Source organism: Phascolarctos cinereus, unplaced genomic scaffold, assembly GCF_003287225.1.
Source record: "Phascolarctos cinereus isolate Bilbo 61053 unplaced genomic scaffold, phaCin_HiC Scaffold_5;HRSCAF=322, whole genome shotgun sequence".
NCBI classification, from domain to species: Eukaryota; Metazoa; Chordata; class Mammalia; order Diprotodontia; family Phascolarctidae; genus Phascolarctos; species Phascolarctos cinereus.
The window spans coordinates 117,294,478-117,366,566 of record NW_027555958.1 but is presented as its reverse complement, the minus strand read 5'-3'; the positions used below and the strand labels follow the sequence as shown (position 1 = coordinate 117,366,566).

The following is a 72,089-nucleotide window of genomic DNA, read 5'->3' as shown; positions in this document are numbered from 1 at the left end:
CAAGTGTTTAGTTTGAGGCTGTAGTTGAATTCAGGTCCTCCTGACTTCAAGGCTGGTGCTCTATCCACTGCGCCACCTAGCTGCCCCTTCTATTTTAAAATTTTCAATTGATGTTCATGTTTATTTTATTCCTTGGGCTGTTCTGAAGCATGGTATCACCTTAACCTATTGCTTTCACCATCAGCTGTTGATTGAGGGTATCTAAAATGTTTGCTATGCTTTTGTTTTCTAAGTTTCATTCCACACATTTTGTTTTTGTTGCCTTTAATCAAGTGATATGGCATTCAAATGGTTTACTGCCTGTGCCCTCTTACTCTGGATGGTGTCTCCTAGTATCTTTCTGCAGGTCTTCAATAGCTTTCTGAAACTACATCTGCTCTAGTGGTATTTGACACCTACCCTTCAGAGGATATCACCTTTCCAACTATTTTATTATTATTAATGTTGTTAAAAATCATTATCCTTATTAGGAGGCACTGACCTGGGAATTGATTCTTCCAACTCTAAACTGTTAGTAACATATAAATGGGTTGCTATTATAGTCTGGATTGGCCTCAATTGCTACAAGAGCACTTACTATTCCTCCAGTGCCAAGGAGTTGCTATATTTACTCCCCATACTTCACAAAATCTCATCACTTTTGGAAAAATTGGATCATATATTAAGAGTTGGAAGGGACCTCAAAAACCATCTAGTCTTATTTTACAGATGAGGATAAAAGGTCACTCAAGTAGTAATCATCACAGGTGGGATATGAGCCCATGTCCTCTGGCCAATGAATGGGCTTCCCACTGCACTACACTGTCTGTCTGGGCACCACTGTCAGCTGTCTCACTGCAATACACACACTAACCCAGATATTTGCCGAGATAAATGGCTAAATTCTCTTATAGAAAAGAACAGGATAGGGGGCAGCTAGGTGGCGCAGTGGATAGAGCACTGGCCTTGGATTCAGGAGGACCTGAGTTCAAATAGCTGTGTGACCCTGGGCAAGTCACTTAACCCCATTGCCTAGCCAAAAAAAAAAAAGAAAAAGAAAAGAACAGGACAATCAGGCTCTCATTGGGACCTTTTAAGATCTTTGCAGCAATATGCATCTTACAGAATAAGATAAATAAGTATTAATTGCTTGTTTTTTTTTCCTTTGGAATTTGTCTAAAGATTTGCAGATTAAGGAGCAATGCCATACACTGAGAGGAAGTATGGTGTAGTAAATTGAGAGCTAGATTTGGAATCAGGAAAACGTAAATTTAAGTGTCCCCCTCTCCCCTCACTACAATTACCCTAAGTTAAATTACTTAGCCTTGAGCCAGGCTATTTTTTAAAACTTTAAAATGGCTGACCAGGGGCTGACCTGCAGGGATCATAGAATCGTAGATTTAAAACTAGATAGACTTAGAGATCATTGAGTTCAACCCCTTAATCTTATAGATGAGGAAATTGAGATTCAGAAAGTTGAAGTGATTTGTCCAAAATTAGACAACTGGTAAGTTTGTGAGAGAAGATTTGAACATTATTTCCTTATTCCAAGGAATACTCCATGCTATTTATACATACATACATATATATATTTATACATATGTGTGTATATATGTATACATGTATACAATCACAATTATATGTAAAAACAACTTTTAACATTTTAAAAAAAACTTTGAGTTCCAAATTCTTGGCCTCCTTCCTCTCCCCTCTCCCTGAGACAGTAATTTGATGTGGGTTATACATGTGCAGTCATGCAAAACATTTTTCTATATTAGTCATGTTATAAAAGAAAACACAGAACAAACAAAACAAAACAAAAAACCAACAACCCAAGAAAAACAAAGAAAATTTTTTTTTAAAAAAGTATGTTTCAATCTGAATTAAGACTCCATCAGTTCTTTCTCTGGAAGCAGATAGCATTTTTCATCATGAGTTCTTTGGAATTGTCTTAAGTCATTGCATTGCAGAGAAGAGCTAAGTCATTCACTCTTGATCATCATACAATATTGCTATTACTATGTATAATATTCTCCTGGTGATGCTCACTTCACTTTACATCAGTTCATATAAGTCTTTCCAGCTCTTTCTGCAAGCACCCTGCTCATCATTTCTTGTAGCATGACAGTATTCCATTACAATCTTATATCACTACTTGTTCAACCATTTCCCAATTGATGGGCATCATTTTATTTTCCAATTCTTTGCCACCACTAAAAGAATTGCTGTAGATATCTTTATATAAAAATGCTCTTTTCCTTTTTTTTTTAATCTTTGTGGGATACAGACGTAGAAGTGGTGGTATTGCTGAGTCAAAGGATATGTACAGATTTATAGCCCTTTAGGCATAGTTCCAAATTGATCTCCAGAATGGTTGGTTCAGTTCACAACTCCACCAACAGCGTTAGTGTCCCAATTTTCCCACGTTTCCTCCAACATTTGTCACTTTATGTCATATTAGCCAATCTGATAGGTATGAGGTGGTACCTCAGAGTTTTTGTTTTAATGTGCATTTCTCTACTCAATAATGATTTAGTGCATTTTTTCATATGACTAGATAGCTTTGATTTCTTCATCTGAAAACTGCCTATTCATATCCTTTGACCATTTATCAATTGGGGAATGATTTGTGTTCTTATAAATTTACTCAATTCCCTATATATTTGAGAAATTAGGCATTTATCAGAGACATTTGCTTTTAAAAATTTCCCCAGCTTCCTGTTTTCCTTCTAATCTTGGTGTGCAAAACTTTTTTTTATTTAATGTAATCAAAATTACTCATCGTATGTCTTGTAATGCCCTCTATTTCTTATTTGGTCATAAATTCTTCCCTTATCCATAGATCTGACAGGTAAAACTATTCCATACTTCCCTAATTTGCTCATGATATCACCCTTTATGTCTAAATCATGTGTTTATTTTGACCTTATCTTGGTATACAGTGTAAGATGTTGGTCTATACCTAGCTTCTGTCATATTGTTTTCTAGTTTTCCCAGCAGTTTTTATCAAATAGTGAGTTCTTGTCCCAAAAGCTTGGATCTCTGGGTTTATCAAACACTAGGTTATAGTCATCATTAACTACTGTATAGTGTGTATTTAATCTATTTCAGTGATCCACCACTCTATTTCTTAGCCAGTACCAGATTATTTTGATGATTACTGCTTTACAATACAGAAGATCTGGTATAGCTAGGCCATCTTACTTCACATTTTTTTTTCATTAATTCTCTTGATATTCTTGCCCTTTTGTTCTTCCAGATGAATTTGGTTTATTATTTTTTTTAGCTTTATAAAATAGGGTTGTTGGGTTTTTTTGGTAGTTTGAGTGGTATGGCATGGAATACATAAATTAATTTAGGGAGAATTGTCATTTTTATTTTGTTGGCTTAGCCTACCCATGAGCAGTTAATATTTTTCCAATTGTTTAGAAATGACTTCATTTGTGTGAGAAGTATTTTGTAATTGTGTTCATGTAGTTCCTGGGTTTGTCTTGGTAGGTAGACTCCCAAATATTTTATATTGTCTATAGTCATTTTAAATGGAATTTCTCTTTCTATATCTTGTTGCTGGATTTTGTTGGTGATATATAGAAATTCTGATGATTTGTGTGGGTTTATTTTATATCCTGCAACTTTGCAAAAGTTAGGTTTTTAGTTGATTCTCTAGGATTCTCCATACCATTATATTCTCCACAATGAGTAACGGTTTTGTTTCCTCATTGATTTCTAATTCCTTTGGTTTTCTTTTTCTTCTCTTATTGCTATAGCTACTTTGTACAACACTGAAAAATAGTTGTGCTAATGGGCATCCTTGCTTCACCCCTGATCTTATTGGGAAGGCTTCTAGTTTATCCCCATTATAGATTATGCTTGCTGGTGGTTTTAGATGGATACTACTTATCACCTTAATGAAAACTCCATTTAACTCCTCTGGTTTCTAGTGTTTTTTTTAACAGGAATGGATGTTGCATTTTGTCAAAAGTTTTTTCAGCATCTATGGAGATAATCATATGATTTCTGTTGGATTTGTTATTGATATGCTGATGTTATTGATTATGCTTATAGTTCTAATATTGAACCATTCCTGCATTCCTGGTATAAATCCCCTCTTCCTCTGATCATAGTATGATCTTTGTGATATATTCCTGTATCTCTTTGCTAGCTTTTTATGTAAAATTTTAGCATCAATATTCATTGGGGAAATTGGTTTATAGTTTTCTTTCTCTGTTTTTGCTCTTTCTCATTCAGGTATCAGCCTCATATTTGTATTGTAAAAGAAATTTAGAAGGACTTAGTATTGGAATTGATTGATCTTTAAATATTTTCTAGAATTCACTTGTGAATCCATCTGGTCCTGGAATTTTTTTAAGGAGTTCATGGATAGTGTGTTCAATTTCATTTTCTGAGATAGAATTATTTAAGTATTCTATTTCCTCTTCTGTTAATCTGGACAATTTATACTTTTGTCAGTATTTATCTATTTTTCTTAAATTGTAAGATTTATTGGCACATAATTGGGCAAAATATCTCCTAATCATTGCTTTAATTTCAACTTCATTGGTGGTAAATTTGTTCTTTTTATTTTTGATACTGGTAATTGGTTTTTCCTTCTTTAAAAAATAACAAATTAACCAACGGTTTATCTACTTTGTTATTTTTTGTTCTATAAACCAGCTCCTAGTTTTACTTCATTAGTTCAATGATTATCTTACTTTCAATTTAACTAATCTCTCTTTTGATTTTCGGGATTTCCAATTTGGTGTTTAACCAGGGATTTTTAATTTCTTCTTTTTCTAGTTTTTTCTTTTTACTAGTATGCACTATTCATTGATCTGTTCTTTCTCTAGTTTATTGATATAAGTGTTTTGAGATATAAATTTTCCCTGTTTTGGCTGCATCTCATAAATTTTGGTATGTTTTCTCATTGTTGTCATTCTCTTTAATGAACTTATTGTTTCTATGATTTGTTCTTCGACCTATTTATTCTCTAGGATTAGATTATATAGTTTCCAATTAATTTTTAATCTATCTTTCTACTGCCCTTTATTGAATGTAATTTTTATTGTATTATGGCCTGAAAGGAATGCATTTAATATTTCTGCTCTTCTGCATTTAGTTATGATTTTTTTGTGCCCTAACAAACAGGTCATTTTTGTGTAGGTGTCACGTGTCACCTTCTATTCTCATTCATTTTTCTTTAGAGGCTTATTATATATAACTTTTCTAAAATTCTATTCACCCACTTAACTTCTTTCTTGTTTATTTTTTGGTTAAAATTATCTAGTTCTAAGAGGAGAAAGTTGAGGTCCCCCATTTATATAGTTTTACCATTTCCTCCTACAACTCATTTAACTTCTTCAAAATTTGGATGCTATATCATTTGTTGCATATATATTTAGTATTGATATCATTTCATTGTCTGTGATACCTTTTAGCAAAATGTAGTTTCCTTGCTTATCTCTTTTAATTAGATCTATTTTTGCATTAGCTTTGTCTGAGATCATGATCGTTACCTCTGCTTTTTTAAAATTCAGCTGAAGCATAATACATTCTGCTCCAGCCCCTTATTTTTATTCTATGTGTGTCTCTGTGCTCTAAGAGTGTTTTTCACCATCACTGTTATGATTACTACTTTCCTCCATCCTATTTTTTCCCCTGTTTAACCTCTTTCACTCTCTCTCTCTCTCTCTCTCTCTCTCTCTCTCTCTCTCTCTCTCTCTCTCCTTTCACCCTGTCCCTCCTCACAAGTAATTTGCTTCTGACCACTGCTTCCCCCAATCCATCCTCCTTTCTATCAGTCCCCCCACTTCTGTTATCCCCTTCTAGTTCCCTGTAGGGTAAGCTAGATTTCTATCCCCAACTGAGTGTGTATGTTATTCCCACTTTGAGTCAATTCTGATGAGAGTAAGGTTCAAGCATTGCCTGCCACCCCTCCACTCTTCCTCTACCGTAAAAGCTCTTTTGTGCCTCTTTTATGTGAGATAATTTACCTCATTCTACCTCTCCCTCCTTCTCCCAGTGAATCCCTTTTTCTCACCTCTTAATTTTGTTTTTTTTATATAATTCCATCATAGTCAATTCTTACCCATGCTCTCTCTTCATACACACACACACACACACACACACACACACTTCTAACTGCTCTAATAGTAATAAATTTCTTGAGTTATGAGTATCATCTTCCCATGTAGGAATGTAAACAGTTTAATTGTATTGAATCTCTTATGATTTTTCTTTCCTGTTTACCTTTTTATGCTTCTCTTGAATCTTGTATTTTGAGTCAAATTTTCTGGTCAGCTCTAGACTTTTTATTAGGAATATTTCAAAGTCCTCTATTACATTAAATATCCATTTTGCACCTGAAGGATTATACTCAGTTTTGCTGAGTAGGTGATTCTTTTATATTCCAAGCCCTCAGATCCTTTAATGTAGAAACTACTAAATCTTGTTTTATCCTGACTGTGGCTCCCGAATATTTGAATGGTTTCTTTCTGGCTGCTTGCAATATTTTCTCCTTGACCTTGTAGCTCTGGAATATGGCTTTAATAATCCTGGGAGTTTTTATTTTGGGATATTTTTCAGGAGGTGATTGGTGGATTCTTTTAATTTACATTTTACCCTCTGATTCTAGAATATCAGGGAAGTTTTCCTTGATAATTTTTTACAAGATGATGTCTAGTCTCTCTCTTTTTTTTTTATCATGGCTTTCAGGTAGTCCAATAATTCTTAAATTATCTCTTCTCAAACTATTTTCCAGTTCAGTATTTTTTCCAATGAGATATTCACACTTTTTTCTTTCTTCATTCTTTTGACTTTGTTTTATTGTTTCTTGATGTCTCATGGAGTCATTAGTTTCCACTTGCCCAATTCTAATTTTTAAGCAGTTATTTCTCTATTGAGCTTTTGTTCCACCTTTTTCATTTGTCCAATTCTACTTTTTAAAAGGTTGTTTTCTTGAGTGAATTTTTGTACATCTTTTTCCATTTTTTTGTGTTTCCTTTAACAAGCTGTTGACTCTTTTTTCATGATTCTCTTGCATCACTCTCATTTGTTTTCTCAATTTTTTTTCTCCACTTCACTTATTTGATTTTAAAAAAAAAAACTTTTTTTGAACTCTTTCAATAATTCTTTTTGGGCCTGAGACCAATTCATATTTTATTTTGAGGCTTTTCCTGTAGCCATTTTGCCATTGTTGTCCCCTTCAAAGTTTGTGTTTTGATCTTCCCTGTCCCCACGGTAATTTTCTATGGTCAGGTTCTTTCTTTCTTTCTTTCTTCTTTCTTTCTTTCTTTCTTTCTTTCTTTCTTTCTTTCTTTCTTTCTTTCTTTCTTTCTTCCTTCCTTCCTTCCTTCCTTCTTCCTTCCTTTCTTCTTCCTTCCTTCCTTCCTTCCTTCCTTTCTTTCTTTCTTTCTTTCTTTCTTTCTTTCTTTCTTTCTTTCTTTCTTTCTTTCTTTCTTCTCATTTTCCAAACTATTTTGTGACTTTTAACTTTATGTTAAAGTTGGGCTGTGCTCCTGGAATAGAGGGGGCTTCAGTTTTTTTGTGCAACTGTTTTCAGAGCTAATTCTGGGGGGGTCTGCAAGTTTTCAATTCTTCCATGATAGTATGATCTAAGGAGCAGTGTGGACACTGCTCTCTTGGCCTGTACTCTAGTCTGTGAGCAACCACAAGGACTCTTTTCTGCCCTGGAACTGTGACCAGTTCCCTCAGTTCCTTGCAGTTGCAGGCTCTAGTGCTCCTCCTCACCCTAGAACTGCAACCTGGGCCTGTGACCATAATCCCTGTATGGGAAATGTAACTGAAGCTTGCCTCCTGTACCAGCAAAGTATCTCCTACAATCTGCTTCTGACTAGTTGTCTGGCTGTCTTATTTTTGTGGGCTGAGAGCTCTGAAAGTCACTGCTGCCGATTCAGTTGCCCCCCAAGGCTTGTGCTACCTTGCTGGGGCAGGGACTCTCTGACACTCAAACACTAAAGTAGTTTTCCTAAAGTACAAGTATGATCATGTCATTCCCCTATTCAATGAACTCCAATGGCTCCCTACCACCTTCAGGATCAAATGTAAAATTCTCTGTTTCACATTCAAAGCCCCTCATAACCACCCCCACTCCCATCCACCTTCTTACACCTTTTCCTCAGACAAGACCCTTCATCTCCAAACTCAGGCACTTTCACTGGCTGTCCCTCATACCTGGAATGTTCTCCCTCCTCATTTCCATCTTCAAGCTTCCCTGGTTTCCTTCAAGTCTTAGCTAAAAGCCAACCTTCTATAGGAAGTCTTTCCCAATCCCTTTCAATTTAAGTACTTTCGCTTGGCTGCTTATTTCCTATTTATCCTGTATATGGTTTTTTTGTACATAGCTGTTTGCGTGTTGTCTCCCCCATGAGAATGTGAGCTGTTGAGAGCATGGGCCATCTTTTGCCTTTCTTTGTATCCCTAGCACTTAGAATAGTGCTTGGCACACAGTAAGTGTTTAATACATGTTTATTAATTGACTGGCTAGCTGGCTTGTTTTTTGGAAAAGACAAGGGAGAATTGGGGCAAATGGGGGAGTAAATAAAGAAATGACTATAATTTTAAAAAATTAATATGACGGCAGGGGAGGGGGGAAGGAGGGAGAAATAAGTGTTTGGTTGGCATGGACATAGACATAGCCACCCAAGTATTCATTTTTTCCAAGGTTATAGGATAAGGCTGCTCTTTAAGTGATGATACCAATTATTATTACTTGAAACGACATTTGCCCCAGCAGCCTACAGTGCCCATGAGATCAGTTTCCACCTAAAGGAGATGCATAATTTGAGCCTGTGTGAATATTCCCAATGAAAGACTGTTGATTCCGTCTTTGAACTCAACTGATGTGGAAGAAGGCAGCAAGACACACTGTGTCATACATTTTAAAGGGCTTTCAGTCATCACTCCTCCTGTACAATAAATGGGCCCAAATGTTTTCATTAGAGGGAGTAAGTAGCATTTAGTGTAATTGGGTGTATGGAAATAACCTGTTCAAAAATATAACAATGAGGCACATAAACACTATACAACATACTTTAGTTTCTTCTTCAATGATAGCAACTTGAGGGCACCAATTATATAAATGACTTTGTATGAATTGACTTCAGCTAATGAGGTATCAAAGCCCCTGACCCTTTATAGAAACAGGCCACCTCATCTCATATAAATAGCACATAACTTAAGGGCTAAGAGAGTCATCCACAATCTCAGAAAGGAATAAATGGCTCAGTCCCAATTAAAAACCCTTTTCTTGTCTTTCAAAGAATAACAATAGTCACAATTTCCATGGTAAAAAAATGTATTATTATTTGTTATCAAGCTACTTAACCTCAAATTTGCAGGTAAATTCTATCTCTTTAGGTCCCTTTATTATGAGTTTCATATTTCCATGTTTTCACATTTACTATTTGATAAGGGAGTCTATCTCAAAAACTGAAGCCTTGGAAATTCTGCCCTCATAAGAAAAAGTGAAATTGTACCTCTTACTCATAAGAGAGATTAATAAACACATCTGAAATTGCAAATTACAGAATCCTTTTGTTTCTCACAGTTAGTCTTTCCTTGTTTTAGTTTGGAGTACCTTACAAACATTAAGTGCTTTCGGATTTGTTGTCAGGTCTGGAAGAACTGAATTCAAATCCTCTACTCTGATACTTAGGAGCTGTAGTGACCACGGTCAAATCACTTTATCTCTCTGAACCTCAATTCCTTCATTTGAATAATTGCTATTGCTGTTGCTGTTGCTGCTGCTGCTGCTGCTGCTGCTATAGCTGCAGGTAGATTCGTGGAGACAGTGCTGGGCCTGGAGTCAAAAAGACTCAACTTCCTGTTTTCAAATCTGGCCTCAGACACTTCCTAGTTGTGTGACCCTGGACAAGTCATTTAACCCAATTTGCCTCAGTTTCCTTATCTGTAATATGAGCTGGAGAAGGAAATGACAAACTACTCCAGTATCTTTGCCAAGAAAACTCCACAGACAGTATTGATGTGCTATTGTGTATGGGATCATAAAGAATCAGACAGTACTTAACAACTAATTATAACAATAAATTACTAGTATTTCTCTAGCACTTTAAGGTTTGCAAAGTGTTTTATACATGTTACCTCATTTGATCCTCGCAATAACCCTGTAAAGTAGATGTAAGGTGCGGGCAACAATTAAATAACATAGCTTTCAGGGTTGTTTGTGAAAGTCATTGATCTCATTAGATCATGTATATAAAACACTTTCCAAACCTTAGTACACCTAATATGTCAGTCAATAAACATGTATTAAGCACTTACTACTGAGCACCAGGCGTAATGCTAGTTCCTGGGCATACAAAGAAAGGCCAAAGACAGTCTACTAGAGGAGATGACATGCAAACACCCATGTACAAACAAGCTACGTACAGGATAAATTAAAGTTGATCGATGAAAAGAAGAGACTAGTATTAAGGGGATTCTGGAAAGACTTCCTGTAGAAGGTGGGCTTTTAGCTGGGACTTGAAGGAAGCTAGGAAGCAGAGCTGAGGAAGGAGAGCATTCCAGAACAGCCAATGAAAATGCCTTTAATTCTTTTTCCAGGAACAGCAAGAAGGCCAATGTTACTGAATCTATGAGTATGTGTGTTGTAGGCATAGGGATGGGTGTGAGGTGTAAGAAGACTAGACAGGTACGGGAAGGGGGAAGAAAGGCAGCTTGTTCGGCTTTGAACACAGAAAAGAGGATCTCCTATTAGATCCTGCAGGTGATAGGGACCTAGTGGGGTTTTTGAGTAGGAGGGGGATATGCATTAGGAAGATCATTGACAGCTGACTGAAAAATGGGCTGCATTAATACCAGATGATCATCAGCATCATTTGGGGGAAATACATAGACTTAACTTATTATAAGGGATAATGACAGGACCTGTGATTTCATTGAAACAGAGGACTCCTAGATGATGATGCAAGTTAGAACCTTCTCTGTAACTTACAGTCTTTGAGAGCTGCCTAAAGCACTGGGAGGTTCTGTGACTTGTCCAAGGTCACACAGACACTGTGTGTCACAGGAGGACTTGAAGTCTTGTCCAGCTTTCAGAATTGCTCTGTATGTACCACGCTATACTGTCTCATACCCTATTAGAAATGTGGAAAATTAGAGAAATATAATATGAAGGAATGCCATACAACAAACATGCTGAGCATCCATTATATCCTGTGGGCGTACATAAGAATGTAAAGACTTCATCCCTCCCCCCAAAGAGAATGTCATCTAGAAGAGATAAGAGTTACATACAGGAAAATTAAAGAACAATAGAAAGCAGTGTGTAATTAAGTTGTTAAATTACATATAGTCAAAAGTTCTAAATGCATGGTATGTATAATTAGTTCTGTGGGTACTCAGAAAAGGGGGAGACAGTGTTGATTTGGGCAAGTCAACCTTTCTGCCCCTCTTTTTCATCCTCTGAACAGGGTGGAGCTCAATAAATGCTTATTCATTGTTGACTTTTTTTTTATCTTTGAGAGTATCTACCAGACAGAGTTCTGAGGATCACTTGAGAGATTTTATGTCAAAGCTATTTGAAAAATATAGGGTACTATGCAAAAACTACATTCCATTTATTCATCTTCATACCAAATCATCATCGTGGTTTGGTTTCATCTTGTCTCATCCAGTTTATGAACCTCAAAATCAGATGCAAATCAAAAGGAAGGGAACAAGCATTTATTAAGCACCTACTATATGTGGGGGCATTGTGCTAGGGTCAGGGGTGGGGAACCTGAGGCCTTCAGGCTACTTGTGGCCTTCTAGATCCTTGAGTACAGCCTTTTGACTAAATCTAAGTTTTACAAATCCTTTCATTAAGAGGATTTGTTCTGTTAAGTTTGGATGCAGTCAAAGGGCCTCACTGGAGGACCCAGAGGGGCCATAGTTGGCCTTGAGGCCAGTTTCCCCACCCCTGGACTAGGTGTTCCACAAATATTTTGTCATTTGATCCTCAAAGCAACTCTGGAAGATGCTATTATTATTCTCATTTTACTGTTGAGGAAACTGAGGCAAACACAGGTTAAGTAACTTGCCCTTGGTCACTCAGCTAGTACCTAAAGTAAAATTTGAACTCAGATCTTCCTGACTCCAGGTCCAGCATTCTAGCCACTGTTGCGCTCAAACAGAAAAGGGTCAAATAATGCCAAATATTTCTTGAACCTTCCCCTAGATATTGGTGAATTTCAGCTGCACTTTTTTGTTTATTTTCATCTGCTTCCCCATACACAGTACCCAGTACGGTGGAAGGCACACAGGCTCTTAATGGGTTTGGATCAACTGAGATCAGCCTTTCAGCTATATTGGATTACTTTGCCGTATCTGCTCAGTTCCAGATCTCTAACAGGTCTACTTGGCAGCAATTTCAATATTTGACAAACGTGAGCAATGCTGTAACCTTATGACTGGGAGGCTCAGATGCTTTTAGGATAAAAGGTGAGAGGGACTCTAAACAAAGCTCCCTTTGAAGCTCCATGAATTTTCGAGTGGAAAATCCCCATCCCCCTGAAAATTCTACCAGAAGCATAGAGAGGCAATGAGGCACATTGGATAGGAAGGTGGGCTTGGAATCTAGAAGACCTAGGTTTGAATCCTGCCTCAGACACTGGCTGTGTGACTGTGTAAGTTACTTTATCTCTCTCTGCCTCCATTTCTTCATCTCTAAAATGGGGCAGTTAGACTTGATGTGGGGAATAAGCATTTATTAAATGCCTTCTATATGCCAGGTAACTATGTGAAGCACTTTGCAAATATTATCTTATTTGATCCTCACAATAACCCTGGGATGTAGATACTGTTATCTACATTTTACAATTGAGGAAACTGAGGCAAACAGAGGTTAAATGACTTGCCCAAGATCACATGCTGGTAATTATCTGAGGCTAGATTGGAACTCCAAATCTTCTTTAGTCTAGGCTCTGCACTCTATCCACTACCCAGCTGCCTCCATAGTCCCTTCTAACTCCAAATCTATGATCCTATGAAGAGCTCAGATCCTTCTCCCTCTGCATCTCTCTTATTCCCAAGGCTGTGATCATTTAATACCAGTGTAGTAAAGGTAAGCCTCATCATATGTTCTTGTAGCCCTGTCTCTGTCCAAATCCAAAGGGGTAGGGTGAGGAAAGAGACCTGGAGGAGAGAGTTGGCCTTTAGAAAGATAGTAACCCAGATGTCTAGTTCTACTCCTTACATGACCTTGGGGAGGTAAAAGTGGCTTTTGGGTAGGAAACACAACAACAATAACAGAAAACAAAGCAAGCAACAGGTGAGAAAAAGCAGGAGCTCACCAGTACAGAGAGTACAGAGCAGAGGACAAGCTAACCTATGAGGCTTCAACGAGTCTGGAGCTCAGGCCAAAGGATAAGTGCCAACCAGGTCTTGGATAGAGCCTGCAGTGGTGATCCAACACTGGCCCTGGAACCACATTATGTGATTGCACGTACATTTCATGTCCCTGCTCTAGTTGTTAAGCTCCATATGGGCAGGTATTGTTTTACCTAAACTTTATGATTCTCCCAGCCCTAATACTGAGTCCTCCACTGTCTTCATAGCCTTGGATTGACCATTGCTAATACCCAGATCACACTCCTTCCTCATCTCCAAGAATCCTGGTTTCATTCAAAACTCGACTTTAGCAACACCTTTTACAGGAAGCCTTTCCCAATCCCCCAGGTGCTATTGTTTTCCCCGTAAAATCACTTGGCATCTACTTTATATATACTTTTATATATAAAGAGAGGCAGTGTAGTTTAATGGTTACAGATCTGGCCACAAAGACTCGGATTCAAGTTCCAACTCTGACACATAGAGGCTGTGTGACCCTGGGCAAATCACTTAATGTCTCAATTTTCTAAGCAGATTTCTAAGAATGTGTGTTATGGAGAAGATGCTGACCTGCGCTGATAGAGGGAGTTTTTTCCTCCAGGAGTTCCTTCTGTCAGTAAAATCACTGTTTTTTTGGTATTATCCCCTACTACATATGTCTATGTGGTCTCCTGTGATGGAAAGAGTCCCTTGAGAAAAGGGACCCTTTTGTCATTTGTTCTCCAGATATTTAGCACTATGCCTGATACATAGGAGGTCCTTAATAAATATGTATTGATTGATATATGTTCTGTGAATTGAATAGAACCGATTTGAATTCTAGTATAATCCCATGCCAGGGCACTCATGTCAAATGGCCTATGGCGGGTCCCTTTGTCTATTCTGGACTACCGACTGATATAGGACTTGGAGCAGCAATAGTCTAGAGATACAAGTGCCCCGGGTATACATACCCTGGCTTCACTCTCTCAGAGCCAAGTCTATGACATTTCGTCTTCAGGGTTCTTGGGTACCCTGAGGAACTGGGGGGGGTGGAGAAGGAAGAGGTTCTCTTTCTCTATTGCCACTGGCTTAAGCCTCCACCAGTTCTATTTTAGGGGCCAATAACTAGCACCCCAGATTTATTTAACCACTTCTATCAATTGGCTTTTACAAAGGAATACTTACTTCACATATATAGCAAGAACAAACATACAAAATCTTGCCTCTATACTGCAGAGATGCAATCTTCCCTTCACCATTTAAGTCACTGAGGGGATTAGGCTCACAACTTAACTCAGTTCCTACAAAGTATTGGCCCCACTTAGTTCAACTCCAAAGCCAACAGTGGCTACGTAGCTAACAGAATATAAGACTCTTTCTAATCACATGGTAAACCAATGAAGACTATCCATGCATGTTCTAGTCCTTATGATTCTCACACAGTTCCCTAGCATTTTCCACGTAGTTGATCCCAACTCAGCAAGCTGATGGAGTCTGTATATGTGCCAGACTACATTTACAGAAGGAAGAGCAGTAAAACAATTCTGAAATTTCCATTTTTTCTTCCTTCCTATCTCCCTACCAGTAGTCCACCATTTTCTTCTTGAATTCAGAAGTAATGCATCGTGTTCACTCTGGTACAAACAACTTGATGGGGTTAGAGAGAAGCTTCCGGATTTTACCACAGGCTGCATGAGATGACATCATTATGATTAAATACACCAGATTAAAAGTTCTTATCTTCCCCCTATTTGTCTTTGAGTTTGGGCCAGAACTCCCTTCCTCACCATATGGTCGGAAAGAGTTTGGTTGCTGCCAAGTGAAATTGAGGGGTGGGCTACTATCAATTGACTTTAAGGAATCAGATGTGTCAAGTGATAGCAAGTATTATCAGCCACATTCCAAGATAAACTATAAGACTGTAGAAAAGTCAATACACAAGGTGGGACTGAGCTAGGAAATTTCTTAGACAAAAGGAAGAGCTAGAGCCCACAAGTGTCCTGTAATTCTCCAGTAATTCGGAGCTCTCTTTCATATTACCTCTGGATCAATACTGAGCTCCGTAAACGAGTATGTTCTTGCTCAGTCCTTGATGTTGACCACCTACCTGCCTGGACTTCTGCCTAATAGGACTTCCAGAGACCCCCTGATGCTTTGCTTCACCCACAGCCATGTGCTGCCCTCACCAACTTCCTTGATACCATCCACCTGCCTATCTGGACCTCCACCTGTTGCCTTTTGCTGTTCTCTCCTGGTACTCTGTTCTTGCGTCAGATCCTACAGCCCACTGCTGGGAACCTTCCCTGATCACCTACCCTACTCTAAACCGGTTTATCTAGTCTCTGTACCCAGCCCTCCATCGAATGACCTGCTCCATCCCAGTCTAAAACTCACAGTGTTAACAAAGGCCCTACGGGACAGGTGGACCTAGAGCCCTTAATGGCAGGGCAGGCTTTGGATGGGTGGGGTGTAGAGAGGGGAGGGTGTTCTAAGAAAAGGGAAGAGTGTGAGCCAAAGTGCTGGGGCAGAAGTAAGCACAGAAGTTTTGAGAACCTGTGAAGCATTAGATTATTCACAGTTTGGTTTAGAATGTCAACACTTCAGCACTTTTTACAGATGCTATCTCATTTGATCCCCACAATTCTGAGAGGGGGGTGCAACTGCTTGCCAACCAAGCTGGGTAGATGGCAGACCTACTCCCTTTCCAGGAGGTTTCCCTGGATTAGAAAGGCTTGCTGAAAATGGCTTCTTGACTTCATGGTGATAATTAATTTGCCTAGAGTAATTTAAGGCCATAGGTATACTTATTGAGTAAGGGATTGGGGCAAGAGTTGATGGGGGGGAAGGGGAGAAATTACAATGAAACTCTAAGGAATTTTTTATTTTTTATCCTGTGCTCAGTACAGGCTGTTGTTGTTCAGTTGTGGGCAACTCTTCATGACCCCATTTAGGGTTTTCTTGACTGAGATACTGGAGTGGTTTACTATTTCCTTCTCCAACTCATTTGACAGATGAGGAAACTGAGGCCAAAAGGGTTAGGTGACTTGCCCAGGGTCACACAGCTAGTGTCTGAGGTCAGTTTTGAACTCGAGTCCTCCTGACTCCAGGACCAGTGCTCTATCCACTGTGCCATCTAGTAAACTATGATTCTATAAGGTGGCATTACATTTAAAAATCATAGAAGCAGTAGCTGTAAGAGACCCTAGTGATCATCTAGTCCAGTTCTTCCATATTACAGATGAAGAAATAGCTTCAAAGAGGTGAGAGTTCACAGAATAAGTAGCAGAGCAGGGAGGATTTGAACCCAGGTTTTCTGGCACCAAATCCAGTGTGCTATTTCTTCCACTCTACCTAGAGTAAATTCAAAAGAAAGAAAAGACATATGAAGGTTAGACCCTGCAAATAAGCTTGAGTATGTAATAGCCTTTGTATCTTTCATTTAGAATGGTCGTTTTTGCAGTTGAATTCAATTTTTGCAGTTAAAAAAATTAATCATTTTTACTTTTCTCTTCATTTTTTAGTTAACTTTCTAAGCAGAATGGTGTTTTAAGAGAAGAAAAAAAGGCCCCAGTGAGCTATTTATGCTTTCTGTACAGGATCCACCCAACATCTTAATGACTCACTCATTCTCCAGGGAATTTTAGTTGCTCAGTTAACAAAATAAACAAATAAAACTCTTCTAGCACCTACCTCATAGACCAATGGAAGAAGGGTTACCAAAAAGAGTAACAGAAGCAAATTCTATTTGTGATTCACATACGTGGGGCCCTCATTTATCGAACAAAATGTCATCTACATATCTATTCAAAATTGAGAAAAAGAATTCTTTTCTCCACTTCACTTAAATACATTGAAAATCATCCCAGACTCTTCTTAGAAATACGCACCCTTGCCTGAAGAAGAAGCATAGTTTAAATTGATCTAAAAAGCCCTTTTGGAAGAATTGTTCATGCTGATCTCATTTGATCTCCACAAAAACCCTATTCCATAAACAATATTGTAACCCCCATTTTACAGGAGAAAAAAAATGAGTTAAAATGACTAGTTCAGTGCCATAAATGGTATACAAAATGAGATTGGAACACAAATCTTTTCTACCATGAGTTAAGTTCCTCACCTACTACCACCATGCTCCTGGTCATACAATGAGACCTGTATGTCTCATTGTAAATGCCATGAAGTTAAATTGGGGTGTCTCAGACAGGCAATTTCTATCCAAAATGCTTTTTCTCTACAAATTCAGTGTCATTGAATTCTTTGTAACTGTCATAAAGAATTGCTCCACTGTCCACAGATCCTTCAATAAACAGGGAGGGACCATTTAGGATGAGACAGATAATTAGCCAGTTGCAAATGGAAGCCATTCATCCATAGCCCCAAGCAGAGGGGGAAAATAAATAAATAAAAGGACTCAGGATTATAGAACATTTAGTGTATCGTAGGATCATAAATTTAGAGCTGAAAGGAACCTTAGGAGCCATCTTGCCCAAGTCTTATTCTGACATAACTCAGGATTATAATAAGCTTATTCAGTTGCAGAGGATATATAGATGTATGTGAATAAGAAAGGAGAAGTTTTATTTAACCCAGCTCCAGTTAATGGGTTTTAGTCTAAGAACCCTCTGAATGTACTCTAAAACAGGCAGTCTTAACTAGGGCACTTGCAGCGGGTGATAGACTCCTTTGGCAGTGTGGTGAAGCTTTTGTAATCCTTCTCAGGATAGTGTTTTTAAATGCATAAAATAAAATACATAGGGTTTACAAAGGAAACTAACTATATTGAGTTATCAAAATATATATGTATATTAACTCTGAGTTTACAGAGACTATAGGTTAAGAACCCTGCTGTAAAAGAATTACCGATAAGGATTGTGTGCTTCGGAATCCCTGAAGCTGGAGATACAAATTCTTAAGATTCTGATACTGATAAGAAGAGTGGGGAGTGGGGGCTGCTGGAAAGATATGGAGTCCATCACTTAAGTGTGTGAAGATACCTGCTTATCTTCAAAAGTGCTCCTTTCTTCTGTTCCTTGAGAATTTACTTTAGAAAATATCCAAGATTTACTTTTTTAAAAAAAAAATCTTTCTAAGGGGAAAAAAAGTGATCATGAAGACAAACACAGCTATTCTTGCAAAAACAACAGCAAAATTACAGAAAAAACAACTCTGTCCCTCCCTCCTTCCCTTTTCCTTCTACCTTCTCTCTCCCTCTCCCTTTCCCTCCCACTTTCTCTCTCTCCCTCTCCTTTCCTCTCCCACTTTCTTTCTCTCCCTTTCCCTTTCCTTCTCACCTCTTCTCTCTCCCATCACGTCCCTCCCTCTCTCTTCCTCTTCCTTTCCTTTTCTCTCCCTTTCTCTCCTCCCTCTCCCTCTCTCACTCCTTCCCTGTCCCTAAACCTCCTTTCTTCTCCTTCCTTTCTTCCCTCCCTTTCCATCTGTCCTCCCCTCCTTTCCTCTTTTCCTTTCCATCTCTCCACTGTCTTATGATTTCTTTCATCTCCTCCTCATCCCGCTCCTTCCCCCCTCTCCCCTTCTCCACCCCCACCCTGCTTCCTCTGCTAGAAACCGGTATTGCTAGGAAACAACCAGAGGCTCAGAGATAAGCACAGACCAGACACCGACATCTCAGGGTGGAGCCATACCTTGATCCTGGAACAAATGTGAGATGCCTTCCCCTTCCCCATGCTGGTAGCTCCCAAGGCCTGTTCAAGTATCTGGTTACTGCTATCACAGTGAAAAGGGCTCGAGGAGCCCATATGATGGAATTTGGTGAAACATAACCCTCTTTTTGGTTTTCATTGATTTTAGGGAAGGAGAAGTTTAATCAATAGAAAGAACAACTTCAAATAAATGAATTTTGTCTTGAATATTCCTCTTTCACCCCTTTATTCAAACTTGGCTTGTGGGAATATGGAGGAAGCCATCTGGTTAACTTATTCTAATTTCATTTTTTTAAGCTTATGACAATAGTTTCATTTTTCTTTTCCTTTTCTTTCTTTTCTTCTTTCTTTTTTGACCATAGGATTTCTCTGTGAAATAGGAAGTGGTCCCACCTCCCTGTATGAATTGCCAAATTGTCAAGGAAAGCTCTTACTTTCAATTTTTTTTCCTTTTTGCAGAAGCTATTAAGCCATGGGGTGTTGCCTTTTTTGACTTTAGACGTAAAAATTATTATTGAATCATAACCTACAGAAAGAAAATCTATGGAATGACTGAATATTGAATAGTGTGGATGAACAATTAGAAACAGAGGAGCATTATGTGGGACTTGTTTTCAAAATTTCATAGGCTACAGTAGTTTTTTTTCCAGAACTAAATCTTTCATTTCAACACTTAGGTCTTCATGCTCCACAATAGCTTCTTTGACTAAGCACAGATATTAGCAAATTAATTACCTCAGCTCTTTGCACAGGAAAAACTTGCTAGGCAAACCATTCTATGACATGCCTATTGTGGTTAGTAAGTGACTCATTATCATTAAGACAATCTCCTACCACTCACGTGAGCTGGGAATCTATTTTCTTTAGCTGGTTATTCAGTTTGAAGACCCAAGGAGTTCCATTTGTTTGAATTAATCCTTCAGCTAAGCGGATGAATTCTTGAGGCTCTTAAGGATAGTACCAAATGACGTTCCTTCTTTTGGTACTATCCTTAAGAGCCTCAAGAATTCATTGACTTGGGAGTGGGGATCCCTACGAATTTTTCTTTGGCCCTTTCCTTTCCCAGCCCAGTTTTTTTTTAAAACACCCTTCCCTGCCACACCCAGGGAATGCTCACAAAATAATTTCTTGCCAAAATTGCAAAACTTAGCTTATCTGCTTACTACTAATCCAAGTTTCTCAACTCTTTACAGGAAAGAAATACAGTACACCAGGACAAGCCTTAACACAGTGCCTGCCTGGCACATAGTAGGTACTTAATAAATGTTTATCAACTGACTGACTGATTGACAAGACAGACCCCCCCCCCCCAAGACAGCCTGAAAGGAAAGAGCTGTAAGGTCTTGAGACAGGCTGCTAACAGCCATGCCATATAACATCTATGTCTTTCAGAATTTTTACAATCTGAAAATCCAATGTGTGGAGTTAGGGTACAAGAATTGACAAACTGAAGAAAACTATTCTATATTTCTAAAACTATTCAAATTCTATAATAATAACAATAATAGCTTTATATGGAGCTTGAAGGTTTGCAAAAAACTTTACATATATTATCTCATTTGATTTTTACAACTGTGAGGTAGGCATTGTACCTTTTTATTTTTTTTAAAAAAGGTCTTTATTGATAGCTTTTATTTTTGTGTCATCTAGATTTCTCTCTGCATTCCTCCCTTGCCTGCCCCTCCCTGAGAGCCATCCCTTATAACAAAGATGGTTTTAAAGAGAAAGAAAAAAAGATTCAATAAAACCAGTGAATTCAATGAATAAATCTGACGTCATGTACCGTGCTCTGCACCTGTAGATCTTTCATCTCAGCAAAGAGTGGGGCAGGTGCTATTATTATCCTCATTTCCTCCATTACACACACGTGGGGAAACCAAGGCTGAGACAGCTTAAGTGACTGGCCCAGGGTTGCATAGGTATTAAGCCTCTAAAATAGGATCCTAAAGCAGGTTTTCCAGAGTCCAAGTAGATCACTTTCTTCAGGACACCACCCATCCAAGGCATTCCAGAGGTGTTTCTGTTAATCACTGAATAGGTGTTGCCTCAGTCAAACTGAGACCTGTTAAAGACCTTAGCTTAAAAAAGCCAAGGTTGCCAACTGCATCCTGGGACATCTCCAGTCATCCTGATCTATATCTTGCCTCTGCAGCCAGGTGGCTCCTGAGAAGAGAGGGAGGCTGGTAACTTTACACAGCTCTTCCTCACTTAAATCCAATTCATTTGCATGTCATGGTATCACCTCCGTGATGTCATGGTTAAGAATAAGGACAAATAAGGACTGCTGGGCTGTGGAGTTGTTTTTCTTCTTCTTACTTTTCCATCCAGCAAACAGATTATGTCCTGAGGCTTGAAATTTGGCTGCTAAATACACATATACTGGCAAAGTTGCACAAAGATGACTTTTTCAGACCTATATCATTCATATTAATAAATATTTCAATGTGAGTCCCAGATATAGGTTTATATTGAAGATATCTTGGAGTTCTCTCTTTAGAAGAGAATTTTAAAAACAGAGGACAAAGAAAAAGGCATCTCTGACTTAAATAATTGTGTTATTACTTCAATTAAAACTGGGTATCTTCCTTTTATTTGCTTTCATTTAATATTTAAATTGCTATCCCAGGCATGGACTCAACTAGACAATATACTCTAAAATTCATATAAAGCCTCATATCAATTTATCCATTCAAATAAGGAGGGAAACATATATTTTTGCATCCTGCACATCACCCACTTCTAGTCTTCCCAGGTTTCTCTGAAACCCTATTATTCTATTTTCCCCCCCTCCCATAATATGGACTGGTTCCATATAGGATTGGAGAGTATAAAAGGAACCAGACTCAGTAGAAGAGATGACACTATAGAATCACAAATGGGGCATTAGAGGTCACTTAGTCCAATATTGTCTTTTGCAGATGAGGAAACTGAGGTACAGTTTGGTTAAAGTAGGGTCATGGATACAGAGCTTAAAGAAAACTCAAAAGCCAAACAGTACAACCCTCTCATTTTATAGATTAAAAAAAACCCTGAGGCTCAGTTAAGTGACATAATTTCCCCGTAAAGACACATCTACTAGTCATCAGAGATGGAATTTGAACCCAGGTCCTCCGACTCCAAATTCAGGAAGCTTTCCACTGCACTAGGAAAGTATAGACCTTGACAAAAACTAAGACCCTTAGAGGAAACTGGCTGCAGGTGTTTCTGGTTTAAGTGGAGTTGCTGGAATGGTTAGTGGGAGCCTAAAGGACACTAAATTGTTGCAGACACAGGCTCTGTGTGTGTGTGTGTGTGTGTGTGTGTGTGCGTGTGTAAAAAGGCTTTGTGCCATTCTTAGACCACCTACAATGGAAACATCCTCGAAGGAGATGCCAGGGACCTGTTTCTGAGACAGGAAAATTGGCGTACGTGTGGCATTTTGTATTGACTACCTACCATGTAATCTGGGAGCAGCCTCTTTCTGACAACTGGGTAGCTAAAACTGTGTACACCTTTCAATTTACCTGGCCGAGACACAACCTCTCTCTTTCCATCACTGTCCAGGGGTGTAGGCAAGGGTGTGTTAGAATCAGCCAACTGTTAATTTTTCAGTGTGAACGCCCTGGAAATCAGCAAATATTACAAATCATGGCTTGATTTATTGTTTTGTTGATTGTCTAGACTTGAGAAAGCTGGAGAAAATGTTAATAACTCAGATTGAATTTAAAGATTTCTCATACGTACTTTCTTTTTTTGATAACTGGTTGTTAGCATTTAACAACACACTGCACGTAGGTCTTGATCACTCACAATAGAGGCACCATCCTAAGTTGGGGAGGAAGGGGCTTAGGGTTCTGGCCTTTCTTTATTTGTCCAGTGCCTAGAGTAGAGTCTCAGATGCAGGAACTTGAGTCATGGGTACCTTGGAGCTCAGGATTCTAGGCCATATTGCTACCAGTCCAGTAGGGAAGCCCTAAGAAACCAGAGTGTCAAGGACGCAAGCCCAAGGTGGTGGTGATGGTGGTGGTAGCGGTAGTGGTGGTATAGTGGGGAAGTATGTACAACTTTGGACTTGGAAGCTGGTAGAACTAATGTCTTATGGGAACTGAGCTAAGCTGTGAACTAATTATGAGCTAAGCTAACCCCTTCCTGAGGTGGTATGATAGGGATGGGAGGAGGTGAGGATTATGCCCCTGCGATGTTGAGAAAAAATGTTTGTGTGTTTGTTCTTGCTACATATTTGAAATAAATATTCCTTTGTAAAAGCTAATCTGACTGTTAAGTGGTTAAATGGAACTGGGATGCTTGGGCCCTTAAAATTTCAGGAACACAATTGATGAGGACTTGAGCCATTGACAGAAATATCACCCCCTTCCAAGGCCCCAAAGGTACCAGAGAACTCAAGGGAAATGGTTAAATGTAACATACATGGTCTTCAGGTATTGGGACTAGAGTAATTACTGTTACAAATAGGGAGAGAGACATACACAGAGAGTAAGATTATAGAAATATATGTGTGTATTTATATATATATGTGAAATGCATGCATATATATACATGTATATGTATATGTATATTCTAACTATATGCAAACAAAATACATAGATATAAACATATATCATATGCTTGTATATCATATCTATAGGTTGTACATACATGTGTCTATGTACTTATATACACATAGCACATGTATACATATTATATACATATAATATACATGTGCATGTACATACATACATATACATGCATGCCGTTGTTTTAATCTGTGTCAATCTCAACACTTTCCTCATAAAGGGGAAAGAGTTTTGAATTTGTAGTTATAGGAACTAAGTTTGAAACCTGGCTCTACCCACTGCCTAGCTATGTGAGGCCTTGTGCAGTACAAAGGAAAATGTAATAATGCAGGATTCAGAGGACCTGGGTTCAAAACATATCCCTTATGTTGGGTGGCAGGTCACAACCTCTCTGGGATTCAGTTTTGCCATCTGTAAATGGGTGATTTTGGTGAGGTTGACATGTGTATATGTATCATATATATGAGGTACATGGCATATATTATGGGGATATATAGTATTGTATAGTATAGCATAGCATAATATGGAATAGCATAGTATAGTATAGTATGGTATAGTATGGTATGGTATGGTATGGTATGGTATGGTATGGTATGGTATGGTATGATGTGGTGTGATGTGGTGTGGTGTGGTGTGGTGTGGTATGGTATAGTATGGTAGTATAGATGGCCTCAGACATTTACCCTGTGTTACCCTGGGCAAGTCACTTAACCTCCATTTGCCTCCATTTTCTTCATCTATAAAATGGGTATAATAATATTAATAATAGCGTCTACACCTCAGGGTTGTAAGGATCACATGAGATAATAATTGTAAAGAGTGTAACACAGTGTGTGGAATATAATAAGCACTTTATAAACAATTAGCATATATTTATCTATCTATCTACATGTGTATGTATGTATGTGTAAAAACTGAGCTGTGTAAAACTTGAATACAGCCTATAATTAAGTTGTTGAGTTTTTCAGAGTATACATATATGTATGTGTATATACAAATATATATTACATACATACATACACAAATATGTGTGTATTCTCAAAAAGATAGCATTTTTAGGGTTGTGGCCTGTGAGTGGGGGAGGGGACGAGAGAAAGGTCCTATATTTGTATCAATACATGATATCCTCACAGTACTGTTGAGAAGAGTTCCGTGGGATCTTCCATACTCTGTCCCCAGAAAGTCGAATAGAAAAAAGGGAAAAGAAATACGACTTTTGGGGCAGAAGAAAGGGGGTGGGGCAGGAAGGGATGGCAGAGGGGAGCTGTGAACTCGATGAACCATGGGACTGGCCTTAAGTGGCGCAAGGCTACCTCTTTCCCAAGCTAGGCCCCTCAGAGATTCTCTGCTCTCTAGCCATTGGTTGTCCCACTTCAGGGCTCTGATAACACTAATCTTCAACCCTGCTGCAGTGCTTAACACCAGGCTTGGCCTGGATTCTAACAAGCCTGATCGTTCCCCAGCAAGGCCTGCATATGAGCCCACATTAGATAAGGAAAGGGAAAGAATTCCCTCCTCAGTCCTGTTTATATCTCTGACCTTTTATTTCTCTTCTGAGATGTAACACAACCCTGAAAAGATTTAACTAATACCTTGTTTTTACATTTTTCCTCTCTATGACTCATGAGGTTTTTCAACAATATTACCCATGAAAAACATATAAAGGACATACAATATATGGATAATGGGAAGCCCCAAAGATTGACCAGAACCAGAAAAGTCAACTCTTAGAATTCTACGTGGGCTACCCTTTTACAAAGCATTCAACTTGCCTATGCTAGATAAACTGTGATATTCTCATCAGAATTTAGCAAAGGTAACCATAAGGACTCTATTCTAGATATAAAAAGCATAATATCTCTTTTATGGTCCACACTATGGCTTACACATATTAAGTCCAATTTTAGTGACAGCTACTCCTAATCATAAACTCTTTGGATCATTTTGCTGCCACCAAAAGTTGCCTCTGGAATTTTTCAGAATACAGTTATACAGCACAAATATTTCTGGTGTCTAAGTCTCCACAGATGTTGGTACAAAGATCTCCATATCTCCTATAAGTGACTGTGTAACAACCCACATTTGGTATAGGACAGTCTTTAGTCTACAGTAACAGCAGAAGGCAAAGTACTGGTCACTTGCTCTCCCATACCATGATGCTAATATCTAACTATGATTCTTTCTTCTCTTCTTTGTGCTATACAAATACTTTCTCTTACTAACATTCCAGCTTTGGAAATCATGTACCCAATCCTTTTATCCTTCCAGTGATTGCTACTACCCAGTAACTCCCTTTTGTCTTGCTAGAAGGCTGAATTCTGGGACTCAAGCTTGTTGTTATCAGTGAGATAATCCCTAAGACTTGTGCTGTCCAGGAAATTTTCCCTTCCTGTAAACAGGAGGCTAGATTCAAGAACTCTTAACATTTGACCACTTGGACTCCCTCTCCATGGCCTTTATCTTTCAGGCTGAGAAAGTGTACTGCCCTCTCAGAAAAACCCAGAGAGACTTGCATGGGGTGACCTAAAGTGAAATGTACCATGTACAAATTTAACAGCAATATTGTAAGATAATCGGCAGTGAATGACTTAGCAATACAACAATTTAAGACAACTCTGAATGACTTATGATGAAAAATGCTATCCATCCCTAGAGAAAGAACTGATGGTGTCTGAATACAGATTGAAGCATACCTTTTTTAACTTTATTTTTCTTGAGTTTTTATTTCTTGTCTATGTTTTGTTTCACAACATGACTATTACGAATATATTTTGCATGACTACACATATATAACCTATATTGAATTGCTTGCCTTCTCAGTGAGGCAGGCAGGGGTAGGGAGCGAAGAAAGGAAAGAATTTGGAACCCAAAGTTTTGCAAATGAAGGTTTAAAATTGTTTTTACATGTGACTGGGGAAAAATAAAATACTAAATAAAAGCTTAAAAATGAAAAAAAATGAAAAAAGAAAAGAAAAGAAAGTGTTCTGCTAATCTGAGGCTGGTGCCAGGACCTTGGGATCCAGACCTCTTCTCTTGGGCTATGTGGACAAGAGCATACATATGTTCCATGTCCCTCTGCCCCAATGCAACGATTAATGACCAACCCTGATGGGAGTGGAGTGAGGAGGAAGGATCTCCCTCCACTCCTAGGACCTATATCTACTCTTAGCTCTACTGCTCTCTCAGATAAAAAAAAAATGGCAAAAAGATTTGTGTTCTGGGCTAGCACATGGTAGGCACTTACTAAATGTTTATTGAATGAATGAATGAATAAATGAATGAATGAATGAACTCCTTATTTTAGACCAGAACAAAGGGTGGCTCTTCTTTCAACAATCCATCCCACAATACTATGATACTGGAATGAAACTTAATCAAGAGATATCTATCCTAAGTCTTCTCAACAAGGAGCCAGTGGGTATATCTATACATTTTACAGTGAGATGCTTTCAAAATATCAAACAAAATCTGACCATTGTAAAACCTCATCAATTTGACCAGGAAGTTTCCTGATCAACCTTCCAAATCTTGATATATAGTCTGCTATTGTACAGACTCTGGTCAGATAGATGGAAAAAACACATAGAGCTCATTAACAACTACGTGTATCTTAGATACTCCCAATGGGCAATTACCTAGGCCTAGAATTGAACAAAAGAAAGCAGGCCAGATCACCGGAGGGAATTGAACTGTTCTCAATTACCCCTAAGTTTCTCCCTATGGTGAAATCCCATCCTTTTAACATGGATATTCTTCTGATCATACTGGCTTTAACATAATATTCTTCTGATGCTGAGAGGTATGAAGCACCAAAGTCTTCAAAGATGTCAGATAAAATGCATAATACTTGGGTTGACATTTTGTGTTATTGTTCAGTCATTTCAGTTGTGTTCCACTCTTCCTGACCTCATTTGGGGTTTTCTTGGCAAAGATACTGGAGTGGTTTGCCATTTCCTTCTCCAGTTCATTTTACGGATGAGAAAACTGAGGCAAACAGGGTTAAGTGACTTGCCCAGGGTCACATAGATAGTAAGATTCTGAGGTCACATTTGAACTCAGGTTTTCCTGACTCCAGGCCCAGTAGTATATCCACTGTACCACCTAAGTGCCTTTTCCTGCTGTTGAGGGATCAGAAATTAAAGCCATTTATCTGGGCTCTAGATGAGTTAATGTCTCTGTATAAATGAAGAGTTATATTTTTAAATTTCCTACTTTCAAGAATATCTTTACATATTTACATTGTCTTTTAAATAAGCTTCACTTCTACATTGTCAGCATAAACTATCTTAAGTTTCTTTTAAATTTCTTGTTTTTTAGTTACCGACTGATTAACCCAAACTGATTCTTGCAAGTGACAGAATTGCATTTCACTTTACATTGATTCATTATTTCACTTTCCTTCTAATATTGTTCATTTCTTAACCTTATATTTCTCTTTCAAACTGTGTTTAAAATTGTTTCCAGATCTAGTTTAATTTTTCTCCATTGAATAAGTCTTTTGCAAACCAGCAGTTTCCTTACAGAAATCAATTCCATTGTATAACTTTGCAGTCCTCTCCCCTCCACTCTCTCCCCTCTGTTTCTCTCCCTTCCCCTCTCTTCTCGACTTCTCTCCTCTCTCCAAGCTCTACCTAATGGAAAACATTTCCAATTTGATTTCTTACTTAATAACTTTCACATGCAGTCTATTCTAATTCTAATTTCTTTTATGTAGTTTAGCTTCTCATTTACTAAGCAATTAAATTCTGCCATATCATTCAGAGAGGCCTTCTGTGGTCAGGCAAATACAATGTTTCCTACAAAATGAGATATTTTGCCTTCTTTCAAAAGCATTTCACAGTACTTGCTATTTTTCTGAGGCAATGCTTTTTTTCTCAAGAAGACTTAAAACTAAGTCTCTTTCTCCAAGTTGGAAAGAAGAGGTATTACCTCCAGGACAGGGTTCTTCAGCATTAAATAAGGCTGGAAGCTGAAAACTGTTAAATAGCTTTAGATGGGTTTTTCCCCCCTCCTTGACTTTTAGGGCCACTGAAGACAAAAAGAAAAGGTTTTTTTTAATTTGGCTTCTATGCTTTTTACTGAACAAATATCAACACAGAACTCATAGAAAAGATCAGAACACATTTTGTAGCTATGTATTCATATCTCACAAGAATGTGTTGACCCATGTGAAATATCAACTCCAAATCCAGGGAGACTGAGATTTCCAGCCTTGTAGTGAACAAGAGGATGGTTACACTCACTCCTTCACTCTCCTAGCTCCAAGAAGGTGTTGAGTTAGAATTACATTTATACTACTACACATCGGATATTTGTAGTCCAGGGGTATGATGCTCTTTAGAATGAGGGTAGAGAGTTTTGGATTAAAGCCACTTTTCATGGTTCCTCCAGGTAGGAAGTAGTCCTGTCCCATCCAGCTTCCTACCAAAAGACATTCATGGATAGTGAACAAACATAAATATTTAGACAAGCAAAGAATAAAACAGTAGTCTGGGAAGTCATTCAGATTAATTTTGGTGAGGAATTACCTGAAAATAAAAGGATTATGTAGCTCTTCCGTGAGATGAAATTTCAGCTCAGCCAAGGAGAGAATGATCTCACTCAAGGAGTCCATTCTTAGCGGTTTCTGGGGATGCAGGTGCTGGGAATCAAGGGACATGTTGGGGTGCTTGCTTTCTCCACATGACCTTCAACTTTAGGGAAGTCTCTGTATACTATTCAATGTCCATGCCTCACCTTCTCACCACATCCTTCTTTTTCTCCCTTCTCTCTCCTCAGTCTCTCCATTGATCCTAAGTCATGTCTCCTTCCATGTATAATTCACAGAGGATCACTGGGCTGTCCTTCAAGGAACCAACCCAAACCCAGCAATAGAGGCAATAGAGATGCACACACAACTACACACTAATTGAGTGTGGTCATTTTAAAACACATATATTTTTATTGATATCTTTTGTTTTTATATCACCCAGATTTCTCCTTTTAACTCTCTCCCTCTACCTTGTAAAGAGTCATTCCCCTATTACAAACAATTTTTAGAAGAAAGAAAAAAAAGTAGAAGAGAAAAAAAAACCTAATCAAAATCAATCAATATGTTTAAAAAATCTGACATTATATGCAATGTTCCATATCCATGAACCCTAAATTGTGCAAAGGAGATTGTTCTTTATAATTTTATACTCTTCAGTTTCAATTGTCTTATAGTTGTTCCTTCTATTTATTGTCGTTGTCACTGTGTAGATTGTTTTTTCTGACTCGTTACTTCAGTTTACATCAATTCATAAAAGCGTGCTTCTCTATAGTCATTATGTTTTTTTTTTCCTTATGGTACAATGGTATTCCATTGCTTTCATGTACTACACCTTGTTTAGCCATCTTCCAATGAAATATACATCCACTTTTTTTCCGGTGCTTTAGTACCTCAAAAATAGTTGCTATTAATATTTTGGCATATATGAAGACTTTTCTTTTTGTCAATGATCTCCTTGGGGGGTATATCTACCTAGCAGTTATTCTTTGGGTCAAAGTGTATGGACATTTTAGCCACTTTATTTGCAAAATTCCAAATTGCTTTCCAGAATGATTACACTAATTTATAGCTTTACTAACAATACGTGAGTGTTCCTTTTTTCTCACATTTCCTCCAACAGTCACTCTTCCTATCATTTTATCACCTTTGCCAGTTTACCGGGCATTGGGTGAAACCTCAAAACTGTTTTGATGTGCATTTTTTTTTATCATTAGTGATTTAGAACATTCTTTAATATGATTTTAATAGCTTAAAATTTTCCTTTTGAGAATTTTTTGTTTATATCTTTTGACAACTTAATTATTGTAGTGTGGCTTTTGGTCTTAATATATTTCTGTTGTCTGTATCTCAGATATCAACAGAAATAATCGATACAAAGTTTTTTCCCTGTCAAACACTTGTCATAGGTGCGTTAATTTTGCTTGTACAAAACTTTTGAATTTTATATAATCATAATTATTTATTTTTCTTTCATAATATATCTTTTGTTTGAGATTTTATCCCTTTACCCATATCTGTGGAAGGCATATGATCTACTTCTTATCATTTAGAACTTATCTTAGAAAATGATACAAGATGCTGTTCTAAGCTTAATTTCTGCCAGACCAAAAAAAAACCCCAACCCGAAACCAATTAATTGGGCGAAAATTGGGTTTCCTCCCACCAAGTCTCAGTGATACATACGAGGTCAAATTTGTCTCTGTGCATTAGTTCTTCTTGTTTGTTGCTTAATCTCTGTGCATTTGTGAGTAGATGTTTGAGACCATGGGTTTTGCTACTGACTCTTTTCTTGCATTTTGCTTATTATGAATTTCTGATTATCTTAGGTGCTAATCTTCCTGATTCTTGATTAAAACCTTTTCTGTTCCCTAGTTGTAAATCCTCCTTGCCTCCTGAAATGACAGATTTCCTTCTCTGTGCACATATTCTATTTCCCTCCCCATCAGTAGAATGTAAACTCTTTGAAGGCAGGGCCTGTTTCTTTTCTTTCTTTTTATCCCCAGTGCCTTGCATGGACTAGGCACTTAATAAACACCTGTTAAATTTATTTGAATTTCTTCTGTAACCTTTACTTGGGTCTGAACCTAAAGAATAGAATATATACTCAAATTGCATTTTTCTTTCTTGAAAACTGAGAAAGTTGGGGGCAGCTAGGTGGTGCAGTGGATAGAGCACCAGCCCTGGATTAAGAGGACCTGAGTTCAAATCTGGCCTTAGACACATAACACTTACTAGCTATGTGACCCTGGGCAAGTCACTTAACCCCCATTGCCAAAAAAAAAGAAAGAAAAGAAAAGAAAAAGAAAACTGAAAAAGTAATATAATTTCTATAATTATGACTATCTCTTAATTCTAAAGGAAATTAGTCAAGCCTTTATCACTGAAGCATAATTTGATGGGGCAAATAAGGTCCCAACTGCCCCAAATTTCTTTTCCTGCCATACCTACCATTTTTGAGGCTTTAAGCCTTCACAATAGTACTTGAATGATGGAATGAATGAAAAAGCATTTATTAGACACTTACTATGTACAGCTAGGTGCAATGGTGGCTAGAGCACCAGGTATAGAGTCAGGAAGACTTATCTTTGTGAGTTCAAATTTGGCCTCAGAAACTTACTAGCTGTGTGATCCTGAGCAAGTCATTTAACCCTTCTTGCCTCAGTTTCCTCATGTGTAAAAAGAGCTGGAGAAGGAAATGGCAAACCACTCCAATATCTTTGCCAAGAAAACCCCCAAAATGAGGTCACAAAGAGTTGGACACAACTAAACAACAACAACAACGATATGTGCAAAACATTGTGCTAAGTGCTGCGGATACAAATAGAAAATGTGACAGTCCCTAGTCTAAAGGCGCTCATATTATAATGGAAGAGACAACAGAAGGTTTCAGCTGCAAATCTGACGGAAAGGTTCCATGGTCCTTAGGCAGATGGCAATGCTTCTTTTTTAATGCCATTTCTACAGCCAAATCATAGCGGTTTCTGATGAACTGTTTGATGGTACCAAGGACTTTGGTGAAAAGAACATTCTTTTCCGGGTCTTTAGTGTCTGTGAATATAGCATCTGCAAAAGCAGTTGCCAAATTACATCTTTATAGGGGCTATTTCCCAAGATGTAGCAAATAATAATAATAATCTAAGTTATTATGCTAACATTCTCTTTATGTTTCGATCTTTTAAAAAAAATCAAACAATGTCATCACATTTCACTGTCATCCCTGCAGCATATGGTTTTTAAAGTTAAGGTTAATTACACCATGGAACTCTATTGTGTGACTACAGAAAAGCTCGATGTATCTTTTTCTTTGTTCTGTCCAATGGTAAATAGCACCAAACATACTGGACCATTTAACAGCTTGCGTGTGAGATAATTGTTTGGGAAACCATACCTGCTTATTGAAAGAAAATAAAGTGAAGAGGGTGGGGACTTGTGCAGTAATGATAGTGTTACTAGCAGCCCAGCTTTACCATGAGAAAATTGTATGCAATGTGTTCTTAGTCTTGAGATGGCTTCCCAGACAAGTACTTCATTTCCCTCAGGCAGTTTCTAGGTTATTTCTCCAGATATGACATATGAGTATCTACTCTACAGAGTCTTACCCATCAAGGTGTGGAGGACCCCATCCCTTGCTTTGGGCCAAATGAGGTTCCAGCCAAAGGGATGATGATTTGTGTGTCATCATTTCTGGAGTGTCTGGTTGGAAGGTTTCAGACACAGCAGCTCATAAGGAACATGGAGCTCTATTTGTCAGACCTTGTGTCCCCATTATCTCATTGAGCTATATTCAGAAGTGGTGTGGTTGAACTGGTCATTGTGCACATTGAAGGTCCTAGCAACAGTAGAAGAGGTAGTGGTTTATTTTGTTTTCAATAAGATTCACTCTGCTCACATTCCTTTGAGCTTATACTAGGAAGCACAAGACATACTGGGATACAAGGCAAAGTAACCAGCAGGGTTTAAGGTCCAAAGTCCATAGCTTCGGACAAAAAAAAAATCTCTGTTCTCTCCCTTTCACCACTATACAGTGTTAATCCAATTCAGTTCAATTCAACCAACATTTACTAAGCTATTATTCTTTTTTTTCTAAGATATTATTCTTGACCCACTAATATCTGATGACCTGTATTAGAGTGTTTCCTTATATGTAGTAATTGAATCTAATTCAGTGAGGATAATTTAAGTTCAAGTACATTTAGAGGATGGAGAAGAAGAGGAAATGCTTTAATATGGGCAAAACAAGTAAGGAAAGATAGTTCAGGTAAAACACAGGGAATAAGAACAGCAAGGTCTTGAAAACTTCATTCGTCTTTAGGTCTAATGCAGCAGCAATTCTCAAAGTGTGATCCAGGGACCTTGGAGGGCTTCAAGGTAAAAAATTATTTTTATAATAATACCACCAAGATAGTTTAATTTCTAATATTGGTAGATATAATCTACATAGATCAACATTCATTGGAGCAAATGAAGGACATTTTCACTAAGAGAAAATATAGTACAGTAAATAAAGGACTTGACTTAAAATCAGAAAGACTGAGGTTCAAATCCCATCTCAGACACTAGGCCAGTGTGTAACCCTCAGCAAGTCACTTATTCTAAGACTCATTTTCTTCATCTTGAAAATGGAGAGAATAATTTCACGTGTTTCCCAAGAGTGTTGTTGTAAAGTACTTTTCTCGTTCTATATAGATTTTCAGCTATTATTATTATGGAGTGTCTTTGCATAGAGCAGAACCGTGATGCATTTCCCTTTATGGCAAAACAGCATGGAAATGATCCCATATTTATGACTATCAGCAAATCACTCAATCTCTCTATGCCGCAGTTTTCTCAACTCCAAAGTTAGAGGATGGGGCCAGATGATCTCTAACATGCCTCCTATAAATCTATGATGCTATGCATTAAGGGAAAAAAATTCTGAGCGAGTCATTAGGAGGGATCAAAGTTTGTGAGGAAACAAGGAATAATAGAGCAACTTTTCATCTTATGCAAAGTTTGCCCTACTATCTCCAAACAAATATTTATTCATAAGCCTTCTTTTTATTTTTGGAAATAAATACAACAATCATACTAGAAACAAGCAACAGGTGACCTGGTTTATTAGGAAGAATTCATAATTAAAACATTTGCATTTGCTTATTCTGCAATATACAAAAAGCATAATTTGATAAGTAAATTCAGTTTTGACTTTCAATCTGTTGGCTAACATAAATGGTAAGAAACCCAAATACATCACGGTGTGGTCATTTGTAGAAACAGCATTTCTTATTACTCTTTTATTCAGTGCATTGTAATTTTTTTTAACTCTATATTACTTACCAAGGACCACCAGACTTTTTGCTGCATTTTAGGTTTTAAAGTACAATCTTTAGACTATTTTAGCAATAGCGATAAGAATGCAGCCAAATCAGACTGGAACTGAAAAATTCAATGCAATTCATGGGGGTTATGTGCATGGCATATGCAGCACAAGCAAAAATGACCCCCATTTTCCAATCTGGTCTAATCTGGCCAGAGTCATATAGACAAAGAAATAATACAGACCAATGAGCATAGTGCTTTTACCTTAGCCCAACCCTAAGTACTACTTGAAAGGAAAAAAAATCTTAACATTTTACTCCAAAATGAGAGTTTCAAATGCAATAGGCCCATTGGCCCATTGGGAACAACAACATTGATCTTCTTTTGTTTTGTTTCCCTAAATGATATTTTAGACACAACATTGAATGTAATAAAAACTCACGGATTTGTAAGGTTAATGAGAAATCATGAATAATGTTAGGGAAGCAGGTTATCACCATGCTTTTTAAAGAGACAAAAAGGTGAATTGGGGAAAAAAAAACTTTGCATATCTTAAAATATTCAGCTGAGAACTATTGCTAACTTAAAAAAATATCTTCTCCTCTTCCCTTGGTCCATCTTAGGAAATCCAGTCCATTAAATAACAACCTGACTGTCTAAAGCAATTCCAGTTTCTATTGTATACAATAATTACTTTAGGTTATTAATTAGATTTTTATAAACTGTATACTAATTTTAAAGGCAGATTTTTTGGAGAACTTTGGCATGTTGTCAGCAATGAATTAAAAGGAACAAGGCATATTTAACACAATAATTCTCCTGAAACATGAATATAAAAATATAAAACCATTTAAGGTACCTAAGGTAATCTCAAATTTTTATGACGTTTTAAAAATTTGCCCAAAAATAGCTGAATCCTTTGCATATCACTGTAGACATGTAAGTTCAGTATGGTCTGGGAAGAAATGAGTGTCTTTCTGTCTCTGGAATCCAGTTGTCAAAGTAGTATCAATATTCTTTTGCTTTTACTCTCTGCTTTTAAGATGAAGTGTAGAAATACCTGGGTTTAGCATTGCCCAGGAGATCATCTTCATAGTTGGGGAGGCAGCAGAAGAAGAAGGAACAGCCTATGAGGATAATGGTAGCTGCCCATCCAAAGCCATAAGCCCAGTTGTAATAATACCTGGTAACAAGATCACCTTGAAGGAATTGCCGGGTGTACATCACTGGATAAATAACCAGAGAGATGATCTGAAACACAGCTAAAGGTAGGGGGAAAAACACAGAAAAAAAATGAATAAAAACAAACACACTAATTTTCTCATCTTTAATATTTCTTTCCCCATAGAAATATAAATTCTACTCTAGGGGTGAGAATACTGCTCAATCAATCATCCTTGATTGAATGGCTATCATATGCTCAGCACTAAGTGATAGAGTATGAAAGAATTATTAGAGAACAATGCTTTATATATAACAGGAACTCAGCAAATGTTGAATTGAATGACATGCAGACATGAAACAATAAACATGAAATTATTGTATGGATACTTATGAATTCATGTAGTACATCAGAAACTTCTCATATACTACATACTATTTTCTAATTTTCTATACCCAGGGTCCAAACTTTTTTGATCAACCACCGCTATTTGTAAAAAAATAAAATAAAATAAAATAAAATTATAGAGCATGTATCCACAATATACACAAAATCATTTATAAATTACATACATGTACGTAGGTATAAGTTTAGTTTTAATGTCTGTCATAGCTGAAAAATATGTAGACTTAAATATGGAAGCACATCATTGGCTTCACTTATCAAATCATGATCATTTTTTAGTCTCATCTACCAATTATTTTTAGATGAATATGTAGAATACTGAGAAGCATGAGAAGACTTTTATGAAGTGATGCAAAGTGAAGCAGACAGAACCAGGAAAACTACACACACACACACACACACACACACACACATGAAATGTCCACAACAGTGTAAATGGAAAGAATAACAAAATGAAATGAAATACCACATAATTATAGTAGACAAGTCTGGTCCCAAAGAACAGATATGAGAATGTTATCTCCCTCCTTTGTTGACTCAAGGTGTCAGTTTTTAGATATGTTAGCTAGTTTTGCTAAGCTATCTTTCTTTTTATTCTTTGTTACATGGGATGGCTCTCTGGGCAAGGGAGAAGGAAGGAATATGGTAGGAAATTAAAGTGATATTTAAAAAACAGTATCAATAAAAATATGACCTTTACCTCAAAGGGACAGATTAAGTATGCTTTTTTTTTTAATATCTGCTAGGTAGCACATTTCCAACAGCTACTTGTCACAGAATAGTTCAGCAAATATAAGACACTTGTAAAAGAAAAATGGATAATATCTTTAAGTTTAGTAATTCCTTTAAGTACTTTGCCAAGGGAGTACCAGCTTTTGGCATATGCAATCCTTTTGGGACAAAGTTTTTTTGGAGGCTTTTTGTTTGTTTTGGAAACTCTTGCCAAATAAATGTTTTCTGAAGGATATTTGTATTTTCCCAATACCTGAGACTAGAACTTTACAGATATTTTTGTGGTTTATTATATATCTCTTCATATGTATAGATTTCTACACATGGAAACAGAGATAGATGGATTGATCTGTAGATAGATTGATAGATGTCTATATCTATATCTATTTTTTTCTTGTTTCTTTGTCTTGTTTCATGAATTTGGGTATTCAGCTAATTTTCTTGGGGGGTGCTAGGCAATGGGGTTAAGTGACTTGCCCAGGGTCACACAGCTAGTGAGTGTCAAATGTTTGGTCTGAGACTGTATTTGAACTCAGGTCCCCAGGGCCAGTGCTCTATCCACTGCACCATCTAGCTGCCCCTCAGCTAAGTTTTTAAATGATGAAACTAAGTAAGTAAATGTCTCAAATATTAAATACATCTGTGATCTCTAGATCACAATGATAAATTTATATGCATGTATCAAATAACAACTATGCGACAGGTATTCTAAGTAATATAATTCAAAATTACATAGTCCCTGTCCTCAACGAGCTTATAGTCTACTAGGGAGACAACATGTACATAAATATGTTTAAAATACAAACAAAAGAAACAAAAAAGGAGCTTGGGGAGGGAAGCAACTTCAAGATGAGGGATCAAGAATGACCATGTAGAAGATGGTGCTTGAACTAAGTTAGGAAGAAAATTAGGGATTCTAAGAGGCAGAGGTGATGAGGGAGTACATGGAGGATGGACACCACAAAGGCTCAGAGGCAGGAGGTGGAGTATCATGTATGGGGAATAGCAAGAAGGTCAATATGTCTTGTCTTTAGAGTGCTAAAAGGCAAGTGATATGTAATAAATCTAGAAAAGTAGGCTGAAACTAAGTTGTGAAGGGTTTAAAATCAGTCTTACTGAATAGTGGAGTGATAAAGTTAAAAAAAAAGAGCTTTATAGAAAAACCAGTTTAGCAGCTATGTGGAAGATGTGTTGGAGAGGGGAGTAACTTTAGGCAAGGAAAGCAATTAGGAGGCTATTTCAATATTACAGATGAAAAGTGATGGGGGCCTGAACTACAGTACTGGCTGGATGAATAAAGAGGTGGGGATGGATGCAAGATATGTTGCACAGGTAGACGTAACAAGATGGCAGTGAACTGGGTATGTGTGGTTACTGAGGATGAAGAGTCAAGAATGACACCAAGGTTGCAAACATGAACGACTCAAACAATGGCAGTGCCTTAGATGGAAATAGGGAGGTCAGGAGAAGGGTAGGTTTGGGGGAGAACCTCTCACTGTCCATATCTGCAAAATGGGGATGATTAGACAATCCCTACTTCAGTGGGTTGTTCAATCAATCCACCCTTGAATAAATTTAAGCATTTATTAAATACCTACTATGTGCCAAGCACATAAACCGGTGAGGTGGTGCAATGGATAAGAGTGCAGGGTCTGGAGTTAGGAAGACTCAGCTTTATAAATTCAAATTTCAACACTTACTAGCTGTGTGACCCTGGGCAAGTCACTTAATATTATTTGCCTCAGTTTCCTCATCTGTAAAATGAGCTGGAGAAGGAAATGGTAAACCACTCCAGTATCTTTGCCAAGAAAAACCTCCAAGCAGCTAGGTGACACAGTGGATAGAGCTCTGGCCTTGGAGTCAGGAGGACGTGAGTTCAAATCCAGTCTCAGACACGTGACACTTACTAGCTGTGTGACCCTGGGCAAGTCACTTAACCTCAATTGCCTCACCAAAAAAAAGCGAAAAAACCAAACCAAAGCAAAAAAAAAAACCCAAACCAAAATGGAGTCATAAAGAGTTAGATATGACTGAAATGACTGAACAGGAACAAATGTGCCAAGCACTGTGCTAGACACTGGAAATATAAAGACAAAAACAAAAGCCCCTTCTTTCCAGAAGGACCTTATGTTCTACCAAGTGAAATACATGTATACATAAGTAAATATACACTATATACCAAAGAAATAGCAAGTAATTAGAGAGGGAGGACACTAGCAACTGGGGAGCTCAGGAAATGTGTTGTGTCACTGCTGGTATCTGAGCTCATTTTTAAAGAAATCTAAGCATTCTAAGAGGCAGAAGTGAAAAACAAGTACATGAAGAAATCACTTTGTAAACCTCAAAGTGCTGTATAAATGTGTTACTATTTCTGTGCCTCCTATGTTGTTTCCAAAAACAAAATCATAGATTTAGAGCTGGAAGGGAACTTGGAGGTCATCTAGCCCATCTTACAGATGAGGAACCTGAGGGCCCAAGGGGTTAACGAAGATGCCCAAGGTAACCCAGGTAGTGATTGGCACAACTGTGATTCTGACTCCACAGCCAGAACTCTCTCCATTACATCACAGTGGGATGCAGTCTCTGTCAAGACACATATTATGGTATCAATGCTCACAGATATTAGGGAAGAAAATTACTCTTCAAACACATTCTTACCAGCAAGGGCCAGCAGTCCTCCAATCACTCGCAGGAAAACAAGCATTTGCGGTCCACAAAGAGCAAAGAAGGAGAGGATGAAGCAGATCACCAGGATGATGCAGCCACACATGAGCATAGCAGCTGCTGCTCTTCCCCAGGCTACCCAAAAGAGACAGAGAGATACAATATTTAATAACAAATAAGGCTGCAAAAATATCAAGGACAGCTTATGGAAGCACTGTCAGTAGTCTACATTCTTTCATTAGATTTTTTTGGAGGGCAAAGGAGCTATTTTCCTTCTTTATTTCTTCATTGGCATTCTCACACCTCCCCTTCCCCCCTTTAAGGAGCATATAATTATCTTCAGCCTGGTTAGAAATGTAAGCACAACAATGAAAAGCAGTCTAGGAAAATGGCATTTCCTGTATTTCTAATCCCTTGTGTTGGACCTGTACTCTACTGCCAGAGATCATAACCACACCCTCTGGGAATCCAGAGCCAAGAAAGAGAATATTGCAGCCTTTGTTTGGTTGAGCTGGCAGGGTCCAACAGAACAGCCTGCGGCCCCATCCGTCCCAACCTGAATAGGTGAAGGCTCAATGATTTCATCAGTGTGGGAACTAGGGTGTTGAAGCTTCCTTTATCCCTTTGTCCTTTCATCAGCTCAGACCCTAACCTGTCTATGACGCAGTAGATATGGACTAGGGAGTTGCCTGAGGAACAAATAGGTTAAGTGATTTGCTGGTGGTGACTCTGGTCCTCCTTATTCCAAGCTTAGCACTCTATTCATTCTACCATGCTCCCTATATCCCTTGTTCCACCCACTGGCCCCAACACTTACCATATATTTCTAAGGGAAGTGTTTGCTTCCCTGAGACAAGAAAATTTTATACCAACTCTCCCCTTTTAAAATTTCCTAACCTACCACAGGTCTAGTTAAAGTCAAACAAATATTAAGTTCCTAATCTTCATAGGCCCTGTGTTTCATAAGCCAGATTTACAGGGTCAAAAAAGAAACAATCTCAAGGGCTTTGAGGAAACTCTGTAGAAGAAACCACACGTGAAAGTGGTATTAGGATGGAGCTGGCAACAGCAGCTGGTAGATATGACAAAGTCTAATGGAAAAAAGATAGCACATCACTGGGTGTTAAATGAAGCTAGGGATATGAGGTGAAGAAGTACACAGATATATGCACATATATATGTATATGAGGTGAGGACAGAGAACATTCCAACAGAGGAAACATACAGTCTGTCCTAAAGCATGGAGATAGGAGATGAAATATTGTATGTGTGAGACAAAAGGGCAACAATAATAACACAAAAAGAAAACAAAACAAAATGTTTTGGTTTTTGTTATGGGACAATCTAAAATAGAACATCTTTTGGATTAATTTTTTTAAACTTATCTTCACATGTATAGAAATCTAAGCATCCTCAACATGTGAGCTGCCTTTCTCTGCTTCCTTTTAGCTTCTGTTGTATCTTTCTGGAGGTGTAGTAACCAGAACAGTATTCAGCATTCCAAGTTAAGATATTCTCAGGTTTGGGATAATGCTTCTGGCTGTATATACCTTTAGTGAGGATTCATACGGTGTGTATGTTGCAAACTGCACCCTAAATCTTGCCATTCCAGTTAGCATGTCCTAGGGCAGGTCCTCTTTGGAACAACTCAAGCTACAGTTTGTAATAAATAGAAACTTACTAGCCTTATTTTCAGTTTTAAAGTAGCACCAGGTTACAAGAATGGATATAATAACCTTTATCACTTTCAAATTAATTAATAACACTGGATTTCCAGCATCAAACCCAGCAATTACTATCATTTCATATGCTTTATCAAATTATTTTTTTTCCTGCAGGACAGGGGTGGAACGCATTGTGTATAAAGGGCAATGAATACCCCATCTTCTATATTTGATATTCACCAAGCCTTCCGCATCCAAAGAGATGTAGAGAAGTGGTGAGGATATAGAAAGTCACCGAAATTGTTAAAGTGTTAGCTAATAAATCCTTCCATAAAGTGTCGATGAATTGTGGTTATTGAATGTGGAATACAGGAGCTAGAGATAATTAACGATCAACTTTGCTTGCCAGGCATTCAGCGTGGTGCCGCAGAAAGCAGGCTGTGTGTAAAGCTGAAAGGTCCAGTTAGGTTCAGGCTATATCTGTGCGACTTACTTCCTATATGACCCTGGACATGACAGTTCACCTCTCTGGGCCTCAGTTTTCTCATCTATAAAATGGACTCAATGACTTCCAAGGATCCATTTAGTTCTGTTTCTAGGAACTTCTGAATACTTAGGGGATTCCAAACTTAAAGAATTCATGCATCATTATGTATTTACTCTGAGGAATAACACTGTAAATTTAGGCAATGGGGAAGTCCTGTGATCCTCCTCTGTCCCTCCCCACTACTGTTAGTTGTAATGTTGAGCACAAATTCTGTCAACTGTTTAATATCCTAACATTAGGAATATGTTTTGAAGCTCCCAAACCACCATCTTGCTTTGCTAATATTTCCAAGGAAGCCATCAGACTTTGGGGTTGGGGATAGAATGGTCAAATAGGACATAATTTATTAATTTTCTGACCATTGTCAGATAGACCACCATCAATCAACCACATATTCCAGTACACAAGCAAGAGCCAGGCATTTCAATCTGTAAAGCCTTACATGATGCTCTTTCTCCCCAAGGAAAGCAAAACAAACTATGCAGGAGTTACCAGGCAAAGACATCTGGATAGAAGACAAAATCAATTCATGGAAAAGTACAAAGAGCTACCATGGTATGGTGGAAAGACATCTGGAGTCAGAGGATCTGGGTTCAAATCCTAGCTCTGCTACTTAGCTTTGTGACCTTGGGCAAGTAGCTTTACTTTTCTAGACTTCAATTTCCTAGTCTGTAAAATGAAGGGAGGTGGTCTAAAGTCTCTTTGCTTTGTGGAATAGGAATTAGGCCAAAACAGGAGCAATGTGTGGAAGTTTCAAATAGATAATTTAAGTTTGACGTGGGAAAAAATTCCCAACAATTGACCTATCAAAAGTAGACTAGACAGACTCCTCTCCTATTTTGTTGTTGTTGTTCAGTCATTTCAGTTGCGCCCAACTCTTCATGACCCCCTTTGCGGTTTTCTTGGCATGGATACTGGAGTGGTTTGATATTTCCTTCTTCAGCTCATTTTACAGATGAGGAAACTGAAGTAAACAGGGTTAAGTGACTTGCCCAGGGTCACACAGCTAGTAAGTGTCTGAGGCTGAATTTGAAGAGTCTTCCTGATTCCAAGCTCAGTATTCTATCTACTTCTCCACCTAGTGCCTTCTGCTCTCCTTGGAAGTCTACAAATAAACATGTAATTCTTGAGTATATTATAGTAGAGATTCCTTTTACATTTTGGTTGAACTAGAGGACTGCCATGATCTCTTCCAACTCTGAAAATCTGGGGTCCCTTCAAACTCTAAACCAATGATCTGGGAAGGAACTTGGGAGGTAAAGTCATTCTGAGGCTGGTGAAAACAGGCAATCTAGTTGCAACAGTTTTAGAGACTGTTACATTTTCAGGGAGGAAGAATCTGTGAAGTAATCACACTGCTAATTTCTAATATTTTTGTATGTTTCATGTACATACAAACATAACACACATATTTAAATGTGACTTATTTTAAGCCCAGTTAATATTTAGCATTACTGTTTGTATTATGAGTATACTGTTAATATTGGGTCTACTTGTTAATGTTTTATTAAAAATTTATTTTTCTTTTGCTTTCCCCAGTGAAATTCAGTTTACAGACATTTGCATTAAAGGAAGCTGCCCAGAAAGCTATCGGAATATATCTATTCAGATAAGTGAGGGAAACTTCCCTCTTAAAATTCTACAGAGAGGATAGTGATGTTCAGCCACAGAGCAAAACAAAATGGGTTGGTGGTATAGCAAGAAGACTAGATTGGATATAAGACAAAACTTCTTAACTCTAAGGGTAACTGAGGCACTGACATAACCTCCCTAAGGGAAATAGTAAATGTCTGACTGTTGAGATCTTACAGCCATCAAACTTGAATGTCTGAGGGGTGGGACCTAGACCTGAGGAATTTTAGATTCTTTCTTTGTGGTTCTAAGTGTATGTTATATACAGACAAAGATTGCATATGTATATGCCTATCTAAAACAGAGCAATGTATGATCATTTCATACACGGCTTACCTCCCCCTCCCCAGACTGCCTTTGTTAGATAAACACATACAAGAGGTTCAGGCACACATATAAAAAAATACATGCCTGCATCCCCCCCAAAAAAAATCCTGCATCTTAACTTAAGGCCTAGTTAATTGGTCTCATTCATCCAAAAAAATGACATCATGATGGCTGACGCACATAAGAACTTCTGCTAACCACTCTTGAACCCAACAGAGCTCAGACCTTCACATCCACTTATTATCCAAAGACAACAGAGCAATTAGCTGATGAACTAGGTAGAGGAGGCAGCTAATTAAGATGTTAGGCCCCAAATGTCACTCAATTAGCTTAGTTGACCTAATTCATTAGATCAACTATATTCCACTTTATGCTGAAACATTAAAAACCAAATTGGAGGATGTTTGCTTTTTTCAATATGCCTCAACTTAGGATTTCTTCAAATGACATATTTCTTTAGTGTATTTAAAATAGCTGCTGCTAAAAATTCTATTTTTTACACAGCTTTAAAGATGAATAAATACACATTTATATATATAATTGTTCAGCTTTGCTTGGGTGTATTAATGGAGAGCTCACTGATTCAAGGGATGACATTTTGACTGTAAACTCTTTCCTAACAAAGTACATAAACCAGATTGCTTCACGTATGCAAGAAAATTGTACTGGCACAGATCAAATAGACACATAGACAAAGGGTGTGTGGGGTTAAGGTTCAAAGGGACATGAGATTGAATCATTGACAGTATTCTAAGTTTGGCTCACAGCAAAAATCTACCAGTAAACAATGGAAAAAGGAACTTGGAATTACATCCAAAAAGTGACTTAAAATATCTACTACCTTTAAGTACAAGATCCTAGTGCTAGGCAGATACCAAAGGGAGGATAATGACAAAAAGATACACAAAAAATTTTATAGCAGCCCTCCCCACCCTTTTTTAGAAGCAAAGACCTAGAAACAAGGCACTTGTTCATCAATCAGTAAACAGCTAAACCAATTGTGGCACAAGAATGTAATGGAATATGATGTGGTCATAAGAAATGATGAACATGAAAAACACAGAAAACCATGAAAAAATTCTAATGGAGTGAAGTGAGCAGAACCAGGGAAACATCATACACACTGATGATGATAATGTAAGTGGAAGGACCAACCAAAAAAAAACCCCAATATATAATTATCATGACCAAACTTAGTCCTGAAGAAAAGATGAGAAACTACACTTCTCTCTCTTCTTTAGAGAGGAGAGGGAATATGGACATAGAACTTCAAGCATACTATAAGCCTCGAATGAGAGGTTGATTAGTTTTGTTGAATTACCTTTATTTGTGACCCTTTGGGTAGAGAATAACCCAGATATATGTGTATGGAAATACTGGTGATGTAAAAACAAAAGCTATCCATAAAAAGGTTTCTCAAATGTCCTATAAAAAAGTGAAAGGGGAAAAAAAACACAACACGCTGCCACTTGTAAACATTTAACTGAGATTCTCTCATTTGTCGAGTTTTTTTAGGCAAATGTAATAGGCTGAATTCTCCCTATTGAACTATATATGTTTATTACCGTACATTCATACAAATATTTTAGTTACTCTGACATTGGACCTCCCTTTGATATGACCCATTTTTCTTTTATTCACATCTTACCATTCTAAATATAATTGTGATAATTAACATTATCATAAACTGGTTATTATAACATTTAAAATGTTTGTGATTTTAAAACAATCAATTAAAACACATTCACATTCATAATAGCTAAAGTGAAACATATTTCACTTTGTACCATAAAATTATCTTCTCTTTTCTACTTGTATACATGATATTGACTTATTAGCAAAGTAGCATCCAGTAGGTGAAAATTTCCATATAACGTTGGTGATTTTTTTCTTTTCTACTGTGAAGCTAAAATGCTACCCCTGGAGCTATATTGTTTTATTTAAAGTCCCAGGCATAAATTCTACATTTAATTTGACAAACATATATACACATAAATGCACATACATCCTTACTAATTTTTTAAAAAAGTATTAATGTTTATTCAGGAGTTATTTTATTTTTATCAGAAACAACTCTAAATATCAATGCAAATGATACTTGTTTAGTTGCTATTTACATTTAAATTACCTAATTTCAATGGATAAAATATTTTTTTTTTGCCGTCTCAAAGTGCCAGTCAATTTTCGTTGACCATTCATTCTCGATCAATTTTCCTCACATAATCATAGCTAGTGTGTACTCCATGGCTGTGGTTCTGCCTTTTTTTAAAGAACTTATTTAGGATGATTTCATAAAGGTATTTCCAGATTTCTTTGAATTCTTTATACCTGAACACATTGATTGCTTTCTAACATCAGCAATAAATCTGGGATTTCATCATTATAGTGAACTTCCAATAAGAAAACTCCCTCTACCATAGCAGATCAGCACCAACTCTGCAATTTATAGTCTAAGAGAGCTGCCTAGGGAACTGACAGATTCAGTGACTTGACCAGAATCAAAGGCAGAATTTGTTAGAGGTTGGAATCATACCCAGGTCTTTCTGGCTCCAAGGTCAGCTCTCTTTGCACTACACCGATTCATTTCTCATTCCATCATATTAATATACTGCAATTTATTTAACCACATTCTCCTATTGTTGAATATTTGGATTGTTTCTAGGGTTTTTTTTAAATTAACAATTACATATAATTCTGCTATGAAAATCTTTGAATAAACATTTCATTATTTTTAATGGAAATTAACAATTACTTCACTATAAACAGAATATGATTCTGAAATCTGAAGTATCATTTCTAATTAAATAGCTTTGGGGCAGTTCAATAAAAGAATGAGTCCCCCACCCCCCAAAAAAATTAAGGGCTGATTTCATTTCCTAAAGGTAGGGTGTTATATTGCCTCTCCTTGATTCCATGAATAAGTTTAATACACTTTGTTAAATTCAATAGGTTATGATCTCTTTCCATTTAAATTTTGAAACTTAATCAATCAATAAGCATTTATTAAGAGCCTACTATGGGCTAGGGACTTGGGTACAAATACAAAAGTAAAATAATCCCTATCCTCAAGTTTACAATTGCAAATCTGGGTGAGTGGAATATAGTAGTATCTTTGGCAGAAATATAGTTCATCAGAAAGATAAGTTTGTAAGAAAATATATTGTTTCGGTTTTATACATATTAAGTTTGAGTTGTCTACAGGACATCCAGTTTGACATGTCCATTTCGCAGTTCATGGTTTGGAAATAGATCTCAGCAGAGCTCTTAGCTAGATGGGGCTAACAATATTAATTAAACTCATTACAAAGATAATTGAATGCAAAATACAAAGATCCTCTTACTTAAATCAGTGTTGGTTATTATGCTACTACCTTAATCAACTTACAACTCACACTCCACCCAAGTTAAATTTTCTTTTTCTAATTTCATAATGATATTTCTTCACTATAGACTAGATACAAAAAAGGTATCTAAATGTCATTCTTGGATAATCCTTACAGGACTAAATTGTGTCAATATCAGAATAATTTAAAAAGATGTTTATATGCAATATTAATAGATATTAATTAATAAAGAGACAACATCTTCTGGCATTGTCACTATTTAATTTTATATGAGCTCATTGTTGTCATGTTCAGTCATGTTCCACACTTCGTGACCCCATTTGGGGTCTTCTTGGCAGAGATACTGGAGTGGTTTGCCATTTCTTTCTCCAGTACATTTTACAGATGATGAATTGAGGCAAACAAGGTTAAGTGACTTGCTCAGGCTCACACAGCTAGTAAGCGTCTGAGTCCAGATTTGAAATCAGGAAGATGAGTCTTCCTGACTTCCAGCTGGGAACTCTATCCACTGCACCATCTAGCTACCCTATGAGCACTTATAATATGTGAAGCAAATCTAGAATGTAGAATAGTATATGGAGTCTCCATTATAAAAGAAAACAAAACTGAATACTAGCTCCTAAAAAGTGCAGAATCGACATCAGAGTTTCAACATAATAGGAAAAGTGAAGTTACTTAATGTTTGGCAGGTCAGAATCCATGCCAAGCCCCACAGACATACATCGGCAACCAAAAAGAATGTTTGAGGTTTCAGAAGAGGACGTGGCTTCATAAAGGAAATACAGGGCTGCCTGTTAACACTAGGAAGGGAAGCGTGAGACATCCATTCCAGCTATTGAGGTGATTATCAGATTTACCAGTGAAGTTTTCAACCTATTAAGTACCTACAAACTAAAGCAGGCAATTCATCCTCATATGTTGCCGAAAGGCAATATGGTACTGTAGATGGAGGCCCAGCCTTGGTGTGAGTTCAAGTCCTGAGGCTCAGGTGATTTGCCCAAGATTACAGAAGTAGTGAACATCCGAGGCAAGATGTGAACCCAAATTTTCTGACCCTAAAGATAGTGTGCTTTCCATTTTCCATGCTGTGACTATGGGGAGGAGCAGTTAGGTGGTACAGCAGATAGAGCACTGACCCTGGAGTCAGGAGGACCTGAGTTCAAATCTGGCCTCAGACACTTCGCAGTGACCCTGGGCAAGTCTGTTTGCCTCAGTTTAAAATGAGCTGGAGAAGCAAATGGCAAACAATTCCAGTATCTTTGCCAAGAAAACACCAAATAGAGTCACAAAGAGTCAAACACAGCTGAAAAGCAATTGAACTGACCACGGGGAAGTCACTTAGCTTAAGTACAACATTTCTGTAATATGCTTTCTAAGTCTTGCCATCCTATACAAAAGTGAGTTAATGCTATTATTCTGACTTTCCCAAGAATACAAAAAGTCTTTATTAAAAGGGAGATTAAGTCTCAAGAGTTTGATTCCAAGCTCTGTATTCTTTAACTAAGCCACAATGACTCTCCGCTCTTTCCCCATGAAGAGGGAGTGGTTCAAACTCATCTCCATAATTTCCCTCCCTGACATGTAGTAGCTTGCTTAAGAAGCTAAATCCAACGTTAATTAATTCCCCATAAGGCATCCACCTCATGCTCTTGCCTTTCTCAGAAGATTGGAAAGGGAGGAACTTTGGGTGGAGTAGAGTGAACTATGTATGTGTATGCTTGAACACTAAAATCCATCTCAGCATTTTATCTACACAAACAATTCAAACCTCCATTTGGATGTGTGTTGGACTAGATTTTTCTTTTTACATGTTTTGAGAAATGCAAATTATAATTCAATTTTTAAAAAACCTTTTATTTTCCTTAGCATCATTGCTATGCTTTACTTTGCCTGGGTAGACTGTGTATTTATATCAGCAAATTCACCTCATCGGTGTAATTAATGAAAGTGATGGTCAAGGAATAATGGTAACAATTATACCAGCAAATTCCCAGTAGAACAAAAATTCCTTGACTACTGACACTTTCTTGTTTTAGTCTTTGCCTCTCCCAGGCCTGGTATATATGTAGTAGGTATTTAATGTTGTTTGATTGAATTTCTGACATACATTAGAAAGTATTCATAATAACACTATGGTATTTTAAAACCATCTATCTCAGGCTATCATTTCAGTTAACCAAAGTAATCCAAGGACTATATGGCTTCTAAGGTCCCTTCAAACTTTAAACCTATGATCTTATGAAATGCCCTGGTGTTATGTCTCATTGTATCTGTTACAACAATTAATGTCTCCATTGATAGTATATGATAACCAGTCATGACAGTGTCCTTTCCTTCCTCAAAAGAGGGTAGTTCAGTTGCATCAAAGAAACTTGTGAGTAATTTCACAGATAAACACCAGGTCCTCTAATTAAGGCTCGTTTCCCCCTCTCTTCAAAAAGCAGTACATGTCTATTCCTTTCAGATCATTATTTTTATATTCTCACTGTAACATCATTCACAAAACCTTGGCCTCCATAAAAACTGAAACTGAGAAGGCAAAGAGCTGAAGAAGCTGTCCCTTTGGAAAAGTAATTTTGAGACTTTTTGATGCCACAAGTCCACTAATACATTTGCATAATACTAGAGATTTAAGGGTATAGGGCTGTAAGGAGTAGTAAGACATTACCACTACCACTTAAGGTTTAAATTCTAAATATCATGTGAATCATGCACTCATCCATATTGTATACATTTCACCAGCTGAATTTCAGTTAAGGTATCATATTTAGAAAACAACACTGTGGCAAATTTGCAGACCAATTGCTCAAATAAAGACATACATATTTCCCACAGGCAGTTTATTGATATAGAGGTTAAAGCAAGGATTCTAAGCTTTTTGTGTGTCGTGCATTCCTTTTCGATCCTGTCTCACGAAGCCTTACCCCTTCTCAGAATAATATTTTTAAATGCAGAAAATAAATACATAGGATTACAAAGGAAATAGCATGTAGAAGTACAGTTATGAATTTTTTAGTACATAAAACTGAGATAGAACTCCTGGCAAAATGATGAAAAGCAATCATTTTTTCTCCTGTGATTTCATTGGTATTGGAAATTCCAAGCACAAAAATTCTTCCTATTACTGCAGATCAGCCACTATTCTATAACTTATAGTCTTTGAGAGTTGTGTGAGGCACTGCAAAGTTACATGACTTGCTCATGGTCGAAAACCTTGTATGTGTCAGAAGTAGGATTTGAACCTAGAGCTCCCTGATTCCAAAGCCAATCCTCTATCATTTATGCCAGCCTGCCTCTTGAAAGCTTGATTAGAATTTCAAATGAGGAATCAAAAAGTACTGATACTTTGATTTCATCTATCCTTAACTCTAAATCTCACAGAGATATTTTCAAAATTGCCATTTCCACAGATTTAGAAACCCTGACCTGTGGAGTATGTGGGTATGTCAGAATTATAGACTAGGAAAGATAGGTAGTATTCTGGAATACAGAGTCAATATCCAAAGAATTTGCAAAGGGCTAGAACAAGCTGAATCTAAAACTTTAGAACTTAATTGACTTAAGTCTAAAATCCTATCCTTGTTAAAACAACAACAAAAAGTGCACAAGTACAGGGTAGGGAAGATGTGAAAAAAATCTAGGGGAACTTGAGGGTCTCAATATGGCAGGCAAAAAAATAGTGTCCAAACTAAAAAAAGTGATAGTCCCATTGAACTTAAGCATATTCAGTTTGGGAGATCACTCATAGTTTACAAAGAATATTAATAAGCTTAAGAATATCAGGAAATGGTCACTAGGATGGTGATTGGGCTGGACACAGTGCCATAAAAGGACTGATTGAAGAAACACAGTGGACATTTAGCCTAATGAAGACTCACATGGGGTTGTCTTTCTGGGTCCCAGAGGGCAGAATTAGGAGCATTTAGGGTTACCACCTATTACTTGGGTGTCAGGGGGGCTCAACTGGGATCAGTGTCAAGATAATCTTCCTCATGGTATTAGACCTGTCCCAATTTCTAAAGGTGTGCCTAGGAACACTTCCTTTCATTTAGATGTCTTCAGACAAATGCTGGATGGGCACTTTTTAGGGATAGTGTAGAGAGGAATTCCTGTTCAGTTATATTGTACTAGATGACTTCTGAGGTCATTTAAATTCTAAAATTCTGTGGTCCTGGGAATGTTAGACTTGGGAGGGAACTTGGAGGTGTTGAACCTCCTTTAATTTTATAGATAAGGAAAATAAGATTCAGAGAAATTGTGACTTATGCAAGGTCACATACATAGTTAGTGGAAAAGACAGGAGTAGAACTAGGTTGCCTGACTGCCAGTACAATACTCTTTCCATCATAGTACCGTTTCTTATATACCAAGACCTAAAATTAGAGGGAGGAAAATCAGAATAGCATCTTATCAGGACTGTTTTCTGACATTTCTTGAATGCCCGATCATATTGTACCTTTGAAGCAAATGACTTAAAAGAACACTTAAGACAAGTGCTTCATCTCTAATCTGGGAAAAATCATCAATAATTTAAATTTCATTAATAAAAAAAATAGAAGACACTTAACATGTTTATATGCTTTGATGATATGTACTGTCCATCATGGCTATATTTTCAGGTACCTGTGAATTTAGGTGGGATATTGAATGATTATGGGGACGGGGGAGTGTAAAGTACAAATGACCCCATAGCTAGAGGCACAGGGCACAGCACTGCAGCAGAGCACAAGCAACCTTTCAAACTCCGTGACTAAAAAGGTCAGAGGTTTGTTCTGATGAGTCAAAGAAGCTACCTTCTTCCCCCCCCCCCCCCCCCGCCCCGTGGTTACCTCTTTCCCTTGGAGCATTTCCCTTTCCTTCCCTTGGTTGTGACTTGTTCCTAGTCATGGGTAGAAACTGTGTTTGATACGTTGTTCATACTTAGAACCTTTCGTATAAGCAACAAGAACAACCAAACACAAAAACTTGTGGAAGTTACGCCCAATCTTGCAAATGTATTCTTGTTTTTCATAAAGAAAGGACTTTGATATGCTTTTCCAAGACTGCATCAGAATGAAAATGGAGCTTTCTAAAAGAGCAATCTTTAAGCTAAATCCAAGTATATTCTAAACATTCTCAGTTTTCCCTTTCAAATTAAAAAGGAAAAGGCTACAAATTTCTACCAGTTGAGAAAATATGTATACACATGCTTCTATGTGTAATTTAAATTACTTGTGCTCTCTCAAGGTTCAAGGTATTGAAAGTATTATTCTGTGGTTAGTTCAACCACACCCTGTTTAAAAAAAATTTTGAAGTTCAACCCAGCAGTACCCTAAAAAACAGCAATGGGGCAGCTAGGTGGCGTAGTGGATAGAGCACCAGCCCTGGATTCAGGAGGACCCGAGTTCAGATTCGGCCTCAGACACATAACACTTACTAGCTGTGTGACCCTGGGCAAGTCACTTAACCCCATTGCCTAGCAACAACAACAACAACAACAACAACAAGTATGATGCTTCTTTCATCAGAGGGGTCAAGCCAAGCCACACTCAAGCAGTAATGAACCTGATGGTTTTCTCAAGGCACCCACCACTCCAATACCAAAGAACTACTTTGGCAAGCTTTTGTTTTTCTAAGCAGGTTACTACAGTTTTTGTTCACCGTTAGCCTTTGTAGCAAAATGTCTTTGAAAATCTTTTTGTTTGTTTTTTTTTCAGTTAAAAATCTTTTTTCACTCCCTTTTAACTCACCATTGCCTCTCTTGCCAACCAAAAAGAAAACCAAAACCTCTGAAGCAAATAGGCATAGTTAAGCAAAACAAATTCCCACATTGGGCTATGGCCAAAAATGTGCCTCGGTCTGCTTTGGGAGTCCATCAGATCTCTTCTCTTCACCTCTCAGAAAGTTAAAATTCTAACTAGGACATGGGATTATATTATTTCAAAGAAATTTATTCCTCTGTCTGAAACAGAGGTGCTAGGAAGGGTTTCAGTTTGTATGTAGCAAAACATTTAAAATATTTATCTTAAAGGAAAGAGCATGGACATTTAGCAAAGTGCAGACTCCAATCAGTCCCTAGCTTTACCACCTTTCCCAATTTGCCCTCTGCCTGAAAGATCCCAGGATTCCTTTGAAGGAATTATACAAGAGGGTCTTCTAAATATTTGTATAGGAAGTAAACAAATATGATCTTCAATAAAGATGGTCTGGTGAGAAGCCCTGGTATTATAGACTTAGGGATATCTAAATTGAGCAGTCACAACAGGCAACGGAAAAGGACATCCACAGGGTTTTTTGTTTGTTTGTTTGTTTTTCACTGTTATCAGGCTATGGTTATGAAGGCCTTGTGTTAGTCTCCATTAAGTAGCATTTAAACACTAAGGCTAGGGCAGCTAGGTGGCTCAGTGAATTATAGTGCCAGGCCTTGAGTAAGGAAGACTCCTTTTCCTGAGTTCAAATCTGGCCTCAGACATTTACTAGCTGCATGACCGGCAGGTCACTTAATCCTGTTTGCCTCAGTTTCCTCATCAGTCAAATGAACTAGAGAAGGAAATGGCAAACCACTACAATATCTTTTCCAAGAAAACTGCAAATGGGGTCACGAAAGTCAGACACTACTGAAATAAATGAACAACAATAAGCATTGAGGTTGCTTTTAGACAGACAAATTGAACAATATCATCTTATAAATCCTTGACACATATGGTGCCATTTTCGACTGGTAAAGTGAATGGCCTGGAAAAACACAAGTGTTGCTTCATTCGTTACTGCAATCAATTTAGCATTCCTTGGGGGTTTGCATAAACTGGAGGGAATACCCACATTCGTGAGATAACAGATTCATTTTCGGTACTGAAATACTTGCATGTAAAAATCATATTGTACACTAGGAAAGAGGATGCCAGGGTATTGCACTGGAATGATTTTTGGTTTTCTGCCTTTGAAACGTGTAACCAGTATGACCTTGGGCAAATCACTGAAGTTCTCTCAACTTGGGTTTCCTTCCTGTCAAACCTTTAGATGACTTCTAAACTCCACCACACCCCAAGCTCGGATCTGTGAACCTCAAAGTTTCCTTCCAGCTCTAATCTATGATCCATAAGCTTGCCATCACTGAGCTTCCGGTCACCATTAGAGTAACTATCTGAAATCTGCTTTACATGATTTATTTGCATTTCATTTCTTACATGAAATGAACACAAATTTGTTAAGCACCTAACCTATACAAAGCATTATGCTATGATCAGTGGATACAAAGACAAGGAACTCACAAGCAAAGAATTTGGCAGAAGTCAGAAATGCATTCCTTAAAACAAGAGCTAACATGATCTCACCTTTTAAATTACTGAAGGATCTGCTAAAATTATACTTGTGAGAACTTGGCCTAAGAAAACATTTTTAAGAAGGAAAGAGGAGAAAGGGAAAATTCTTGGAGTGGAATCTCTGTCTTGAGTCAAGAGCTATTCACCTGAACAATGGGCCATGCCTTCCCCATCTACCTGCCCACTCACCAAAGTCCATAAGGCTCCTGCAGTTTTCTTCATAGGAGCCAGCGCCCCCCGAGATAGCCTCACCAGGACATGTCCACCAGAGGGAGGAAGTCTGAGAATTGTCTTCGGACTCCAGCCAGCCTCTTCCAGAGAGTGCTATGATATCAAAGATGATGGCGCTGAGCAGAAGCAGGGGAAGAATCCACCGACAGCGCTCACAGGCCAGGCCACAGCGCAGCATTTTGTCCGATACTCCGAGGAGTTGAGGTCAAAGGAGGAAAGGACAGGATTCCAGAAAGAAGAGAGAAGTGGGCAGCTGGGAGTTCTGGGCACTACTAACAATGTTAGGTAGAGGGGGAAGTATTTAAGGAGGAAAGTGTAAGCATGAAAGGCTTTGTGGTCAGCAACAAAGAAGCCCCACCTAGATTTCTAATGACTAAGAAGAACAGTGGCTAGAACCTGTAAAGCCAGAGGTGAGCTCTCAGGCTGGGATAGGCTAAAGTCAAGCAGGGTTCAAATTACACACAGTGACGGGAGAACATGATTTAAGCCTTTCCACAGTAAAATCAGGAGCGAAGCTTGTGTTTTCACACACATGCAGATAGGTGGCAATGTAGGAACACAGATGAGGAAGGCTCTTCGATATTCCGGATTAGAAGGAAAAGGTATTCTATGACTCCCAAAGCATAAAAGGGAGAGTGGCTAGTTGGGTAGTAATGGCTTCATGAAAAGGCAAAAATGCCTTTACTGCATATTTCTGCAATAGCTCATCTGAGAAGCAGGGAGCAATCCTATCACAGTTTGTGTTTCTTTGCATTTCTGAGACTGTGGCTGGGTTAAGGGGTTTATTTTTGTTAGTTTGAGGCTTTATTCTTGGAAGTGGGTCTCCCATTCAGACTCTTCCCCTTTTAAATTCTTACTAAGGTCATGGAAGATTATCCTACTGTCAAATTCAAAAGCTATTTTTACATCCTCATCTTTCTTGACCTTTCATTTCAATGGCATAAGTAGAAATAAAGGAGACCAGATTTAGCTAGGTGAAAAGAATCCTTCTCTAAAACATCAGATTAAACACCCATAATTAGAGGTATGGTACCAGAGGCAGAATAAGGCCATCTGTTATGTAAAACCCAACTCTCTTTTCGCAAAAGCAAACCAGGATCTCAGGCTTTCATGTCCCCTTTTGGGTAGTAAGCTGCCACCGTGCCTCCTGATTTTCTGAGATTCCTTACACTTCAGACCTCTCTGTCAAGGAAAGTTTAGTCATTTGCTTTCTTCTTCCTTTCTAACCCTGTAGCTGCCTTGTCTAGCAGGCATTAATTAAAAAGAGATTTATATAAACATATGTGCATATATACATACATACATATATGTATATGTGTGCATATATATTATATGATTCTCTGGGATGGTGAAATGTAAATGATATTAAAAACAAAAGATATGAATGAAAATATATTTAAAATAAATAAAATGATAAGATTTATTTTCAAAAATATATTTTGAGGGGCAGTTAGGTGGCTCAGTGGATAGAGCACTGACCCTGGTTTCAGGAGGACCTGAGTTCAAATCTGGCCTCAAACACATAACACTTACTAGCTGTGTGACCCTGGGCAAGTCACTTAACCCTATTGCCCGATCAAAAACAAAACAAAACAAAAAATCAAAAATACATTTTGAAGAGAATGGAACTGGACATTTACTGTCTCTGAGGGTTTGCTTCTTGTTGTGGAAGATGTGCTGCACCTTGAGATAATATACCAAGTCTATACTGGTCCTTATGACAAGAAAGGTTATATTAGATAATTGATGACTGAGCCAGAAAGAGCCTCAGGTGGTTCTGAGAGTTGTAAATAGGCTCCACCCCTCTCTTTTGAAGCCACCCTCTCCAGACAGACTTAGCAGTAGCTTTCCCTTAGATTTCTAGAAAATCCCTTGGAAGGGATGTATTTCCTACTCCCGGCAGTAGAGAAATTCTTCTCATGGCAATAAGATGTCTCACCGAGGGAGCCCAAGACTAGATCTCTAGGCCCTGGCTGCTTCTTCAGTTTTGTTATTGTTTTCTGACTGATCCCAAGACACCAAACAGCAATCATGAGAAATGGACCTTTCCAACCCTGGAGGTAACCCCACGAGTTCAACAGGTCTGGAATTCTCGAGTGTCATCTGCCTAATGGGAGGTGCTCTCTTCCTCTGATGACACTGCTTCCGAAGGAAAAGGCAAAAATCCAGGAAGATCATTCTGAACTTGAAGGAAGTAAAGAGCCATACCTGATTGCCCAGAAGATCTGGATTTTGCGAGTTGCCTTGATAACTAGTAAGAATCTAAAGTGAATGTGAAATATCTATTCTTGGTACAGTATAATAGGTGCAATGGCTTATTGTTTTAAGAATGTGTTAATTTGTGCTCCAGTAAAAAGGGGATTTATTATTAAGTACCACAGGGGAATGTGAAAGGTACTTGAATCACCATATCATGGTTAAACTTTTTGTTCTCGGTCCCCTTAAAAATTATTGAGGATGCCAAAGGGCAATTCATGGGAGTTATATTTATCAAAGTATACTATGTTAGAAATTAAAATATCTTAAGATATTATGAGTAGTTTTGACCTCACATTCCCCCTGAAAAGTATGCAGGACCCCAGTACTCTCCAGATCACACTTTTAGAACCACTAGTATAGTGGATGGAGAACTGGCCTCAGAGTCAGGAATAAATCGTTGTCCCAACTCTGATACATACTAACTGTGACCCTGAGTCACAAACTTATCCTCTTGGTGTCCCAGACCATTCTAAAGTTGCAGAGCCAAGTACTGAGCTGCATTGGAAGATGTAGTTTCCTCATGGGGCATTCGTTATATTAATGAAATTATAAGTCTGGGAGAAACAAAAACAAAACAGAACAGGAGAACATGTGATTGAAGATAGGAATAAAGCATAACAAGTTTTTAAAAAGTGAATATTTTTAAAATTTACAAAGATGCTTAAGTTAATTTAGATGCTCATCTCTAGCTACAGGATAGTTAATGTAGCTATACTCTCCTTGGATTCCTTCTGCCTAAAATTCTCATTCTGACTATAAGTCTTTATATTAACTCATTTTGAGTTCCAGAGTAGTGGATTAATCCAATTGGAAATGCAGTTCACCATCCTGATAGGTGACAAAGAAGGGTATAGAGTCAGGTAGGAACTTAGCCTGGCCATTTTGGAATACAAAACATTGACCCATTCTCTATGGCCTGGGAATGTCTACTCTGATTCCCAAAATTTTAATGAAGAATGACTCTTTTAAGCTTCAAAGAGGTCTGCCCCAAACTTCAGGAGTTGCCCCATCTGGATGTCACTATGCTTTGGACTCACTCATCTTTCTATTCTGGCAGATCCCCACAAGAAGATTCTACAGACCAAATCTTTTGGCCACATTAGCCCTTCATGGAAAGCTCTCCTCTTCCATCTATAATAAAAGAAGTAGAACTGATGATCTCTAAGCACTCAAAAGCTGAAGCTGATACAAATAACCCTAACAAGAGCATCAGCTTTTCCCTTCCTTCCCTTATTGGAAGCTGCCTTGGCTATGACGGGCATGTTCTTCATGGTCTTCTTTTGCTCCCATATCTGGTCCTCTGCAACTCACCAGGTGCCACACACAAAAACAGAGAGGGCAGAAGTCTCTCAGCTGTTGTTCCTAAACTGGGCTATATATTGTGGATATATAATTGATTATTTTCTCTTTTTCAATAGTTTATTTTCCCAGTTACATGTAAAGACAATTTTTAACATTCATTTAAAAAAAATTGAGGGGTTCCAAATTTTCTCTTTCCCTCCCCACCCATCTCCCACCAAGACAGTAAGCAGTTTGGTATAGGTTATATATGTTCAATAGTGCAAAACGTATTACCATGTTAGTCATATTGTGAAATAAAGGGAAAAGAGAAACATGAAAAAAAAAACACAGAAAGTGAAAAATAGTATGCTTTGATCTGCATTCAGACTCCATCAGTTCTTTCTCTGGAGGTGGATAGCATTTTTCATCATTAGTCCTTTGGAATTGTCTTGGATCATCATATTGCTGAAAATAGCTAAATCATTCACAGTTGATCATCTCACAGTATTGCTGTTACTATGTATGATGTCCTCCTGGTTCTGCTCATTTCTCTTGCATCAGTTCATATAGGTCCAGGTTTTTCTGAAATCCACCTGCTCATCATTTCTTATAGCACAGTAATATTCCATCACAATCATATACTACTACTGTCTATTATTTTCAAACAAAAGAGGGAAAGGAAGCCAGGTGACAACTCTTCCTTGCAGAATAATGTAGTTCTAGGGAAGCTTTGTGACTGAATAGATTTGCTAAATATCTGTGCTTGTACTCCATCCCAGTCTATTGCACTGGGCTCTAGTACAAGCTGCAGAGTTTGCCAAAGGGCTGGGTGGCAATCAATCAACAAGCATTTTATTAAACATCTATTATGTGCCAGTTACTGTGCTAGGTGCTGGGGACAAAACTGAATCAGATTCACTTTATTCCTATATACAATCATATGTTTTGGTTTTTCCTTTTTCTTTTTGTTTTAGGCAATGGGGTTAAGTGACTTGCCCAGGGTCATACAGCTAGTAAGTGTTATGTGTCTGAGGCCAGATCTGAACTCAGGTCCTTCTGCATTCAGGGCCGGTGGTCTATCAACTGTGCCACCTAGCTGCCCCTGTTTTGTTTTTTCAAGGAGCTTACATTCTATGGAGGGAAGCAACATGTGTATAGGTAACTATATTAACAAATACAAGGTAAATATTTTTTTTGGAGGAGGGGAGAGAAGAGGACACTAGCAGCTTGGAAGATTAGAAAAGGCTTTAAGTGAAAGATAGTGCTTGAGCAGAGTTTTGAAGCAAATGAATGGAAAATGAGAGATTCCAAAAATCAGGAGTGAAAAGGGAATGCATTCTAGACAGAGGGGACATTCGTGGAGATAAAGCATTGTATGTGAGTAACATCAAGAAGCCCAGTTTTGCTGGAGCGTTAAGTGCAAAAGTGGGAATAATATATAATATGGTTAAAAAGGGAGGCTAGAGCCAAGGTATAAAGAGCTTTAAAAGTCAAGCAGAGGAAATTAAATTTAATTCTACTGGCAATAGAGAGCCACTGGAATTCATAGAGTAGTGACATGATCAGCCCTGCGCTCTTGGAAAATTAATTTAGCAGCTGGAGGATGAATTGAAAAGAAGACAGACTAGAGGCAGAGAGATTAATTAGTAGTATGATGCAGTGACACAGGCAAGAGATGATGAAGACCTGAACTATCAGAGTAGAATCAAGCAGACAGAAGAACAGATATTATAGAGACAGAAACAACAAGGGTAGGCTACTGATTGGATATTCAGGGTCAAAGAGAATGAAGAGTCAGAGATAACACTGAGGTTTGCAAATGCTGAAGGCATTATTAATGTGTATAGTAAAGTTTGGAAGTAATATGGGTTTTTAAAAATATATGTTTTTCATTTATTTCATTAGATATTTCCCAATTACATTAAAAAATTTTAACATTCATTTTTCAAAAATTTTGAGTTCCAAATTCTCTCCCTCCCTCCTGCCCTTCTCCCATCAATTGAAAAGCAAGCAATATGATATCAATTACATATGTGAAGTTATGCAAAACATATTTCTATGTTAGCCATGTTGCAAAAGAACACACACACACACACACACACACACACACACCCCAAGAAAAATAAAGTGAAAAAAGTGTACTTCAATCTACACTCAAGAGTTTATTAGTTCTCTCTCTGGAGGTGGGTTAGCATTTTTCATCCTGGTCCTTTGGAATTGTCTTGGATCATTGTCTTGATAGAGAAGCTAAGTCTTTCACAGTTGATCATTATTACAGTATTACTGATACTATATACAATGTTCCCCTTGTTATGCTCACTTCACTTTGCATTAGTTCATATAAGATTTTCCAGGTTTTTCTGAAATTATCCTGCTTGTTATTTTTTAGAGCACAATAGTATTCCACCACAATAATATACTACAATTTGTTCAGCTATTACATGGTTGATGGACATCCCCTTGATTGCCAAGTCTTTGTCACCACAAAAAGAGCTGCTACAAATATTTTTGTACAAATAGGTCCTTTTCCCTTTTCTTTGATCTCTTTGGTATACAGATCTAGTGTTGGTATTGCAGGGTCAAAGGGTATGCACAGTTTTATAGCCCTTTGGCATAGTTTCAAATTATACTTCAGAATAGTTAAATCAGTTCAAAAATCCAAGTGATATGGTTCTTGGGAAAAGATAATGAGCTTAGTTTGGGATTGTAAGCTTGAAATACCCATGGGACATCCTGTTTGAAATACACAATAGTCCAGCCATTCTGACGCCAAAATCATTAAATTGGCAATACCACTACTAGGTCTACATATAATGTGAAAAGCTTAAATAACATGAAGAAGGACCTATGTTTATGAAGATATTTATGGCAGGTTTTTTTTGTAGTCACAAAAAAACTGGAAACTAAAGAGGTACCCTGATGGGTAGCCATTAAAGAATGGCTAAATAAATGATGGTGTGGCAATGTGATGCAATACTATTTTGCCTTAAGAAATGACAAAAGGAACACTTTCAGAGAAAATTGGGAAGACTGGGAAATGATGCAAATTTAAGAGAGTAAAGCAAGGAGAACAACTTATACAATAAAAACACTAAAAAGACAAACAATTTAGAAAAACTTAACAACACTGGTAAATGAAATGACCAACAACAATATCACGGAGCTAATGATGGAACATCCTTAGCACATGAATCTTTCCTGGTTCTCTTCTTGCCTGTGCCAGTCCACTCTTTCTCAGTCTCCTTTGCTAGATCTTTATTCAGGTAATGCCTGCTAACTATGAGTACCCCACAGGGATCTCTCCTGGGCCCCTTTCTCTTCCTGCTCTTGATGATCTCATCAGTTCCCATGGACTTAATTACCATCTCTCTGCTGCTGATTCTCAAATCTACCAATCCTGCTCTAACCTCTCTGTTGATTCCAATCTTATACCAACTGCCTTTCAGATGTCTTAAACTCAACATGTCCAAAACTGAACTCTTTCCCTCCAAACTTCCCCCCTTCAAAAATGTCTATTACTACTGAGGGCACCACTATCCTCCCAGTCATCCAAACTCAGAAACTACCTATCATCTCCTCCTCACTCTCTCTTACACCCCCCCCCACGCCCAATCTGTTGCCAAGGTCTGTCGATTTTGCCTATGTAACATCTCTCGAATACAGCCCTTTCTCTCCTTTACTACGGCCATCACTCTGGTGAAGGTTCTCATTTCTTCCCACCTGGACTATTGCAGTAGTGTACTGGTTGGTCTGCCAATCACAAGTCTTTCCTTATTCCAGTCCATCTTCCACCCAGCTGTCAACGTGATTTTCCTAAAGCGCAGGTCCAATCATGTCACCCCCACTCAATAAACTCTAATGTCTCCCTATCACCTCCAGAATAAAATGCAAAATCGTGATTGGGCATTCAAAGCTCCTGGTAATCAACATTTCCACACACCTTGGCAGTCTTATTATACTTTATATACTTCCCTTCCCCTCCCCTTCTCACACACACACACACACACACACACACACACACACACACACACACACTCCTTCATCCAGTGACATTGGGCTTCTTGCTAGTCCCCAAACGAGACACCACATCTTTTGACTTCTGAGCATTTTCACTGGCTGTCCCTCATACATGGAATGCCCTCCCTTGTCTTGATCAGAGTAGCTAAGTCTTTCACAGTTGATCATTATTATTGCTGATACCATATACAATGTTCCCCTTGTTATGCTCACTTCACTTTGCATTAGTTCATATAAGATTTTCCAGATTTTTCTGAAATTATCCTGCTTGTCATTTTTTAGAGCACAATAGTATTCCACCTCCTGGCTTCCCTAGTTTTTTTCAAGTCCCAGCTAAAATCCTACCTTTTGCTGGAAGCCTTTCCGTATCTCTCTTAATTCTAGTACTTTCCCTCATTTGTTTATTTCCTATTTATCCTGTATACAGCTCATAGTTGGTTGCGTGTTGTCTCCCCAATTAGATTGTTAGCTCCTCGAGGGCGGGGATAGGTTTTTGCCTTTCTTTGAATCCCCCATCACTTAGCACAGTGCCTGGCAAATAATAGACACTATTTTAATAAATGTTTTTTGATAGATGGACTGACATCCTGACAGGGAGGTCATAGACTCAAAATGCAAAATGAGAGAAATATTTTTGGGTCTAGCCAAACGCAAATATGTTATGCTTGACTATGCATATTTGTCAGAAGGGTTCAGTTTTTCTTTTTTTTTTTTTATTGGAAGAGGGAAGGTGGGAAACAGAAAAAAAATGAATGCTTATTAGTTAAAAAAATTAAAATGAAAAACTAGAAAAATATAAAATAGGTAGTTAGTGATACATCACAAATGAAACTTAGGAGAGATACTAGGGCTCAGTATAGATTTAGAAGCCATCTGCATAGAGATGATAATGAAATCAGTTAAGCTAATTAGGTTGCCTAGTGAGAGTGTTGCCTAGTGAGAGTGTGTAGAAGGAAAACAGCCCGGTATATACCCACAGTTAGGGGTTGTGAGATGGAGGATGAAACAGCAAAGAATATTGCAAAGGAATGTTTAGATGGGTAGGAAGAGAACCAAGAGAGAGCAGTCACAAAAATCCTGAAAGACAGGTGATCAGTAATACCAAATGCTATAAAAGCTGAGAAAAGGCCCAAAAATATTTTGGTATATGTAGGATGTTTGTAACTAGTTCTTTTGCTATAACATTGTAAGCTTCTTGATGGCAGGGACTGTCTTTTGCCCCTTTTTACATTACCAGTGGTTAGCACAATGCCTGGCACATAGTGGGAGCTTAATAAATGTTTATCGATTAATTGATAACAAAAAAAGTGATCCTTTAAATACTTTTGTACATATGGGTTCTTTCTCTCTGACTCTGAAAGACAAATCTAGGAGCGGTATTGACAGATCAAAGAGTATACACAGTTTATTGACTCTTATTTTCCTTTTTTGGCTACCTTTTCTAATCTGTTGGATTTACAACAGAGCCTCAACTTTGTTTTACTAGCACTTTTCTTATTATTAGTGATTTGGAGTATTTTTTTCATATGGTTGTTGATAGCTTGGGTTTCCAACATTGAGAGCTGTCTGTTCATATCCTTTGACCATTTATCTGTTGAGGAAGTCATTCTTCTTTCTAATTAAATTAGCTCACTGATTTTTAACAGACTTTTCAAAGAACTAGTGTTTAGTTTGTTTCAGTAATTCTATAATCTTTTTGGTTTCTAATTTATTCTGTTGATTCATCTTTTTTTTCCTATTTCATTAATTCATATTCATGGAGATGTGATTTTACCTCTAAGGACTGATTTAGCTACAACCAGAAATTTTGGTGTGTGGCCTAATCATTATCATTTTACAAAGAGTAATTTTTTTTCTGATTTGTTATTTGACCCACTCATTATTAAATCTCCCTTTAAATCTGTTCTTTATATTTCTTAGATTAATTACCATTTTGCTATATTATTATCTGTAAAATATTTGTTTAATATCCTGCTTATTTCTTTTTATTTATAATTTCTCCATATGGTCTAGTTTTGTAAATGTACCTCATAGTACTGAAAAATATGTATTTTTTAAAAATATTCTCATTCAGAAGATGCCATAAGTCTTTTAGCTCTAAATTCTCCAATCCTTTGGTTCCACGTTTTCCCTTTTTATTTTTCTGTCAGACTCAGGCAGCTTTCATTAAACATTAAAGTATTCTCCGATTGTTGTGTTATCATTCATGACTTTTTGTTAATTTTCCCTTTATGACTGTAGGTGCTGTGCCAGCTGTGTATTTTAGTTTAGTACTATCCTTGCTTGATGATGTTTTTAATATCACTTGTTTCTAAACAGAGTGATATGGTAGCCAAAGGCAACACCAATTAAAAGAGCACGCTAATTTCCCATACATTATACAGGAGGATTATGAAGATCACAAACAGGAAAGGAAAAAATGAACCCACAGAAATTTTGGCACGAATGCTAACCAAGCTAGATTATCCTGAGAGCATTCATAAATGAAACTGACATCTTGCAGGCATCTCATATTCAATGTATTCACAACACAGCTCATTATTTTTTCCTGGTCTCAAATCTTATACTTTTCAAACTTCTTTATTTCTGTTGAGAGGACCCCTATGCCTCCTGTCAAATAGGTTGACCATGTTGGCATCATCCTTGATTCTTTGCTCTCCTTCACCCTTCACATCCAATCAGTAGTCAAGTAGTGTTGATTCTACATCCACGATATAACTCACCTCTCTCCTCTCACACAGCCACCAACCTAGCTCAGGGTTTCCTTACCTCTCACCTAGATTTTTACAGAAGTCTCCTAATTAGTCTTTCATTGTCCAATGTGTCCCCTCTACACTTCATCCTCTTCAGAGCTAATAAAGTAAGAGAGCTAAAGTATATATCAAACCACATTGCCTCCTGCTCAAGAACCTCCAATGGCTCTGTTTTGCCTTTTCGATGAAATACAAGCTCCTCTATTTTTAGTAGTCCTTCACAGCCTGTATCCAGCCTATCTTTCATGGCTTATTGCACATTATTATACATTGTGACCAAACTAGACTATTTGCTGTTCCATATATATATATATATAGTTTCATTTCCCATCTCCATGCTTTTGCCCTGAGTGTCTCCCATGCCTAGAATGCAATCCATTCCTTCTTCAAATCTCTGCTCAAATGCTGCCTCCCACAGGAAGTTTTTCTTGATTGACGAGGCAACTGGTGGCACAGTAGAGAGAGTGCCAGGCCTGGAGTGAGGAAGATGTGAGTTCAAAACTAGCCTGAGACACTAGCTGTATAACCTTGGGCAAGTCACTTAGTCTCTGTTTGCCTCAGTTTCCTTATCTGTAAAGTGTCGATAATAAAAGGACTTACCTCATATGGGTTTTGTGAATATCAAATGAGATAATATTTATAAAAAAAGTGCTTAGCACAGTGTATGGCACAAGTAGGTACTACATAAATACTTATTCTCTTCCCTTCTTCCTTCTCTGGTCACCTCAGTTTCTAGTCCTCTCCACTCACACAATTACTTTGTATGCATTTTGTATTTGTTAAAAAGTCCTACTGCATTGACTCAGTGGTATGGAGGTGACCCTGAGTTCTTGAAGGCTATGCCAGTGTAACACAAACTCTGGCAGTTTCTACCATGTTGGAAAGGCTCCAAGATACTCAAATATGGCCCCAGTAACAGAGTGAGCCTGTTTTCTGAGGATCAACATGGCTGATTATGGAGGGGTACATCACAAGTAGGCTGTCAGCTGGTGATAAAATTGGAATGGGATGGACAGGATGACAGCCCATCTTCTTAAAACAAAGAAAAAAATTTAAATGGGCTTCAGTCCTGTACAGTTCTCCTCTAGCTCTGCAATGACAATGGGGAATGGCTAAGAATCAGAGGAGATTTTGGCTTTTTAAAAATCAATCAATAGTTTTTAGATCATAAGCAAATTTCAGTTTGACTTTGGTACTCTAAATGTGAGATCCCTGTCCAATGACCAACAAATGGACACGTTTCTGGAAAAGCAATGACTGCAGAAAAGCAAAGAAGGTTTCCAATGTGTTGAGACAATTCACCATAGCAAATTTGGGGGACAATATTGACAAGTTGGGATGGATGGGTTGCAAACTACATCCTTGGCAGGAAATCCCAAATTAAAGAGATCACAGTTCTACTTGAATGTTATATTTGGCATGCATTTATATGTATAGTTATAAATATATGTTCCTTTGAAGAAAGGGACCATTTCATGTTTGTCTTTGTATCTTTTATATCATTGTTGCCTGGCACATAATATAGATGCTTAATAAATTCTTATAGATTGATGGTAATTCAAAAAAATTGGTTTGAAGCAGAGGACCTAGGTACAAATCTCAGCTGTGACTTGCATCTAAGATTGTAATGTGATGCTCTAGAAAAAGCACTGGTTTTGAAGTCAGATGACCTGAGTTCAAAGCTCAGCTCTGGCATTTATATCTAATAATACACGTAAAGTCCCACACTCAGAGTTCTGTAGGCATCCCAAACTCAATATAACCCAAACAAAACTCATTATCTTTTCCCCAAAATCCACACTGCTACTAAATTTCCCTATTTCTGTTGGGGCACCATTATCCTTCTAGTTACTCAGATTCTCAACCTAAGTATTATTTTCCATTCTTCATTCTCCTTATGTACGTATGGAGATGGCTCTGTGGATAGTGTGCTGGGCCTGGAGTCAAGAAGACCTAAGTTCAAGTCTAGACTCAATCAATTATTAGCTGCATGACTGTGGGCAATTCACTTAACCTCTTGCCTCTCTTTGCCTCAGTTTCCTTGATTATAAAATGAAGATAACAGCACCTGAGGATCAAATGAGATAATATTTGTAGAGTGCATAGCACAATGCCTGGCATATTATAGATACTAGAAAAATGTTTATCGATTGCTTGACAAATGCTTATTACCTTCTCTCCATTGTAATCAAGGCATATGATTTGATTAATTTGCAAATCTTGTCATTTCTATCTCTACATCTCTCTCATCTGTCTCATTCTCTCAACACACACAGCCACCAGTCTAGTTTAGTCCCTTGTTACCACACCCGTGGACTATTACCATAAATCCCTAATTGGGCTCCCTGATTCAAGTATCTTCCACCTCCAATCCATTTTTTCCCCCTGCAGTCACCAAGCCTTCTCAAGTGCAGGTCTGACCATGTCACTCCCCATAAAATAAACTCCAATGGCTCCCCTTTGACTCCAAGCTCAAATATCAACACCTCTGCTGGGCATTTAAAGCTTTTCACAACATGGTCCAACCCTCCCTTTCCAGTCTTATTACACATGGCTTGCCTCCACTCAGGACACTATTTCCTTTGCACCTTTGTACTGACTGTCCCCCATGCCAGGAATGCTCTCCCTCCTCCACCCCCTAAACCCCTTGAAATCTCTTTCTTTCAAGACCTGGCTCAAGTGCCAACATCTACATTAGGATTTTTCTGATTCTCCCCAACTGCTAGCACATAATCTCCCAGTGTTAATTTGCCTGTGTGGTCTTTCCCTCTTAGAATGTAAGCTCCTTGTTTCATTTCTGTCTTCGAATCCTGAGTACCTCATACAATGCCTGTCTTACTGCAGGAGCTTAATAAAACACTTATTTATTGACTGATAGCCCCTATCACAGAAAAAGAAGGGAGATGCATTTTCTCATCCATCTTTCTTCAAGACTAGCTTGGTCATTATAATTCTATTTATATAATTATAATAAATTACATTTATTATGTATATATATTATATATATAAAATATAATAAATTAAATATGTTATACATTAAATATATTATATAATTATAACTTAAAACATCATTAATGGACTGGACAACTTCTAATGCCCCTCCCAACTTTATATCTATTATCCAAAAAACTGGCAACTCTGAGTTCCACTTTTGCCAGGATAGAGATAATCTGATACCTACCTTATGAGAATTTATTTGCATTGTTTTCTACATTCAATTCAAATAAATAAGTATTTACTGTGTGCCCATTTTGTGCAAGACACTGTGCTGGCTGCAAGGGACACAAAGACAAAAGGAAAAAAAAACATTTCTGTCCTCAAGAAGTTGCCATTCTGAGGTAGATTTAAATACAAATCTTTTTTTTTTCCTGAACATTTCAGTCAGCAAACCAGAAAAACCTTCCTTAAAACAAAAGCTAACGTGATTCCACCTTGCAAATTACAAAAGAATCTATTAAAATTATATCAATAAGAGATTGCCCTGGAAAAGTTTTTTTTTATAAGAAAAAGGGAAAAAAGATTTGGGTGGAAGGGGGAAGGAAACCTTGTTTTCGGAGGTATTTCTCCTCACCACAGATTTCAAGCTGAAATGAATAGGAGTGTTGAGGGGGTGGCATCGGTTAAACTAATCATATGTAGTAATTAAGAGATACTTCATGAATCATCACCCCACTAATGCATTAAAAACACTTCAGAAACCGTCTCCAAAAATGTACAGTGCACACTTCTAACTATTTTTCTGGGACTTCTCAATAGCAGCAACAGCAGCATTAGGAGTGAAAAATAACTGTCAGCTCTGCCAAACAGCATCCTCCTGGCTAGGACCGGGAAGCGTTGGCTGGAATCCAAACTCCCAAACTCAGATCTGCTGATGTTCTCCTTACTTTGGAACTAGAGAGGAGTTTTTTCTTTTCTTTTCTTTTCTTTTTAACTTTTTGTCATGGACACCTTTGGCCCTCTGAGGAAGCCAATAAACTTTTCCTCAGAATATTTCTAAATGCGTGGGATTACAAAAGAAACCAATTATAATGAAATAGCTATCAAATATTTCAAAAGTAGGTTAAGAACTAAAGACAACTCTTTTGGAATGAGTGTATTAGACTACAACATTTTAAGAAGAGGGGAAAAAATAACACAAACTTTTATAAAATCCCTGGGGAAGATGGGTAAGGGGCGTGGGGTAAGGTGATTCGTGTCGGTTTCCCTTGAAAAATAAACACTTTGGGAGTTTCATCTATTGGTCCCACGAAGCAAGAGCTAACTAGTCTTTTCCTCAGTCCCTCCATCAACACTCACCATAGTGCATAAGGGTCTCACAGCCTTCTTCAAAGGAGCCAGTGCCGCTGGGGCCAACCTCGTTTGGGCACTTCCACCACAGGGAGGACGTCTGCAATTTATTCTCCGACTCCAGCCAGCCTCGGCCAGTCAGAGCTATGATATCAAAGACGATGGCGCTCAGCAGAAGCAGGGGCAGAATCCACCGACATCGCTCACAGTCCAGGCCACAGCGCAGCATCGTGTCCGACACTCCAAGGAGCTGGGGACCAAAGGTGGAAAGCGGACCAAGGTCAGGGACAGAGCTGAGATGTGGATAGATGGGAGTCCCTAGCGCTACTGAAGTTGTCAGGTGAGAGGGGAAGTGTTTAAGGAGAATCTTGGCAAAAGCTCTGGGGAAGGACTTTGTAGTCAGAAATGTGGCAGCTCCACCTAGATGCCTATCACTTAGATGAATGGGAGCTGGATGCTAAGGGGTCCAAAACTGCCCCGGGGGCAGGGATAGGCTGGGTCTAGGTCGGTAAACAAGTCTGGATAGGCGGGCTTATTATGCTGGTAAACCAGGCAGGGTTTAGATTACACCCATGGGCCCAGAAAGAACAGCAATTTAACCCTTGCTGCATGAAATACTAGGTAACCCTGCCTCTGTACACCAGGGGACAGGAAGCAACGTAAAAACAGAGGCAGAGAAGGCACTGGTGGAAATTCCTGACTTGGGGAGGTGGGAGTTACACTTTGAATGGGATGAGTTGATTCTCACAAGAATCTATAATTCCCAAAGTACAAAATGAGGAATAGTTTTTGTAGGTCAATGGATCTTGAGGAGATTGTCATGGGACTAGTAGCTATGTAGAAAGGCTTCCTCTGAATGCTGTTTCAGTGTACTTCTACAGCTGATCGTCCAAGAATAGAAGCTCATTCCATTCAGGAAGAAATATCATTTTACTTTGCATTTCTTCACATTTTGGAGGTCTTAGTTAGAATAATGTAATTAGTTCAGGGAGTCAGTCTGGTGGAGTGGAAATTACAATGCATTTGGAGTCAGTAGAGCCTGGTTTCAAATTTGGGTTCTGACAACCTTGAACAAATTGCTTATTGTTTCTGGGCTTCACTTTCCTCATCTACAAAATGAAAGAGTTGGTCTCCTTGGAAGTCTCTGTCTCTAAATCTGTCATCCTTATTAGGCCATCTCACTTGCAATTTCAAAGGATATTTTTAGATTGTCATCTTCCTTGTCTTTTCTACTCTCTATCACAATGAAAAGTAGGAGAGACCAAATTTTGTCTCTGGGGGCAGGAGGGTACCTCTCTGAACATTCTGAGGAAACGCCTAAAATTAGGGTTGTGGCACCATGGACATAACTAGGTCACCGCACCCCACTATTTTTCCCAGCCCAAGACATGGTTTTCACTCACGTGCCTACTTTGGATTTCAAGCTATTTTAATTTTCCAGGGCTCAATAAATTGTAGTCCACCCCCTTTCATTCCCAGTAGAAGCAAGATCACAAGGGTTTATTTCTTCCACCTCTGCCACACCCCACCCCTCATAGCTGCTCTTCCCCAGAGCTATTATTTAAAAGGAGAGTTATTATGAAGCACCAGAGGGGAACGTACAATTGACAGAGGGGGAAGAAGGCAAAGAAACAAATAAAAAAGCTAACAGTCACATAATTTAAAGACTTACAGCTAATTCTGGTTTGGGTAGTCACTAGCTACTGGACTGCCAATCTTCTCTCTTTAGCTCCCTTCTGCCTGAAATTCTTCTCCATCTCGGGCTCAATAGTAACTCAGTTCTAGTTCCATAACATGTATTTATCCAATCAGAAATGATGTTCACAATCCCTACATGTGGCATCCGATGTCTGGACCTGAGCAAAAACATCTCTGAGTTATCTCTCTAGCATGGTTATTTTGAGATAAATCACACTCATCTGGTCTCCACAGCATGGGAAAAAAAAACCTACCTCTCCCCTTTCCAAAGCCCAAAGAACAAAGAATTATTCTCTGACTCCCAAACTTTCCTGGCTCAATCCTCTAGTCCCTTCAGAAGCTACTACTGGTTTTGCTGGCACATTCATCTCTGTTCTGAAGGTTCACTTAAGTAGATTCTACAAAGCAGATATCTTGGTTTGCCTATTAGGCTTTTTTTTTTAAAATCATCTCTTCTTCTTATGTTATTACTATAATCGGGGAGGAAAGGCAGTTGAGCTGTGGGAACCCAAGGGAATAGCTGATGCAAATCACTCTAACAAGGATATTAGCCTTTCTCCCAGTCTGAAGCTGCCTGAAAGCCACATGTAAAGACAGGGAGACAGGTTTCTGGGCTGTAATTCCTGTACTGGCTTTTATACTGTGCATATACAACTGATTGTGATTTAAAAAAAAAGGATGATAAGAAAGCCAGGTGAGATTGCTTTTTAGCCGAATAGTATAGTTTTGAAGAATTGGAATATTTGAGTGGCTTTCTCTTTGTATTCCTCTGTATTATATGGGTTCCTGGGAAAATCTTGTGCATTGGGCTTCACAACAAGTTGCCTGATTTCTTAAGCACAGAGTACAGTATGCCAAAGGGCTGAGTGGTGATGATTTATTGTGACTGATAATTGTATCATTGACAAGACGTCTGAGACCTTACCTATTCTTTAGGATGAATCTGTGTTAGAGACTTAGCAACCCTGACAGTTGTAGATCGCAGATTTGTGAGACACACAAATTGCTCCCGGAGACTTATGATCAGGAGAGCCCTCTTCGATCTATATACCCACACTCTCCATAGCATGATTCTCAACTTCTATTGGCCTGCAATCAATTTAATCTCTAGGTATGTATTTATGCCAGACCTGGAGTCAGGAAGACCTGAGTTCAAATTTGGCCTCAGACGTGTGCTAGCTGAGTGATCCTGGGCATGTCACTTAACCTTGTTTGCCTCAGTTTCCTCATCTACAGAATGAACTGGAGAAGGAAATGGCAAACTACTCCTGCATCTGCCAAGAAAACACCAAATGTGATCACAAAGAGTTGGACACAACTGAAATGACTGAACAATAACAAATGTATTTGTACTCCTAAGCAGGGAATACACTCCCCACTACTGGATAAGCTAAGTTGACAGAAAACTAAAAGCTGATAGAGTCTGGGCAACTTTC

General features: G+C 38.0%; 1 protein-coding gene across 2 annotated transcripts; it reads right to left on the bottom strand.

The window, feature by feature from the left end:
• Window positions 1-34,116: 34,116 nt before the first annotated feature.
• PERP (p53 apoptosis effector related to PMP22) lies at window positions 34,117-69,249 on the bottom strand. 2 transcript variants are annotated; one of them, XM_078155116.1, is made up of 3 exons: window positions 68,965-69,249; window positions 39,307-39,447; window positions 34,117-35,611 (listed from the first exon to the last, which is right to left on the bottom strand). In XM_078155116.1, the coding sequence occupies exons 1-3, from the start codon at window positions 69,182-69,184 to the stop codon at window positions 35,388-35,390; spliced, it is 585 nt and encodes a 194-aa protein (XP_078011242.1). In that variant the 5' UTR covers window positions 69,185-69,249; the 3' UTR covers window positions 34,117-35,387. The 2 variants fall into 2 exon arrangements, with proteins under 2 accessions (XP_078011242.1, XP_020829406.1); XM_020973747.2 differs by lacking the exon at window positions 68,965-69,249 and adding an exon at window positions 54,317-54,739.
• Between the last annotated feature and the right edge of the window lie 2,840 nt (window positions 69,250-72,089).

Bases quoted from the DNA above. Each gene is read 5' to 3' on its own strand.
- PERP (XM_078155116.1), bottom strand. From the start codon at position 69,184: ATGCTGCGCTGTGGCCTGGACTGTGAGCGATGTCGGTGGATTCTGCCC. The intron at 39,448-68,964 runs GTGAGTGTTGAT...TCTTTTGGGTAG, and splicing joins TGAGACCCTTATGCACTATG to CCTGGGGAAGAGCAGCAGCT. The intron at 35,612-39,306 runs GTAAGAATGTGT...CCCTACCTTTAG, and splicing joins AGGACTGCTGGCCCTTGCTG to CTGTGTTTCAGATCATCTCT.